The sequence below is a fragment of the Populus trichocarpa genome, chromosome 13 (genome assembly GCF_000002775.5).
Source record: "Populus trichocarpa isolate Nisqually-1 chromosome 13, P.trichocarpa_v4.1, whole genome shotgun sequence".
NCBI classification, from domain to species: Eukaryota; Viridiplantae; Streptophyta; class Magnoliopsida; order Malpighiales; family Salicaceae; genus Populus; species Populus trichocarpa.
Window position 1 is genome coordinate 10,654,290 of NC_037297.2, and position 72,089 is coordinate 10,726,378.

General features: G+C 31.7%; 2 protein-coding genes across 2 annotated transcripts; one reads left to right on the forward strand and one right to left on the reverse strand.

Moving 5' to 3' along the window:
* Positions 1-32,170: 32,170 nt before the first annotated feature.
* Positions 32,171-35,614, forward strand: LOC18104341 (uncharacterized). Its single transcript, XM_006376103.3, has 3 exons — positions 32,171-32,473; positions 34,206-34,425; positions 34,866-35,614. Exons 1-3 carry the CDS (start codon positions 32,261-32,263, stop codon positions 35,267-35,269), a joined length of 837 nt encoding a protein of 278 aa, XP_006376165.3. The 5' UTR covers positions 32,171-32,260; the 3' UTR covers positions 35,270-35,614.
* Positions 35,615-47,821: 12,207 nt separating this feature from the next.
* LOC18104340 (uncharacterized) lies at positions 47,822-56,570 on the reverse strand. The gene is made up of 5 exons (XM_006376102.3): positions 56,286-56,570; positions 56,026-56,140; positions 55,825-55,906; positions 55,501-55,552; positions 47,822-47,884 (listed from the first exon to the last, which is right to left on the reverse strand). The coding sequence occupies exons 1-5, from the start codon at positions 56,541-56,543 to the stop codon at positions 47,822-47,824; spliced, it is 570 nt and encodes a 189-aa protein (XP_006376164.3). The 5' UTR covers positions 56,544-56,570.
* Positions 56,571-72,089: the final 15,519 nt, after the last annotated feature.

Consider the following 72,089-nt stretch of genomic DNA (forward strand, 5'->3'; position numbering starts at 1 on the left):
AGGAGGAAATGTGGATTGTCTTCAACCTCCCTGAAGAAAGAATAAATGGGTAGCGGTTTTTTGTATCTTTTTGCAAGACCATTTAACACATGTTTTCTCTGCCAAACAAGACAAATACACACCACCCTCACCCTTTGCAACAATACTGCCTCCCAACACGATTCCTGCAAAGTGATTCTCCCTATAACCACTGCAACGCCAGTCCAAAACTACTAACTTGACTAGCCTTTGACAACCTGGTTTGAGAGTACCAGTTGGTTTTGGCTTGGCATTAAGGGTTTGGATTAATTCCAAAGGGCTTAATTGCTGAGATTTGACTTCAAATGGGAGCCAAGGCACCCCCCTTATTTCCTATAAATAGCGACGCTCCATGCCGACATAAGAGAAGAAGAAAAGAAAAAAAAAAAGGGAAGAGACCCGCAAAAAAAAAAAAGATAAAAAAATTGACCCCCCTGCACTAGTTTGAGTTGGTTGAAGATACCATAATCTTTCTCTCATTCTCTCTAAACAAAAAACCAACCTCCCACTAACCAGAACCAGCTTCCATTCCTGGTACCACCAGCAGCTCCTCCACATCTCAACTATTTGTTCCAAATCTTTTCTCAGCCATACTAGCCTCCACCTCGAGCCACCAGGCATGCCACCAATAGCACTTCTCCTTTGGCCAGACAAGTCCTCTCATTTCCCTTCCTTCATTTGTTTCTTTTCTTCTTCTTTTAAAAGCATGCAGAACGTGAGTTTATTCACGTTCTACAAGCTTTGCATAGCTAGACGGCTAGGCTAGTGACCAGGTCATGTGAGCTGGACCCTCAGCTAAATCCTATGACTGGGTTGGGCCTAGCCCATTATATAAAATGATTGGGCCTTCAACCGACCCAATCAACTGAGCCAAGCTTGGGCCTGAGGCCCAAGCAACCAAACCCCTAGGCTAAGGATGTGTTTGGCAAGCACACATTTATGCCTTTCCTTTAGTTTTTTTTTTTTTTTTAATTTGTTTTTATTTTAATATCTAGCCAAATAGGCCTTTAAAAAACCTTAGAACATTCCAAAAAAAAAAATCCAATGATTATTTTGAATTTATTTTTGGATCTCTCATGTTTTTTTATATAGCAATTTTACCCAATATAGGATTGTAGACTTATATTGTAAGTTATAGACTTGATATTAAAAAAATACCTGATTTTTCTCCAAAAAAATGTCAAAGAAATTTTTTTTAAAAAAACTAAAAATCCCTTATTTCAAAATATAAAAATAGATTTCTTTTCATGGATTTCACTTGATATTGGGGTTGTAGACTTATACTATAAGATGTTAACCTGGTATTAAGAATATCCACTTTTCACCAAAATTTCCAAAACAATTTCTAACAATTTTGAAAAAAAAACATGTTTTATTTGGTGTGCATATGGCTAGATTCTAAAATTTTCATGTTTGTTTTCTTAAACAAAAAAAATTAAAAATTGTATTTTCATCATAATTTAATAAATATCACAACAAATTTGTGATTATCCTTTAGAATTAGGCTAAAATTTCAAGTAAAAACCTTTTATTTCTTGAGCTTTAGAATAGTTAAGTTTTGATTCGATAAGATAAAAATCTTTTATCGAGAAGGATTCTTTTAAAATTTTAGATGGACTATTGTAGACTTTAGAATGATTTTTTTATATGATGAGATAGAAACTTCTTACTAAAAATAATTTTTTTGAAACTCTAAATAGACTAACAAACAAAAACGTAATTTATAACATCAAAAAATTCTAAATGACGCAATTTATAACATCAAAAAATTCTAAATGTCTTTCCACATTTAGAATCTATACCAGTCGGGATTCAAAAACTTACGCCATTGCAAGACTTCAGGATTACCGGCTGTGCAGGCTTGAAAACTTTACCAGAACGGATTCATAACATCAAATTACTTCAGAGGTTCTACATTTCTGATCGTCCCAAGCTCGATTCCCTACCACAGGCCATGAGCTACTTGAAAGCATAGCAATTTTTGGAAATTTTCCAACTGTCCCATGTTGCAGTCTTGCAGAGAATATGCAAAAGGAGAACAAGCATGGGTTTCGCCCTCATCCCTCGTCTTTATGCTGACCGGAAAAAGATTGCGACACTGGCTGATGATATGTCAAGCTAACAGTCATAGTTGCACCTTTACTACTTTATTCATTAGCTGACGTGGGAGAATAAACAAAAGAATTAATGCAGGTAAAGAAATAAGTTTTTAGAGAAAAAAGAAAATAAAAGATGAGAAGAATGTGGGTTGGAGATATGGGAAATTTGTAATATTTTAATTAATTATCAAAACTATTTTATAAAATAACAAAAATATATATAAATAGTAAAACTCTAAAACATTTTACTATTGGGCTCAGCCGATCAAATCAAACTGTTTAATATAAATAATTTTAAATAAATAAAATAAACAATGAGATAGGTCCAAATAGGCTTAGTCTCCCAACCAAAGAGTGACAGATCTAGGCCATCCTATATCTTTTTCATCTATATACCCGTGTAATTTGCGGTGTAAGTCTGATGTCCCCACCATTAACGTTAAAGATTTAAGAACCTGGGATTTTTCTTATTTCTTAATCATTCACTTTAGTATAAAGAAATGAAATGAGCACAAGCATTTATATTGAAGAAAGAATTCAAGAATTAATATTAAGAAGTGAGTCATTTTTTATTTTTTTTTATTCTCTGCAAATTTCTTTCCACAGCATTGTTCATGTCATACTTCATGCATTATGTCACAATTTTGTGAATCATAAATGTATATAGAAAAAACTTATTTCATGAAAAACAGACTGTTGAATCAGATCAAAGTATTCGCAAATCCATACATTCTAACTGTGTGACCTGATTCTCTGGAACTCACAGCTTTTCCGGTCATCAATTGGCTTGTACAAGACCTGAGTGTAGATAAAGCACTTAATGTGCATCTGAATCTCTAATTAAAGGTCCTGATCATGTTGCTTAGAAATTAACCTTTTCTTAAAATTTTAAATTATCTCCCTTAATAGGAAGCATTTCAAGTTATCATGCAAGCCTTTGGAGATTGTTCAGAACATCGTAATTTCTTATTTTACAATTGAGAATCAATACAGAACCAAAAGTTTTTGAATTTGATCACAACTGTTTTTCTTTCATGTTGGAATTTATTTGTATCAGAATCAGTGAAATAGTTTAGACAGATAATAAACAAGAACAACAAATATAAGAGATTAACAGGATTTGGCTAGGCATAATGAGCTCAAGAATTGCTTTACTGCTATTGTTTGAAAGCTTCTTATGCACTTCTTACGGAAAAAAAGGCACGTTCCATAAGTGGGTTTTCCATGTTAGCCCACAGGCAACTATGGCGAAGGTCCATGAAATTGTTGCAGTCCTTGAGCTCACAATAGAAATAACAGAAGCAAGGGACTCTTGCTGCAAAGTATCTCCTATAAAGATGTCCTTCATGTCTAAAGCTGAGAGTCTTAGCAATCAGAATCTCAAAAAGGAACTACAACAACATTGAAATCAAGCATCCAAACTCGTTACTCGCAGGCATTATTAAGATTCATAAGCTGTCAAAAAGCAAGGGATCCGATTTGATACTGCTAGATACAATGAATAATTCTCGATCCACACACTGTTCTGATGAAGTTTACATGTATATATTATACACAAGTAATGGAATTCTAATTTAAGTAGGAGTCATTTGTTTAGGCTAGATCTATGCTAGATATATCGATCACAGTTACAAGATCATAGCATATTATATAACATGACTCTAGCCTGGATTTCTTCTGTTTTGATTTGAATGAGATTCATTATTTGTTCCCATTACATAGGATATATTCCAATTATGACAAAATTAATTACAACTTCGTTCAGTACCATTCCAATTAATAATCTTTAAAATATAATTCGAAGGATTTATGCTCACACTTCACTATTTTCAAACAAGTGTTGTTATAAAATGGTTTTCTCCCAACACAATTGGAGGAGTATGAAAGAAAAACCATGTTTCATCAATAAAATCAAACGTCTGCTCATCTCCCTTACAGACAAACCACCTTTCTTCTTCTACCAAAAACCTATGTTGCATATATAACATTTGATAATGTTTGAATAATTTTGGCAATGTATAATTATACAACAAAGTTTTATATAGCTAGCTGTTTTCAGCTCTCTTAGTAAAATAGCAAAAAATCAAAGTCATCCTACAAGGAAGAATGACTGAAGGTAAAGGAAAATTAAAAGAAAGAAATGACATCTCAAAGTTCATTATGTCATGAATGTCATTATGTCATGAAAGTAATTTTTTAAAAATTATTTTTTAAACTTTCTTGTATTTGCTTGTCATTAGAAAAGTTGATCAACGAAAAACACTTTTCAGTCAAACAAAAATTTAGCTTGGTTTCTAAGAAAGTGTTTTTCTTTTATTTTGGGTGGAAAACACTTTCTAGAAGTTATGAAAAATTTAGAAATATCATGTTATTTGCTGATTATATCAAATTTGGTCCTTAAACTTTTGATTGCTATATATTTTGTTTTGAATCTTTTTTTTTCAATTTCATCCCTTAGAATTTGATTTGATTTGATTTTTATATCAACTTTGGTCCTTATTTTTATGATTGTTATTTTCTTTTCTCTTATCATTTTTTTAATTGAAATTTTTTATCTATCAAATTTGGTCTTTCTTTTGATTGTTATTTATTTTATTTGAAATAATTTATAAAATTGTATTTTTTTTTAATTTCATCATCTTTCAACTTTTTTATTTGTTAGATTTAATCTCTATTATTTTAATTGTTATTTATTTTATTTGAGATAATTTATGAAATTAGATTATTTTTTTTAATTTTATTCTCATTCAACTTTTTTACTTGTAAGATTTGTTCCTCATTATTTTAAGAAACTTGAAAAAAAATACTAACAATTTATTTTCCAGCTCATTTTTCAAGACATATTCAAACACTGAAAAATATTTTCCAACTTATTTTCCATGATACTACCAAACATCATAAAATAATTCACTTTTCATAAATCTATTTTCAAAGGAAATCACTTTTCAAAAAGAAAGTACTTTCCAGTAAACAAACAGGGCCTTAATGAAAATCATAATTAAATACTGACAGCTAAATCAAATCTATTTCTAGCAGTGCAGCAAAATGTCTTAAATGCATTTATGCTCACCTTCAATTATTTATTCCATTTGGGGTCCAGGAATCTCATCCATATTTTTTGTTCTTTAATTCTTTTTTTTTTTAGGATGGAATTTTTTCATGAGTCTAGTTCTCTTAATCTTAATCTTTCCATCAAATTAACTTCTAACATTTTAATTGGATTAAATTGAAAATGTTTCTAGTTGTCATTGTCAAAAAATTAGCAAATACTAAAGAAAACACCGATGAAATTTTTCCATTAGTAAGAATTTTGCCAACAAAATATTCTCTTGTTGTATCCATCGGTAAACACCGACAAAAATATACCCTTGGTATATACTGAGAGAAATAGAGTGACAAAAAAAGGAATGAAAAAAAAGAGCAAAAAATTACAATGATGTGTCATTTTTATTAACAAAATTACCAACAAATTTAAATATGTCGGTTAAATCCGTCTATGATATTGAATTAATGACCTGATGAGCGACGCTCCTCTCTCTCTCCCTCCTTCATTTCTTCTTCTTCCTTCATTTTTCTCTTCAACAAATAGCACACCCCCTATAATTTTATCACAAATCAACCTCTCACTACAAATTTAGTCACCCCAATACTTAGTTTGTTAGCATCACTATTGTGAATCAAATTTTATTGAGGATTTCCCACTTCAAGTAAGCAAAACTATTCATTTTTTTTTAATTTAAACTCAATTTTAAAATGTTAATTTTTATTGTTGTATATGTGTTTTGTTTATGTGTTTACATGTTTTATAGTTTTTTTTCCACAGATATTTGTTGTGTGAATGTATGATTTGTACATGTTAGTGTTTTTTGAGATTTTATAAAATTGTATTTGTTTGTTAATTGATGAAATTTATTTTGAATTTGTGACTTAAGTGTTTTGTGATAAAATAAATAATGACTTATTTAACGAGTTTGTTTTATATTTTGTCAATTTTATTGTTGAGTTGAATTTTTCGGTAAATGTAGAGAAATTTGAATTTATATAGATAATTGATAATGAATTAAGAGTAGTATTAAAATAGATTCAATAAGTTTGAGTTAAACCAATGTTTGCAAATTTATTTAGTTTATGTAATTAATTAATACATGTTATCATCAATATTCTATATAGGTTTGATATAAGTAATGAATGATCGTTCATGGATGTATCAAGATTCACCCGAAGGGTTGCGTAGGATGAATTGTTGTAATGGGGCTTAGTGTTTTATTAATTATGCACTATCTAATTCGAGAAATATTAGTGGTGGCGGTATTAAATGTTCATATAAGAGGTGTAAAAATAAAATGTTTCTTGATCCAAATGTTGTAATGATGCATCTTCTACAAAAATGGTTTATAAAGAGAAACCTTTGTTAGTTTGCACAGATTGAACCATATATTCCTCACGAGACCATGGTAAAAAGGATGGTTGGGTTAACTTTTAGCTCTAGCAACGTACATGGAGTTGTAGATAACAATAGTAATACTTATATAAATATTGTTATGGATGCGATGAGAATGAATCAGGGTTTTGTCGATCAATGTCCAATTATAGATGAAGAACTTCATGCAAACGTGGCTAGATTTTTTAATCTTTTGAAAGACTCTAATGAGTATGAGATGGGTCTACAAATCAAAGTAAATTATCAGTCGTTGCATATGTGTTCACCATTAAGTCAGATGATGGGTTGAGTGAGGTCGGTTACGATAAAATTATCGAATGGGCGAGAAACAGTTTACATGAAAGGAATAGGCTGAAAGAGAACTTCTATATTGCTAAATCCATGATGAAACCCTTTGGCCTAGGATACTAGAAAATTGACATGTTTTGAAACTTCTAAATGTTATACTACATTGAAAATGCAGAGTTAATCAAGTGCAGAACATGTGAGTATGCCTATTATAAACCCAGAACTGGTAAGAGAAGGAATCTTATCGCACATAAAAAAACTTAGATACTTCTCAATCACACCTAGACTGCAAAAGTTATTCATGCACCAAAAAATATTGAGCATATGAATTGACATCATTCATATGATGCAGTTGTGGAGTAATGGTGTACCCTTTCGATAGTGAAGCTTAAATACATTTTAATATGGTGCTTCTTTAGTTTTCAGTGGAATCAAAGAACGTGTGTCTTGGGTTATGTGGAGACGAATTCAATCCATTCAGGTCATTTGCTACTCCTTATTCTTGTTTAGCTAAGTTAATTATGTCAAGGTGAAAAGGGTACACTAATGGTATAAGAATAAGTATAATATAAACTTAACATGGACCTTAATGTTGGATACTAACATGCTTTATATTTGTTATCTTGTTCACTTTTAATACTTTGCTTGTTAAATGATTAATCTAGATTTATGTTGTATAACACTTGGTACAACAAATACTTGGCACTTTCATAGCCCATACTGTATGGTATAACCGACACCTGAGCTATGAAAGGAACTTGATTTGTTATTAACATAAGTTATAATCATGAATGCCTGACAACATTTACAAGTATTAGCATTATTAGAATAAGATAACTAATGTAATCATGTTAACAATTTATAATCTGATTGGAACCTCCTTTGTGTGTCGTTTCCAATTGAATAATAAGAGTTTATACTATACTTGTTTGAAATACCATTAGTTTAATCCTTATGTTAATCTTCCATCTCAAAGTTCTCATCAACTTCTTCTTCTTCTTCATCTTTATTATTATCATTATTAATAGTATTATTGGTATTATTATTATTACTTCTACTACTACTAGTATTACTATTATTATTATTATTATTATTATTATTATTATTATTATTATTGTTATTGTTGATACTATTGTTGTTGTATTATTGTTGTTTATAATTTATACAGTTAACCTCCCTGTGGTTCGACCCCGGTCTTGCCAGGTTATTTATTACTTCGACACTCCTGCACTTGGGAGAAGACATCAATCTTTTGGTCGTGTCAGGGACTAATTATGAGCATCCAATGGTCGAAACACTATTGGTCGTCCGTAAGTTTTTGGATGTAGTGTTAGAGAGTCCGTACACTTGATGTCTATCGGGTCCACCGGACGATCCTGCCTCCAACCACAAATTCAGATCTATATCCAGGTAGGTCAAATGATCGTTCTCATATCTCTCCTTCAATCGGCTGTTATATGTCTCTTGCAAAGAAAAAATAAATTCATCAAATTCAAGTAAATAATAACTTAAGAAAATAAAACAAAATAGTTGAAAACCAACATATCACAAAGTGTTGAGCTTGGCTATCCATGAACCGTTGCACCCCTTTTTTGTGGTCATCACTCCACATGTATGTTTCCACAGAAAGCTCCATTGGGCTTAGCTCAGTCCAAGAACCGTAGTCTGCAAGATAAAAAAAGTTGTCAGTTAAATATATTTATAAAAAACAACAAATAAAAAAATAGATGTAATTAAAAATAATCTTGTCATTCGCTTCACATGTAAAACAAACGAAATGAAACCGTCGGTGTGCGTTGTAATGAAATGGTGACCGTTATGTGAAACACATGGACATCACGTACTAAATGTATTCTGCCTATATAGTCTCCAAGATTTTGAGGGCATATGGAAAAACCTCATTGTAATTAAATTTCAATTTTGCTTTAAAAAGTTATTCCTAGTCCCTCTTTCTTCTTTTTAATTTGTAATTATAATTCATTTTCTAACCTTATTAGTCAATGAATTTGTGGCACTCTATGATTCATTAGAAAAAGACATGCTAACTACTTTTTTTTGCCTAATTGGATTCCTAATTACTTACTACTTTTTTAATTCCTTTAGTTTTTGGAATTATTGTTTGGATTCAAAAATTTATTTTGTTTATTTTTTAGTTTTAAGATTTGAAGGAAAGAGGGAAAGTCGTTAACAAACAGAAAAAAAAATATTGGTTAGCCACATTTGGGCAACAAAAAAGATTGATTTTAGTGTCAATATGTTCTATTCAATGAGAGGAGTTCGATGATGGTGGCGTTTTTTTCTTTAAACATGTTTGGAAAAGTAGATCAGAGTCCTTTTAGATTTTTTTTTTAATTAGGTTGATTTTTATTTTTATTTTAGTGATTTTGGGTTTGGCTAGTAGTTTATGTAGGTTCTTATGGTATTTTTAAAGTTTTTTAAAATAAAAACGATTTGAAAATTGGAATTTTAGGGTCCAAAAACTTGGATCCTATTTTGAGGTCACCGAAGGTGATCAAAAAATATTACAATAGATGAGAAATCACCTAGTTAAAAAGAAAAAAAAGGATGAACGATGCGTCATCCTCTTCTAAAAAAAAACACCGGGCGTGAGTATGAGATTTTTAATTAAGGCCAGGCTTGTAGGCTTAGCCCACTTACATGACCCTTTTTGAAGGGCCACACGAGCTTGGCTACACAAGCCCACACATTTGACATGTTTATGTTTTTATTTTTTATTTTTAAAATAATTCATTTACAATATTATAAAAAATATCAATGTATTAAATTATTAAACTAATTAAAAATATATTTTATATATTATTTTATTAAATATCATTTAATTTTTACTTTTTTTAATAAAAATATAGCAGTCTTTTTATAATATTAGCAAGGTTTTTTTACAACTCATTAATATTTTTTTAATATTATCTTTTTTTTGTAGCATATATTTTATTGTAGATTAAATAAAATTATTTCAAAAAAAAATATTGTTAAGTCTAGACGGGTCTATGATCTAAATTGCTAGTTTAATGGGTTAGCTCAAACTAACTCGAGTTGATTGAAAATATCGTTGTTTTGATATTTAAAAAAAACTTATTTAATATATATCAAAATTTTACTTGAAAATAGAAAATATATTACCAATAACTGCACATTTGTTTTTTACATTTGAAGAATATTTAGGTTAGACTCATTGTGAAGTGCAGGCCTATTACTAGTCAAAACTATTATGAAAAGGAGACCTCATGATATCCTGCCTAGCTTAAGAATAAGCACTGAAGAGATGAAGCTCCCACCTGGACAAAACACCACAACTTGAAAAATCAAACATGTATATTTTGGAACTTGATGAACAAATTCAAGTTCAAGAAAAGATATGATTTTGCATATATAACTTTTAATTTGCTTATTGAATCAAGCTAAAATGTTTCTAAGAGATTTTAAACACTTATTTTTATAATAGGTAAGCTCGCCATAATCATACAAGGTCAAGAAGACCATTAAAATAGCCTTAGAAATTTTATTTTTTTTAGCTTTAGTAATTTTTTATATATTTGTTTTTAATTTTCAGCCTTTAAGTTTTTCTATTTATTTATGTTTAATATTTTTTTTATTCTTTTTATGAATTTTATGTTTTTGGATTCTTTAATTTCTAATACGTACATATAATTTAGATAAGACAAGCATGATATTTTAAATTGTGCATTGCTCTCCATATAAAATTCCTAATCTTATCAAGAACCTGTGATGATCCAATCTACTTCTAAATAAGATTATCTGTATTTTAAAAATAATATTTTTTAGCTCCATTGAATGTTTTTGAAAAATGGACATGATGACCAATCTATTTTAAATTTTTTATATATTTCTATGATTAGTAAGGAAATTGAAATATTCAAACTTGTCGTGAACTTGTCGTGATTTTAAATATAACAAAATATATATATTACGTTACATCATAATAAATGTATTAAGCTGTTTTTATTGCTGACAAGTGATATACTGTAGTCATCGATCGCTATAGAAACTTGGAACGTTGTTAGAAAGAGATACGAGAGAAAACTATTTAGTCAATAATATTCTAGCCACAAAAAATTAATTTTGATATCAATATATTCTTTAGCTTTTAATTATAATGAAATAATAGATCCAAATCCAAAAACTTTATTAGAATTGGTTTAATTTTGAATTTTTAAATTGATCCAAAATATTTTAAGATTAAAAATATAATAACTAGGATTTGTAAAATGCATTTTAGATATTTTATATAAAAATAGATTGAGATTTAGGTTTTGGATATAAATTATCTAAACCCTAATTCTTTAGCTACCAAAACTGGCTAGAGTTTATTGCACTAAAAGACATTTCATATGCAGATGCAAACAACATGTAATTCATTTATTTTCGTAAGAAAAATCATGTGAATGAGATATTATTTGTACAAACATGCTACGCGTTTTTTTAATCTTTTGAAGGCTATGGGTGTTTAAACTTGGCATTATAACCGATCCTTTTACTAGCTATGTCTTTTTTTTTTTACAATTTTAAATATTATAGAATGTATCTATATAAAAAATATTATAGATATACTATATAGAAAATATTATAGTCATGCTATTGTATTGTAAGCTTACCATTACTATTGTATATTGCCCTACATATATATATACGATCGTAAAATAAAACACCAGCCTAATACTGAGATACTGTAAAAAAATTAAGCGATGGAATTCTAATTTAAGTAGGGGTCATTTGTTTAGGCTAGATCTATGCTAGATATATCGATCACAGTTACAAGATCATAGCATATTATATAACATGACTCTAGCCTGGATTTCTTCTGTTTTGATTTGAATGAGATTCATTATTTGTTCCCATTACATAGGATATATTCCAATTATGACAAAATTAATTACAACTTCGTTCAGTACCATTCCAATTAATAATCTTTAAAATATAATTCGAAGGATTTATGCTCACACTTCACTATTTTCAAACAAGTGTTGTTATAAAATGGTTTTCTCCCAACACAATTGGAGGAGTATGAAAGAAAAACCATGTTTCATCAATAAAATCAAACGTCTGCTCATCTCCCTTACAGACAAACCACCTTTCTTCTTCTACCAAAAACCTATGTTGCATATATAACATTTGATAATGTTTGAATAATTTTGGCAATGTATAATTATACAACAAAGTTTTATATAGCTAGCTGTTTTCAGCTCTCTTAGTAAAATAGCAAAAAATCAAAGTCATCCTACAAGGAAGAATGACTGAAGGTAAAGGAAAATTAAAAGAAAGAAATGACATCTCAAAGTTCATTATGTCATGAATGTCAATGTTATTGTCCCTTCTTTTACTTTGGAAGATTCTTAATAAAAATCATAACTGAATACTGACAGCTAAATCAAATCTATCTCTAGCAGTGTAGCAAAATGTCTTAAATGCATTTATGCTCACCTTCAATTATTTATTCCATTTGGGGTCCAGGAATCTCATCCACATTTTTTGTTCTTTAATTCTTTTTTTATTTAGGATGGATTCTTTTCCTGTGTCTAGTTCTCTTAATCTTAATCTTTCCATCAAATTAACTTCTAACATTTTAATTTGATTAAATTGAACATTTTTCTAGAAGTCATTATCAGAAAATTGGCAAATATCAATGAAAACACGGATGGAATTTTTTCATTAATAAATTGCGGTGAATTTTACCGATAGAATATTCTCTCATTGTATCAATTGGTAAATACCGACGAAAATATACTCTCAATATATATCAAGGAATTACAGTGACAAAAGAAGGAATGAAAAAAAAAAGTCAAAAATTATGATGATGCGCCATTTTTACTAATAGAATTACCGACAGATTTAAATCCATCAACAAATCCATCTGTGATATTTTTTTTTATTAATGGCTTGATGAGCGACCCTCCTCTCTCCCTCCCTCATTTCTTCTTCTTCCTTTATTTTTCTCTACAACAAATAGCACAACCCCCATAATTTTATCACAAATCAACCTTCCACTACTAATTTGGCCACCCCGATACTAAGTTTGTTAGCATCCCTATTATTATTCAAATTTTATTGAGGATTTTCCACTTCAAGTAAGCAAAACTATTCATTTTTTTTATTTAAACTCAATTTTAAAATGTTAATTTTTATTGCATATTTTTGTAGTCTATGTATTTACATGTTTTATAGCTTTTTCCCACTTATATTTATTGTATAAATGTATGATCTGTACATGTCAGGGTCTGTTTGAGATTTTGTAAAATTATATTTGTTTGTTAATTGATGAAATTTATTTTGAATTTGTGACTTAAGTGTTTTGTGATAAAATAAATAATGACTTATTTAACAGGTCTATTTTATATTTTGTCAATTTTATTGTTGAGTTAAATTTTTTGGTAAATGTAGAGAAATTTAAATTTATATAGATAATTGATAATGAATTAAGAGTACTATTAAAATAGATTCAATAAGTTTGAGTTAAACTAATATTTTTAAATTTATTTAGTTTATGTAATTAATTAATACATGTTATCATCAATATTCTATATAGGTTTGATATAAATAATGAATGATCATTCATGAATGTATCGAGATTCACTCGAAGGGTTATGTAAGATGAATTATTGTAATGGGGCTTAGTGTTTTATTAATTACACATTATTTAATCTGATAAATATTAGTAGTGACGGTATTAGATGTCTATGTAAGAGGTGTACAAATAAAATGTTTCTTGATCCAGATGTTATAATGATGCATCTTCTATAAAAATGATTCATAAAGAGAAACCTTTGTTAGTTTGCACACGTTGAACCATATATTCCTCACGAGACCATGGTTAAAAAGATGGTTGAGTTAACTTCTAGTTCTAGCAATGTGTATGGAATTGTAGATAACAATAGTAATACTTATAGAAATATTATTATGGATGCGATAAGAATGAATTAAGGTTATGTCGGTCAATGTTCAATTATAGATGAAGAACCTCATTAAGATGTAGCTAGGTTTTTTAATCTTCTGAAAGACTTTGGTGAACCATTATGGAATGGGTCCACAAATCAAAATAAATTATCAATCGTTGCATATGTGGTCACCATTAAGTCAGATCATGGGTTGAGTGAGGCCGGTTATGAAAAAATTATCGAATGGGCGAGAAGCATTTTACCTGAAAGGAATAGGCTGAAAGAGAACTTCAATATTGCTAAATCCATGATGAAACCCCTCGACCTAGGATACCAGAAAATTGACATATGTCAAAACTTTTGCATGTTGTACTACATTGAAAATGCAGAGTTGACCGAGTGCAGAACATGTGGGTATGCCCGTTATAAACCCAGAACTGGTAAAGGAAGGAATCTTATCGCACATAAAAAACTTAGATACTTCCCAATCACACTTAGACTGCAAAGGTTATTCATACACCAAAGAATGTTGAGCATATGAATTGACATCATTCACATGATGTAGTGGATGGACTAATGGTGTACCCTTTTCGATAGTGAAGCCTAAAAACATTTTAATATGATGCATCCTTAGTTTTCAGTGGAATCAAGGAAGGTGCGTCTTGGGTTATGTGCAAATGAATTCAATCCATTCGGGTCATTTGCTGCTCTTTATTCTTATAGACTTGTAATACTCACATTTTATAACTTGCCACCTAGGATGTGTATGAGGCCGAAGTTTATATTTTTATCTATGGTAATGCCCGGTCCTAATAGTCTAGGTCAGAATATAGATGTTTGTCTTTAACTGTTGATTTATGAGTTGAAGCAGTTGTAGTCATCCGGGGCTTTGACTTATGATGTATTGAGAAAATAAAATTTTCATATGAAAGCATCTTTGATGTGCACTATCAATGATTTTCCTATGTTTGGAATGGTTTTTGGTTGGAGCACACATGTAAAACTAGCATATCCATAATGTATGGAAAATAACAAGACCTTCATGTTATAAAGTGGCGGCAAAGTGTCTTTTTTTTATTGGCACTAGTGGTTCTTGCCAACGGATCATAAATACAAAAAGAACAAAAAGGACTTCTGTGTTAGCAGAGTTGAAAAGGATGTTGCATCGCCACTACCATCTGATGAAGAATTATATGACGTGGTGTCAGAGTATGATAACATTGTGTTTGGTTTTCAATCTGGTAAGAAGAAGTTTTCTAGTTTTTATTTGACTCACAATTGGATAAAACAAAGTATTTTCTGGGAGTTTTCTTGTTGGAAGACCAATCTTCTCTTTCATAACTTTGATGTCATGCACATTGAAAAGAATATATTTGAAAACATTTTCAATACAATTATGAACGTGAAAGGAAAGATAGATGACAACATCAAGGTTAGAATAGATATATTTTTATTTTGTCACCGTAAAAATATAAAGTTGGTTTATGATAGGTTATAGGCCGCAAAGCCCAAAGCCAGCTTCGCCTTAGACAAGAATACACAGTTACTTGTCTACTAATGGTTTAAGAGTCTGCATTTTCATGATTTACATGCTTTAAACATATCAAGGTTGGTGATTTTAAAGGATTGCATATTGTATGAAATGAAGAGTCATGACTTCCATGTATTTATACAAACACTCATTCCACTAGCTTACTGAGATTTATTACTAAATGAGATATATGATGCACTCACGGAGATGAGTCACTTCTTTAGAGATATATGCTCAAACAAGTTGCAGACACAACATAAAGAGAGGCTTGAAACAAATAACATCTAGATAATCTGCAAACTTCAGATGATATTCACTCCATCGTTCTTTGACTCAATAGAGCATCTACCCATACATATACCATTTGAGGCAAAAGTTGGAGACGCAGTCCAATATATATGAATGTATCCATTCAAAAGGTTAGGGATTACATATATATTGTAATTAAAATTATATTGTCGTTTTAAAAAAAATCAAAACAATATTTTAATTTCATGTAGGTGCTTGTTCAACTTTAAGAGAAAATTAATACAAAGACTAGACTCTGCAACATTAACGATGTATATGTTTTCATCAAACAATGTCAGCAAGTTTATCACACATACACTCTTTCCTTTAGAAATGATCATTCAAGAGTTGATTGGTTATCCATAGTGAAAATCAAATCCAAAGGGTCGTGTCCAGGTTATTCAGGATGACAACAGTGAATTAACTATGGGAGATGATGTCTTTTAACTTGATGAGTTACTTGATCCATATCGAGTTGCTCTATCTAATGACTTAGAAGAAAATTCAAATTTTTTTATCACCGAGAATACTTTTGTTGATGTTGATGTTGATGTTGATGTTGATGTTTAGGAGTTAAATGATGTTTTGAGAATCAGCGGACATACACAGGTCAATGAAAATGATGATAGTGAAGAAATTAATGTAGAAGATTATGATAGAGATGACGATGATGAAATTGAAGAAGAACAAGACAATTTAGATTAATTTTCACAACATGAATGTGTAATGCCATAAATTATAATGTAATATTTCTAGATGAAATTAACTTTAGTGTAATGATAATGATGTTAATTTATTAACAAATGACAAGGAAACATTAATTTTATGTGATTTTAACATTATACACAGAACAAGTGTTATTGTGATTTGTGTGCTGCTGTGATTTTAAGTATTTGTAGGATTGATAGATTAGGAATGCAAATACAATCTCGTAATAAAAATTGTTGTACACTGATGGAAATATCAATAAATTGCAAAATATCAACAGATACACAGATGAATTAAGTTCGTTAGTGTATTCTAGAGAGCATTGGAACTCTTCCCTTCTCCATGTCATTGTTCATTGTATTCAATATAAAAGGTATTACCGACGGATTAAGTTTGTCGGTATATTCTAGAGAACATTGGAACTTTTCACTTCTCAATTGCACTCTTTATTGTATTCAATACATAAGGTATTATCGTCGATAATATTTAGTAGGTTTATGAAATTTTTTTATTAAATTGAAAATTTCAATTAGATTATACAGACGGAAACACAATTGAAAAAATTAAAAATATTAATATTTAATTTTTCGACGAGAAAGTCATCGGTAATATTGATATTATATATACAAAATCACCGATGGTTGGTGACTGATTGTGCATCAAAAGTATCATTAAGTCTCTTATTGTACATATGTATTTATTATTTTTATTTGGGTTTTTTATAATAATTGATGTGTTTTTTAGTAATGAAGTTTCTTTTAATGTTTCGATAGGTTTTTGGAGCTTAAATGAACAATTTCAGAAACTTCAACGTCGGAATTCGGAACAAAGAATTGAAGAGAAATTTAGTTGAAGATTGAAGCAAATCTTGGTTCAAATAAGTGCTCCAAATTTGCCCCAAAAATCAATTCTTTTCCAATTCTAGAAAGGATTATCATATGATCTATTTCAAGCCCAAACTTGCCTTATGTTATGTGCAAACTTCAACCATCAAAAGTCAAGGTTTCAATGTCAATCTTAGCCCAAATAATAGGTACATTTGTATCCTTATTTGATGCTTAAATTCAGCCCCAAATCAACCTTCAAATCAGCCCAAGCACAATCCATGATCTTACATGTCCACACAACAAATAACATTTGATTTATTTTAGGTAATTCATTGATCCAAGAGGGCAAGCACATGGATGGAAAGCTGGAGGGGACATTTTCACATTATTTTGGGTCAAAAAGAAGAAAGAGACAGCTCATAAAGAAGGAAGAAAAACGTGCACCAAAGTGTTCTCCAAGCTGTCCTGATTTGATTTTCCAGAACACCTTTCGGTGTTATGTCCATAACGTTTGACTCAGATGTCCAAATGATCTTTTCTTTAATGATATGGAAAGATAACAGAATGGCCTATAAATATGCCTCTAATAGCCATCGCCAAAGAGGGCTTCTAAGAGGGTCGAATTGCTGTCCAACGTTAGAGTCAGATTTGTGTCCGAATTTTTACTGAAATTGTGTTGTGTTCTTCTTTATAGATTTCGGTTCTTTAGCTTGTAAAACTCATTATTTCAGTTTGATTCAAGTTATTTCATGTTTACTAAAGTGTTATTATATATAATCATGGTTGGCTAATCTCCTTCTTGGATCCAAATCAAGGATGATGGTGATTGAGGTGAGTTCTTTAAGATATGAATGAATCTTAATGTTTATCTTTTTATTTTCTTCATGAATGTTTTATTATTGCAAAGAAATTTTAGAAATCATTTAGGTAATGTTATAATCTTGAATTTTTATGCACAAACCTTAGTTTTGGTATAGAGATTGCTCGATTCAATGTCTTACTTAATATGAAAGTACTTGTTCATTCTTAAGCAATAATCAATCTTCATCTTTTTAAACTTCATTGTAATATCTTCTGATCTAATATCACCATCGTTGATATTAGGTTGAGTTATCTTATATATGTTGAAGGAATCACCAATACATCACCATTAAAATTGATTTGGACTAAGACTTACTTTTTCTTGTCATTTAAAATCTATTTACACTTTTTCATCTTTGAAAACAAACCCATCAATTATTTTCAACCAAGTTATTGTTAATTTAATTTCTCTCGAGTTTTTTTTTTTTGTTACCTAGCTTAATTTCCAGATCAAGCTCTCTATGGATATGACCTCGATCTTACCGAGTTAATTGCTACATCGTACACTCGTGCACTTGCGAGTTAAAACAAGCCGATCATAAAAAGCGATCAAGTAATTTTGGCGCCGTTGCCGGGGAGCTAGCAAGCAAAGGTAACAAATTTATATTTGATTATTGGAAAACAAAAAAAATACATATAAATAAAAAATCAAATGGCTGGTTTTACCGCCTAAAAAAAAAAATTGACCTCAACATTTCAGATATTGGACTGTGGACTGGACTATTAATTGTTGGATTTTGGTTGGTTCAACCATTTTTCTTTTATTGTCTATTCTAATTAGTTTCTAATATTTATTGTTTATATTATAAGGCTGGTTTTACCGCCTCTTGTTTATTTTATTTTATTTTGTTGTTATTATTTTTCTTATATTTATTGTCTGAAGTGCTTGGCCGGTATTACCGCCTTTTTATTCATGCTTGTTATAATTATCTTTTAATGTTTATTGTTGTTAATATTGCTTATTAGTTGGAGAGTGAATTTCTTAATTTGTTGTCTTTTTATTTTTGAGCTATTACTTTATCTTTTACGTTTCATTTACTTTTATTTGCAATCTTCTTTTTCTTTTTCTTTTTTTTCCTTTCCTTTCGTATTCATATAATTGTTATATTATTATTTTTTTATCATGGCTAATGTTGAAGATGTTGAGGGTGAAGGGAGTGTTCAAGGTAATGGACCTCCACAATTCAATGATCAACCTAATTTTCAAACTCTTAGAAAGTATCTTCACCCGGCTAGACAACGTACACCTTCGTGTATTATCTTACCTCTTAACCAACAAGCTTTCAATTTGAAACCGGGCATGATTCAACTTCTTCCCACATTTCACGGTATGGATTCTGAAAATCCATACATACACATTAAGGACTTTGAAGAGGTATGTAATACTTTTATTGATAGAACATGCACCGAGAAAATCATTCGGCTTAAATTGTTCCCATTCTCTCTAAAGGATAAAGCCAAGCTTTGGCTAAACTCCTTGCGTCCTAGGTCTATAGGTACATGGAGAGAAATGCAAGCTGAATTTTTGAAAAAATACTTCCCCACTCATAGGACGGCAGCCTTACAACGTCAAATGATGAATTTTTCTTGTAGTCCAAATGAGTCATTTCACCAAGCTTGGGAAAGGTTCAAAGACTTGTTAAATGCATGCCCCCACCATGGTTTTGAGATGTGGAGGTTAGTGAGTTTCTTCTATGACTCTCTTACTGCAGATTTTAAAAAGCTAGTGTCAACCAAGTGAACCAAGTGAGCTTTGTGTTTTCAGCCAATTGATCAAAAAAATCGAAGGCCTCACTTGGTTCTTTGTCATAAAACTCACCATTACACATGGTTGACACTAGCTTTTTAAAATTTGTGGTAAGAGAGTCATAGAAGAAACTCACTAACCTCCACATCTCAAAACCATGGTAGGGGCATGCATTTAACAAGTCTTTGAACCTTTCCCAAGCTTGGTGAAATGACTCATTTGGACTACAAGAAAAATTCATCATTTGACGTTGTAAGGTTGCCGTCCTATGAGTGGGGAAGTATTTTTTCAAAAATTCAGCTTGCATTTCTCTCCATGTACCTATAGACCTAGGACGCAAGGAGTTTAGCCAAAGCTTGGCTTTATCCTTTAGAGAGAATGGGAACAATTTAAGCCGAATGATTTCCTCGGTGCATGTTCTATCAATAAAAGTATTACATACCTCTTCAAAGTCCTTAATGTGTATGTATGGATTTTCAGAATCCATACCGTGAAATGTGGGAAGAAGTTGAATCATGCCCGGTTTCAAATTGAAAGCTTGTTGGTTAAGAGGTAAGATAATACACGAAGGTGTACTTTGTCTAGCCGGGTGAAGATACTTTCTAAGAGTTTGAAAATTAGGTTGATCATTGAATTGTGGAGGTCCATTACCTTGAACACTCCCTTCACCCTCAACATCTTCAACATTAGCCATGATAAAAAAATAATAATATAACAATTATATGAATACGAAAGGAAAGGAAAAAAAAGAAAAGAAAAAGAAGATTGCAAATAAAAGTAAATGAAACGTAAAAGATAAAGTAATAGCTCAAAAATAAAAAGACAACAAATTAAGAAATTCACTCTCCAACTAATAAGCAATATTAACAACAATAAACATTAAAAGATAATTATAACAAGCATGAATAAAAAGGCGGTAATACCGGCCAAGCACTTCAGACAATAAATATAAGAAAAATAATAACAATAAAATAAAATAAAATAAATAAGAGGCGGTAAAACCAGCCTTATAATATAAACAATAAATATTAGAAACTAATTAGAATAGACAATAAAAGAAAAATGGTTGAACCAACCAAAATCCAACAATTAATAGTTCAGTCCACAGTCCAATATCCGAAATGTTGAGGTCAATTTTTTTTTTAGGCGGTAAAACCAGCCATTTGATTTTTTATTTATATGTATTTTTTTTGTTTTCCAATAATCAAATATAAATTTGTTACCTTTGCTTGCTAGCTCCCCGGCAACGACGTCAAAATTACTTGATCGCTTTTTATGATCGGCTTGTTTTAACTCGCAAGTGCACGAGTGTACGATGTAGCAATTAACTCGGTAAGATCGAGGTCATATCCATAGAGAGCTTGATCTGGAAATTAAGCTAGGTAACAAAAAAAAAAAACTCGAGAGAAATTAAATTAACAATAACTTGGTTGAAAATAATTGATGGGTTTGTTTTCAAAGATGAAAAAGTGTAAATAGATTTTAAATGACAAGAAAAAGTAAGTCTTAGTCCAAATCAATTTTAATGGTGATGTATTGGTGATTCCTTCAACATATATAAGATAACTCAACCTAATATCAACGATGGTGATATTAGATCAGAAGATATTACAATGAAGTTTAAAAAGATGAAGATTGATTATTGCTTAAGAATGAACAAGTACTTTCATATTAAGTAAGACATTGAATCGAGCAATCTCTATACCAAAACTAAGGTTTGTGCATAAAAATTCAAGATTATAACATTACCTAAATGATTTCTAAAATTTCTTTGCAATAATAAAACATTCATGAAGAAAATAAAAAGATAAACATTAAGATTCATTCATATCTTAAAGAACTCACCTCAATCACCATCATCCTTGATTTGGATCCAAGAAGGAGATTAGCCAACCATGATTATATATAATAACACTTTAGTAAACATGAAATAACTTGAATCAAACTGAAATAATGAGTTTTACAAGCTAAAGAACCGAAATCTATAAAGAAGAACACAACACAATTTCAGTAAAAATTCGGACACAAATCTGACTCTAACGTTGGACAGCAATTCGACCCTCTTAGAAGCCCTCTTTGGCGATGGCTATTAGAGGCATATTTATAGGCCATTCTGTTATCTTTCCATATCATTAAAGAAAAGATCATTTGGACATCTGAGTCAAACGTTATGGACATAACACCGAAAGGTGTTCTGGAAAATCAAATCAGGACAGCTTGGAGAACACTTTGGTGCACGTTTTTCTTCCTTCTTTATGAGCTGTCTCTTTCTTCTTTTTGACCCAAAATAATGTGAAAATGTCCCCTCCAGCTTTCCATCCATGTGCTTGCCCTCTTGGATCAATGAATTACCTAAAATAAATCAAATGTTATTTGTTGTGTGGACATGTAAGATCATGGATTGTGCTTGGGCTGATTTGAAGGTTGATTTGGGGCTGAATTTAAGCATCAAATAAGGATACAAATGTACCTATTATTTGGGCTAAGATTGACATTGAAACCTTGACTTTTGATGGTTGAAGTTTGCACATAACATAAGGCAAGTTTGGGCTTGAAATAGATCATATGATAATCCTTTCTAGAATTGGAAAAGAATTGATTTTTGGGGCAAATTTGGAGCACTTATTTGAACCAAGATTTGCTTCAATCTTCAACTAAATTTCTCTTCAATTCTTTGTTCCGAATTCCGACGTTGAAGTTTCTGAAATTGTTCATTTAAGCTCCAAAAACCTATCGAAACATTAAAAGAAACTTCATTACTAAAAAACACATCAATTATTATAAAAAACCCAAATAAAAATAATAAATACATATGTACAATAAGAGACTTAATGATACTTTTGATGCACAATCAGTGACCGTTGGAATATTCAAGAGAGTATTGGAGTTGTTCATGTCTCCATAGCACTATTCATTGTGTTCAATTCATATGGTATCATCGATGGATTACATCCGTTGGTATATTTTAAAGAGCAATAGAACTGTTCACTTTTCAATATCACTTTTAATTATTCTTCGATAAAATGAAAAATCATCAGTGATATTTGGGGTTTTCTAAAGATTTATGATGCAATTGAAAAATTCAATTAGATGTTACAAACTGAAACACATATAGGAATATTTAAAATATTAATATTTAATTGTTCGTCAGTAAACTTTTGGTAAAACCATGTCAAAAGCCTCAAATTAAAAGACTAGAATCTCTAAAATCATATTAGACAGGTTTCTCTCTTCTTTCTTCTTCTGTGTTTCTCTCTCTTTCTTTCTCATTTCACTCTCCTTCCCAGCTCTTTAAGCCTTTCTCTTCTCTTCTTTTCTCCTCCACGCATGTCAAGTATTTCATTCTCTTCTCCTTTTCTTTTCTCTTCTCATTTTCCTTTTTTTATTAATTAACGTCTCTCTTCTTTTTTTGTTATTTGTTTTTTTCTCTTCTCAACCAAAATTCACAACAAAATTAAGGAAAATATTTTTCTGTTATTTTTCTACATTATTTTTTAAAATGTTTTAAATTTTTCTGTCTTAATAATTGTATGAATGCTATTGTTGGAATTTTTTCATATGGGAATAATTTTGTTAAGTTTTAGTTGTTTTTTTTTTTAATTTCAATTAAATGTATATGATTAATTTTAATTATTATTTCAGATATTTGTAAATTAAGGTCAATTGGTTAAATATATTATTTAATTTAGTGATTAATTTCGTGTTTGTATAATTTGTGGTTTAGGGTTTTTAGTTTTTAAAAATTTAGAGTTAATTGATATAATTTCAAGTTGTTGTAAATTAAGAGTTTATGAAAATTTTGATTTATATGCTAAATTAGGTTGATTTTGATGTTTTGAATAGTGTTTAAAAATACATAAGTTGTGTATAAATGTTGAAATGTGGAATTATGAAAAGTAAATCAATAACATTATAGGAGAGAAAAAACAAACCAAGATGCATGTTTTGTGATTTCATTGAAAACTGAGGATACACCCTATTAAACTACTTTCAAGCTTCACCATTGAAATGTTGCGTCATGACTCCATCATTCACATTATGTGAATGATACATTTCATGTGCTCAGATATCTTTAGAGATATAAATAACTTTTGAAGCCTACGAGTGATTGGAAAGTATCTAAATTTTTTATATACGATATATGTCCTTCCCCTATTCGTATTGGATTTATACTTAGCATGCCCACAAGTTTTACACTTTGTTAAATTTACATCTTCACCATAGTACAACATGCAAAAATTTAGGAACATATTAGTTTTTGGGTATCTTAGACCAAAGGTTTTCATCATGGGTTTTACAATATACAAGTTCTCTTTTAGCCTATTTTCTTTAGGTAAAATGTTGTTTGCCCATTCGGTTATGGTATCATAATCAGCCTCACTCATACTATAATCAAACTTGATGGTAAACACTCATATAATGACCAATAATTTACTATAATTTGTGAATCCATCCCATAACATTTCATTGAAATCCTTTAGAAGTTTAAAAAACCTAGCGGCATCTACATTTGTTTCTTTATCTCTACGTAAATTGTTTCTTGAATAACCATGACTTATTCTTATTGCATCAATCACCATACTTCTATAATGATTACTATTATCATCTACAACTTCATGAATGTTGCTAGAACTAGATGTTGAGTCAACAATCCTTTCTAACATGGTCTCGTAAGGAACATAAGATTATGAGTGTGTAAACCAACACAACTATTTCTCAACAAACTTTATTTTAGAAAATGCATCATCACAACATCTAATTGGAGGGACTTTTTATTTTTACAATTCACATGTGGACATCTAATTCTGCTTTCACTAATATTCTTTGGATTTGAAAGTGCAAAATTAATAAAATCCTCAACCTTTTTACAATAATCTTTTCTATACAACCTTTGGGGTGAATCTCAATATATCCAAGAATGATCATCCATTACTTAGAAAACCTATATAGTATAATGATGACAACATTTCTTAATAATATAACAATCAATTCAAAATTCAACTTTGGTAATTAAAAATAAATTCACAATCTAATAAGTAATTATTATTTTTGTATAACAATATAATGATACGCCAAAATATTAACTAAATAAGTCTAATTAACAATAACTAATTGGTATCCAACTAATTATCTATCATTTGTTTAATTTAAACTTATTCAATCTAAATTAATATCATTTAATTGTTATCAATTCCAAAAAAAAATTCAATTTCCTTAAAATTCCCAACATAACAATAAATTGATAAAATATAATTGTCACCCATTAAATAACCCATAATTCCTTTCATTATAACACACCTAAGTTATAAAATTAAATTCAAAATCAATTTCTCTAAATTACAAACAAACCGTAACATACAAATTAAACTTTTATTTTATATGAAAAGGTTGTAAAACACTTAAACATATAAGCAAATTACACTACAAATATTAAAAAAAATATTAATACATTATCTTAAAACCTAAATGGGTTGGTTTGCTTAGTTGGTGTAGGGAATATTTATGATGATGGAGCCTTGATTTGTCGTAAAATAGATGGGAAGAGTTGTAGTTTTGATTTGCAGTTCAAGAGGAGGAGGTAGAAGAAGAAGAAGAAGAAGAAGGGGAGAATGGGATTGATGTTGGTTACAATACTGTTAAATTTGCCGACATAATTTTTGATGGAATATTACGATGAAAAATACCATTAATCAATCCATCACAATATGATGATGTTTAATATTAACAACGAAATCACTGACAAGATATTTTTTTTATTTTTTTAATTATTTTATTGGATCGGTGATTCTATCGTTAATTATCAATGGAATTGTTATTCCATTAGTAATTACATTGTAAATTGTCGACAGAAATATTCCATCGCTATTATCATTAGATATTATTGATAGAAAATATTTTATCGATAATTTCATTGCTATTTTATAATTTTCTAGTAGTGTTTAGATAAAAGTTGCCAATGTGGTAATAGAATAAAGTCCAAAAACTCCATTCGTCTTTCTTTGCATTGCTCTCCCAAAAGGCCATTGATAGTTATTGGATGTCAATTCCTTTAAAATTTTATAAACTTCTTCATGAGTTTTACTTATTAAAGCTTCTTTGTCTGGTGTATCAACCATGGACTTATTTGTAGCTCCTAAAACATTATAGAATATCTGAATTTAGAAGTAATATTGGTGGTTCATGCAATAAATCTTCGTATCTCTCTCATACTTTATACAAAGATTCATCGTAAATTGAGTTAATGTGATAATAGCATTCGTTAGCTTTGTTGTCTTGGTTAGAGGTAAATTGAGTTAATTTACGAACTAACTCCTCCCATGTAGTAATGACGCTAGGTGGTAGAGAATTTAGCCATGCTTTCACTTTTTTTTTTAATGGAAAAGGAAACGTTCTTAAACGAAGAGCATTTTTGTTCAAGTGCTTGAAGGTCTCACAAATCTCTAGAAATTTTGTGATATGAACAATAGGACTCTCTTATGACAACCCCCAATTGAACAACTTGCTATATCATTTGAATTATTGTTGGCTTAATCTTTAAATTATTAGCTTGTATAGTTGGCCTCCTTATGTTATAGTATTCCCTCAAAGCCTTATTCACTTCTTCATTCCACTTATTTTCCATAGTAATGGTAGATGTAGTGATTTCTTGCCTTTTCTTTTTATTGATCTGAAACAAAGTTCTCTCAATTTTGAGATCTAAAAGTGGAGGCTCTACTTGATCTGAAACACAAAACTAAGATCTAATCAAAGCAATCTTCAAATAAAAAATAATCTACATTAGTAACAATTTAGCTAGTATCAATATCAATAACAAAAAATTAATCATCGGCAATGACAACAAAAACTTGATATGATAAATCTTTGCAAGTGAACAAAATTGTAACTAGTTGTAAAGTTTTTGTGAAGAAAAGAGTGTTAAACCTACAATGACTAATTATGCTATTGAGTATTGAAATTTGTCAAATTAATTATTGTTTAGAAATAAAACCAATATTTTATAGGATTGACCACCTAAATCAAACTAAAGTGTTTGACAAAAGCAAATTAAAAGAATAGAGAATAAAACTTAAGGTTGTAGAGATAATAAAAATAAATCTAGAGCTTTTGATTTCACCTAGTTAATCCCACACAATTTATTATAACTTGGTATAAAATTCTCAATCTTCATGTTATTGATTAAAAGATCTCTTAATATTAGAAATATCTCCACCTAATAATTCAACATATTTGTATTTAAATTAAATTAATTGAAGATTCATTAGGCTCTTCAGATTTTTTTTAATCTAAAATAACACTAATCATGGTAAAATATCTTTATCTTTTGCTCAACTATTGGTGTTTAATCCTGAAAGCTTCTAATCATACATTACTTCTAAGTCTCATTATCATTCAAAATATCAAATAATAATTGGCCAAAAAATTATAAGCAATAAGATCAAGGATAAACACTCAACATGAAAAAATTAAAATTCAAATAACTTGAAATTCAAATTTTGTAATCAAAACTAGATTACATCAAATTCCTAAAAAAATAAATTTTAGTTCATAACAAATCTTAAATAAACTATGTTCTTATTGAAGTATATCAAAGAAAAATAAAGGAGAAGATTAAAAACTTTTTTTCTTGGAATTGGTAGAAGAAGCACTCCATTATAACACTTGGTTTTTCTAGTTCTCTCCTTCTACCTCTCTCTTCTCTTTTCAATGGTTAAAAAAAACTCTCTTTTACTAGCTCTAGTCATGGTCTCTTCCTTTATCTTTTTTTTTTTGTCCAAAATATCATTTTATTTGATTCATGATTTTCTTTCTAGAATTGGCCGATTCATACCTCACTTGTTCTATATTTTCCATCATATAAATTTATTTTGAGAAACTCATAAATTTAAAAGTTGTATATCTTCATCTTATCTTTGTTGTGACATTAAGATCGCTTAATTTGGATATCTATAAAGAAAGTTATGCTTGATTTTCGAAGACTTGCTTATGAAATTTTTAATAAGGAAATCTCTTTATTCTTAGAATAGAAAATTCCACTTCTAAATGGGTTTTTTTAATTCCATAGTCTCGGAATAAGGTTTAGCTATAATTCAATGATTAAATTTTGAATTTTAACTCCAAAGGTTATGATTCCATGAATTTATTTCTTTTATATATATATATATAAACTATATAAAATAAAAATATTCAAGATAAATAATTAGCATAAAATTTAAAATTTAAATAGATAAAAATCATATAAAAGTGTACGACATTAATAAGCTTCACTTGGTAAACAAGTCTTGAATCTCCAGAATAGTGAAAGAAATCCAGAGTTCATGAAAATTAGAGCAACTTTCATCTCAGCAAACAGCAGTAATCTCAAATACACATGTTCAGTCAGTATTTTAAGCTCTTCAGAGAAGTTATAAAACGTGGCCAAGAAAGACAACGTTTGTTCATGAGTAGTTTACAGGACAGTTACAAAAAGATCTATAAAAGACAATGTCATTGGGATAGAGACAAATGACCTTCGAAACTAGATTGAAACAGATACGTTTTCAATTTGGGTAGCGAAGAAAGATTCCTCAGATTTGGATGGGTTTTCTTTGGTTCCCATGATCAAGTTTTGGTAGAGGAGTTGTTTTTGCAAAAAGGTTTGATTTTGCAGGGAAGAAAATAATTACCTAAGAGGCCGTTTGTTTACGAGGGTGCGGCTGCTTTTCAAGCAAACCGCGTAAACAATACGTTTGGTAACAATAAAACGTAAATTACTGTGTATGTGGGGCCCGTTAAAACCATTAGTTCGTGAGAAGCATCTCTCAGCTGCTTCTCAAGCGGCCGCGTCTAGTGACCAGGTGAATTAATTCACCTGGGCACTGTTCACATGAACAGTGTTGATTCACTTGGCACTGTTCATGTAAACAATGTTTCAACTGTTGATTGGACCGCGTCCGACCCAGTAATTTTTTTTTTAAATTGTGTTTTACTCGAAAAACTAGTATTTAATAACACTACATAAATTAGAAAGATATCGCATGATGACGTAGCATTTGCGGAATTTGATCGCAATTCTAATTATGTTCTTGCTGGGTCCGACCCAGTTAAAAAAAATTCAATTTTTATTTTTATTTTTAATTGTGTTTTATTCAAAAAATTAGAAGGAGATTGCTTGATGACGTAACAAAAAAAATTAGTTTTTGTTGTTGCGCACTTAAGAAACCATGAAAAATATAATCTTTGTTGAATAGATTTCGTACGTGATGAAATTGCACATAGTTTAATAGAATAATAAAAAATATTTGATATCAATATTATTTATTTCATGGTATAATAACAGTAGTTAAATCTATAATATTTAAATTAAAAACCATCAATATTAATATGTATATTTTTTAATTATTTTATAACCTCAATTTGAAAAGCATTTTTTTAACCAAACACATTAAACTACTTTTCGTTCAATCTCAATTTAAACCATAATTTTAACCAAATATATATTTTTTCAAACCAATCTCAACTAAAAATACGTTTTATTAAACAATTTTTTTCAAATCATAACTACAACAACCACCGCAATACCAAATACTTAAAAAATCAATAAAGTTGCAACCTGCAAACAGCTCTCAGAACGTTTTTTTCGAGCGTGTTTGACAGTGTGGTTGTAGGTGCTTTTCAAATAGCTTTTCGTGCCGAAATACATGCCAATGATGTTTTTTCATTTTTTAAAAATCATTTTTGACATCAGCACATCAAAACGATCCAAAAGGTACAAACCGCACTCAATTTTAGCAAAAAAAAAAATTTTTAAATTTGATGAAACGCAGTTACAAACACAATGTCAAACGATGCATTCGAGTTTCAGAACACCTAAAACTTGGATGGTTACAATTCGTAGGCAATCTGATAAAGTTTTAGGCTAATAGCTTGGTTTCTCGTAAGCTCATAATCATTTCTCAAGCATTAAATTCCTGCATGAATATCATATATGGAGAAAGATTCCTCGTTTATCAGCATAACTTTTTTTTTTTGTTTTTTCAAAATTATCCATTGTTAAGCCTTGCAATCTTCCTTTCAATTATCCATCTCTACCTTATCAATTGTCATCATGGATCCCTTGACAAATAAACAAGTTGATTATCCACCAAGGTTAATTAAGTTTATCCAGCGATCTAGTTGATTTAATTTTTTTTTTAAAAGATTTTCCTTTAATTTTATATCCAACTTATGTGAAATTCCAATTAAAAATATATTTGGAATTATGGTAGTATAGTGGTAGCGGTTAAAAGTGTTTTTATTTAAAAATACATTAAAATAATTTTTTTATTTTTTAAAATTCGCATATCAAGAAAATTAAAAAATATATAAAAACAATTTACTTTAAATAAAAAAAATTTAAAATTTAAAAAAATAAGATTTTCACCACGTTTTCAGACATATTCCAAATATAATATAAATAATCAAAGGATAAAATAGCTTACACACGTGACAATTAGGTCATTTCATTTGTCTTAGTCAACGAAAATGGGAGCAGAGCTATAATGAGGACGCAGAAATGTGATTGATTTACTTATAAATTATCAATCCCAGTTAATATTATATTATATTATAAGTCCAATCATTTTTCATTTGTTTTTTCTTTCTTAATTTATTATTTTAGATTTAACATGATTGGTAAATAAGTTTGTGTGCCTGTGAGGACAAAGGTTATAGAAAATTCAGGCATTATTGGTAAATAAGTTCCCCTCCAAAGTCATTTTCTTAAAAAAAACAAAAAAAAGGTGAGGATTTGTTTATTTATGACCGATGAATATGGGTTATTTGGAATTTTAGTAAATGTTGTTTTTTAAAGTATTTTTTATTTAAAAATATATTAAAATAATATTTTTTTAAAAAAAATTATTTTTGACATGAGCACATCAAAATAATAAAAAACTTTATTTCAAGTAAAAAAATTAAAACTTTCATGAAAAGTAAGTTGAATCGCAGCTCCAAACGGACATAGAAGTCCAGTAAAAGAAATAAAAAGTAATATTTTATCCGACCATAATATTTATAATCACTTTCTAGATTATTTTTTTTGTGAATGCACAAATTTAATATGGATGATCTATTAAATTCGATAAAAAACAATTTAGTGTTCAATGTATGAAACTTGTTTGATGAATGCACCTAGACTCTTTAATTTATCTAGTAGTTTGAGAATATCTTTTATTTTATGAGACAATAGTTTTTAATTAAAGGAAAGATTTGAGATAAAATGTTAGGAGTCAATTAATTTAATAAATAAAATTGATTTTGAAATCAAATATTTTTGGAAAAAGAGATGGAATAATTTTTAATTTTGCCTTTTATTTGAATTTCATTGTCTAAGGCTTGATTGATAATATAATTATAATTTTATAGATATTATTGAAGTTTTATCTCTTTTTTTATGCAACTTAAATCAAGGATTTAACAATATTGCTATTAAAATCAGTTGCTAACAATGTACAATCAAATTAATAAAAACATTAAAGTTAAAGGATGCGGGAAAACTGCTATTCACCCATATCCATTACATTGTGAATTACTATAATAATTCATAATGTATTGCTTTTTTTTTAGTTTTAAAAAATTATTGTTCACCCACACCTATTACATTGTGGATTACAATAGTAATTCACAATATATTGCTTTTTTTAAAAAAATCTTTGTTATCATTTTTTTTTAAATTGTTTTTGTCATATTTCATCTTTTTAATATTGAGATTATTGAGAATTGAGTTTTGTAATTTATTTAAGTTTTTTTTATAGAATATATTCAAGTGGTTTACGAATTTATTAGAGTAATCCAAATTGTCCCGGATTATAGGTTTGGTAGAGTATCCTTTTTTTATTTTTAATTAAACTTAACTTTGTTATTATCTATTTTTTCATATATTTTTTTAAAAATGATTTTGGAAAAAAGCCTTGTATATTTATAAAATCTGTTACACCAGCAATTAACTAATTTATTCTACCTAAAAAGTTGAGAAATAATTGAGTTCACCTAATTAATGTATATGAATAAATATCTCAATCTAATACATAAAATGCTTTTTTATAAATCATCCAAACCAACCAAACAAGTTGTCATCACCAGAAATTCCTGAATTATTAAACAACTAATTAATTCAAATAGTATGGTGATCAAGAAAATAATTTTAATTTTTTTAAATTTAAATATTAAAATCGGTATTCAAAATAATTTATAAAATTTATTGGAATGCATGAAGCTCATTCACGAGATGGGATTTAACCTATACCATTTAGGATCCACAAAAAAGAAAGATTCTAAAAAATATATACTTAAAACAAAAATGGAAAATATATGTTGACCATGTTTTCTTTCTAATAATATCAAAAATAAACTTTTATCCTTGAGAATCCTTCAAAATTAAATTACAGAATGCAAGATAATGCTAGCTGACGTGGGAACCCCCTACAAATACTCTTCTCGTCAAGGGCTTTATTCTTGCAAGAGCTCAATCTTCTCTCCCTTGTCTTCTTCTCTCTCCTTACTATTTCTCTGACATAGCCAGGAGATGGGTAATCAACATACGGAGGAGATTGGTCTTGGCTATGGTCATAAACGTATGGACAGCCTTGAAGAGAATGTTTCTGTGTTCTTTCCTGAAGATTTTGCTGATGAGTCTGATCGCTCTTTCGAGGACGAAGATGACTACGAGTCTGATCACGGCTTCCATGACCCCATGGAAAGGGCTATATTTTGGGAATCCCAAGAGGCCTTGCTTCAGGTATTTAATTTTAATTACAATAATTTACAAAAAAAAAAAAAAGATTATAATAATTATAACTAAAGGGTTGGCATTGCTTCCTTTTGTTCTTATGTATTTAGCTTCTTTAGAAATGAATACTAATAGAATTTGCAATTAATATTCAAGTTCAGATGTTTACTATAGTAGCTACCTGATCAGGAAATGAATATTCTTAGTATTTGCAACTAGTAAAAGTAATTAAAAAAACAGGAAATGAATATTAATAGAATTTTTACAATTAATCTCTTTATAATAGGATGGTTAGTTCTCCATAATCTCTCATCCTAGCCTCTAACCAATAATTAAGTGTTAAGTTTTTAGCATTTTGTGTTATCTTTAGACTATGGATTTGAGACAAAATTGAAATCATGCAATATCTACTTGGATTGCAATACGAAATTATATATATTTGTCTGGGTATAACGTAGGATATTAATTGGTATAGTAATGCCAACATACAGGGACCAACCTCCATTATGTTTTGGGGAGCTTGGCACCCTCAAAGTTTGATAATATTTTAATTTTAGTATATATTTTTTTATATTTTTCATAATAATTATACATTCAGCCCATTTTAAAGTAAAATATTTACTCTCCAACCTTATAATTTTTACATGATGGCACCCTCAGATAAAAACTTTTAGTTCCGCCCCTAGCAACGATATATAGTCCAGTAGTAGAAGCTTGTTGTGAGATTTGTTTTTTCTTAATACTAGTATTTATTTTTGCAGTGGAGCAATGCTTTTAAATTAATAGATTTTTTAAAAATTAATTTTTAATGTTTTTGAATTATTTTATTATATTTATTAAAAAATATTATTTTAATATATCTTTAATTAAAATATACTTTAAAAAATAACTATTATTACAGGATAAAATACTCTAATAATCAATCTTTTGATACAGAGCATATGTACTTGTTTATTCTAAGATGCTAATCGGAGTACTCTTCAACGCAAAAAAGTTTTTGTGAATTAAAGTGACCAATCATTAGTTATTTTTTCTATTTCTGTAGAGATATGATTTTGAGATTTTTCAGCACTGAATCCACCATTGAATGGACAAGCAACACCAGGGGACTTCCTGGAAACTACGACCACCAGATTGATTTAGATTTTTAGACAAATCAGGTCCTTTTGTCCAGAGAATATAAGATTTTTTGGGGGCAGAAAATATAAACATCAAAATAAATGTGTTAGATATTGTATGGTTGTCAATGATTTGGAAATTTGCTCAATTTTGGCATCATTTTCGTTACAGACAACCTTAATTGTAACTGGTAATAATGGTGCCACGTGTACCGTCGCCAACCTCCGGTTGTTAAACAATGAATCGTGTGCAAATTAGGTAGGTATGAAAGCGATGTCCACCCATAAAATCTTGGAAAAAGAAGACAAATATATCAACTTTTAGAGCTTCGATTGGGCTATATTTTACTTCGTTGAAATTTCAATCGTCATTTCGGTAGTGGGGTGAGACGGGCGATGAAAAAAAAAAAAAAAAACTTATTACTATGACGTACTGAATCGATCACTTCTATAAAAATAAATAAATAAATAAAAATACAGGGAGTAATTTTAGCCAACTCACGAGCTCATTACCTCGTGAAAACTCTTAATAATGTAACAGGTAATTGCATGATTACACATGTATATAACACTGGGAACTTGTAATTGAGAGATTTAGCGAAACCGATAAATTGTTTTTGCAGGAAGTCTTGAACCGCTGTAGCAAAACAGGTTCAAAGTTAAGGCAGGAGGTCTACAGAATCACAGGGGTAGCGAAGGAGGCTGATTTTTGCAGCTGCCTGAAGCCCAGTAAAGGGTGCACTAGCTGTTTAAGGCAGAGGGTTGTCAATTTGCTCACCCAAAAGGGATTTGTTGCAGCTCTTTGCACATCAAAGTGGAATAACACCAAAAAGTATCCAGGAGGTGATCATAATTCTATACTTCTCTGCTTAATTCAATGGATTTATTAAATTTAAAATTAACTCTTTTTTAGGAGGTACAACAAGGTTTATACTAGACAACTAAGAACAATTTTTTTAACAAAAGATTATTACATAACATAGTTAATGTAGACAAAGAGAATTCATATTTCAGGGAATATAAAATTTTATGCTGAAATTGAGATCCACTGCACCAATCAAGAAATTATTACATTATCCTTATCCTTTTTATAATTTGAAGGTGAAACCTTGAAATAGAAAATTAGGCAAATTCTACGAGGCCTTTAAATAGAAAATATAGTCATGAAAAGATCTATTCTTTTCTTCTTGTATAAAAGAGTTATTCTGTTTCTTAAGATACCCTTTCTCTCTCTCTCTCTCTTTGTGTTTAATATGACTTTTATCCATGCCCTTAATTTCCAGGGAAGCATGAGTACGTAGAAATGATTGCAAGCACAATCGGAAGCAAGAAGAAAATTCCATATCTGATTGAGTTGGAATTCCGAGACCAGTTTGAGATGGCTAAAGCATGTGATGAGTACCGCAATCTTGTGGCCCAGTTGCCAGAATACTACATAGGAAAAGCTGAACACCTCAACGCCATTGTGGGCATTCTATGTGATGCAGCCAAGAGATCAATGAAAGAGAAGAAAATCCACATGGGTCCATGGAGAAAGAGAAGCTTCATGCAAATGAAATGGTCTAATACTTCTGGAAGACGGTCTGTTGAAGAACCCTCAAGCAAGATATCTTCTCTGCCCTCATCAAGACAAGCACATGAATCTTGCTTTCACTTCTCTGCTGCTCCAGCATTGACTGTGACTTAGAAGGTCATAGGATGTCAACCAGTTTTGTTCTTGTGATAGGGAAGTTTTGACCATCTTGAGCAGTGCCACCTATATAAGCATTCCATATGGATGCAGGCAATGAATAGGATTATTGTATACCGAGTGCTTGTAGTTGTATTTGCGGCTATGGTTGAAGGCAGACCCCAATGCTGAGCTTTCTAAATGGGGAGCTAGTTTTGCATCTTTGTGGGTCATTCAAGTAGTTATCGTAAGTCATGTTAGAGGGGCTTGAAGTGTTCTAGTACGATGCTTGAATACTGCATTGTTCAGGATAAAAAAATTGAGTGTAATATCATATATGTATTGTGTTCATGTTTTATGCAACTATATATCCATCACCGCGTGCATTTTGTGCAGTGTGTTTCCATTAGGAAACTAACTTCGTAGTTTAAAACAAGGTGAACAGGGGTCCTCAAGCACAATAAACACAGCCATGATTTTTCTTTTTCTTTTTATAATGATCGATTTTATTAAAAACATGGCTATTTAAGCAGTAGCTATAAAAAAAATAAGAAAACTTAAATTGAGATATGAAAAAAATAACGGATAAAACAAATCAAAACATCAGTAAATTCTATGTTGGTTTATCCAAAACTTAATGTCATCTATATTGATTAGAATATCAGATTCCAAATATGCGAACTGATGAATATATATATAACTTCAACCAGTAAAAAAGATAATAAAAGATCAAGCTAAAGCAGGAATCAAGATTTGCAATACTCTCTTGGAAGATAATATTATTCCGAACTATCCATATATTTTAAGGTGTGCCCAAGGATAAAAGCTTTCAAGCTCTTTTTTGAAAATTTCCAGTAACCAATACAGACTATCGATATAACATATCATCCAAACACTTATGAAAACATCCACTAATTCCCCACCAAAATAAAATTCTCATCCAAATATTCCAAGCAAAATCACAATGAATGAAAAGGTGGTAAGTGTTCTCAATACCTATACCACAGAGATTGCAAGTTGCTTGAGTCTCCAACACTAAGTGACGATGAAGCAAGAAACTCTTCATGCTGAGTTTATTTTGAATTGCTAGCCAAATAAAACATTGGATTTTTGTGGGTCAATTCTTCAACTAAACATCAGTTTGAAAGTGAAGATTCCCTTCATTTGTAGTTTGTTCATTCAAAGCACAACAAGTCTTCACTGAAAAGCTTCCATCACTTGTGGCTGTCCAAATTTTCTTATCATGACCACTATTACTCACAACAGATGAAGCTAGGAGAGAATTAAGAGAGGCTACATCTTCTGACTCATAGACCATAAGTTCTCTTTACCATTTTAAGGACCAGACCCAATTTCTTTGAATTCATTGCCCTGAATCTGCCACTGTTGCATCCCAAGAACTGGAGACATGAAACAATCTTGGAAAGGCATTTTGAAGAGTAACCAATCTGACCCACAGATCAGTCCAGAAACGGATAGATGAGCCATTTCCAACAACATGCCGAATGCTGCTTCTAATAGTATCGAAAGAAGGATCAACAAGTTGCAAGAAAGATATTATACCACACCACACTCCCGGAGAGTCTTTGAGAAAATGTTGGCAGGCCATTTGTAAAAATTAATGTATATTTTTTACAAATATATTCTTTCCAAAGAGAAGTACCTAACCGCCATACCCATCTGAATAGCATGCCTTGTTTTTCGCCAGTAGAGAGCCAACCCCAACATAAAATCCTTTCTTGGTTATGATTATGAGTATATATGTCGGTCATAAAAAAGAATCTTCTAAAGAAAAACGATTTGTCCTAAAAATCAAGAATTATATTAGTCGCATTTAAATTATGATATTTGCTGAACATAATTTGCATCCTCAATCATTACATTCGTGATGATGAATCCTCATGACCAAATTAACGAAACTACTAGGTTTCATGAAACACCTCCCTTTTTGTTTTTGTTTTTTTATTTCATTCTTAATTTTTTTTAATTTGATTTATTTAAAACTAATTCCATGAAAGTTTTCAATTGAATTATATAAAATTTAAAGTGAAAGGATCACAATATAAAATACAAAAAAAAAAAAAAACATGGCAATCTTCAAGTTTTTAGAATTTTTATTTTTGTTTAAAAGTTTATTTTATTCATGTTTCAGTCCATTTATCAGAGAGAGAAAAAAGAGATATTATCGAAAAATAATCAAGTTGTTATTTGGCCACAATTCAACCACCAAAAATAAAGATTTTTATGTTAATAGTTTTCTTTTCTTGAGAGGAGTTCAATGTAAATGAATATTCTCTAAATTAAACATGGCAAGAAAGTAGATTGATTTCGGTTTTAAATTTTTTTGATTTGGTTGATTTTATTTGTTAACATTGATTCTGGATTGTTGTGAAGTTGTTGAGTGGTTTATATATTTTTCTTAGTGTTTTAGAGGTGCTCTTATATGAAAATTGGTAGAACAATGGATTTTTAGGTAACCCCCTCCTTAAACCGTTATAGTTGTGATTATATTCTAAATAGTAGTCTAATAGGTGACAAGTCAGTTACAATGACAAGCAACATATTGCTCGCTTAGTGAAAAAATGAAGCACACAATGAGCAAGCTTGGGTTTTTAGGCCCAAGCGCAATTGAGTTTTTTGATTAAGACAAATTGCATAGATTTTACATATTTTTATTTTTCTTTTTTAATTTTAATTTATTCTTTTATAATTATTGAACTTAAAATAGTATAAATAAATTAATTTATTAAATTCTTAAATTAATTAAAAATATATTTAAATACTATTTTATTAAATAACATTCAATTTTTACTTTGTTTTCAAAAGTGTAATAGTTTTTGTACAATATTATCAAATTTTTTTATAGCCTATCATTATTTTTTATTATTTTATTCGGGTTGCTTTCTTGATAGCATATATTTTTATTGTTATGTAATAAATAAAGATTATTTTATAAAAACGATGTTATTAAACCTAGTAAGATCCATAACTAGACTTGTTGGTTTATTTGGTTAGCTAAGGTAAGCTCAAGTTGATTGAAAATATCATCATTTTAATAATTTAAAAAAAAAGATGTTGTTTACATTAAGTTTTGAGTTTATAATCAAAATTTTACTTGTAAATAAAAAATATATTAGAAAAGATATTTTCATATTTTAAAAAAATATATTAACAATATCTACATATTTATTTTACATTTAAAAAATATTTTATTCCAACTCACAACACAAAACTAAGTAAAGAACAATCACCTAATTTCTTCTTAAGTATGTTGATGACATATATTATCCCTGACCAAACGATGTGCTTATCTCAAAAGAAAAAGAAATTAAAAGAAAAGAAAATAGTTCCTAGTCTGAAAGGGTTTAAACTATCATTTTGTTCCTATGTTTTGTTAGTTATTGAGAATTATCTCTCTTTTAGCCTTGATTTATAGTTGTCTGCAATATGTATGGGTAAGTAGGGGAACATATATTTATTTTGTCACGACCTCTGGCAGCCATTCTTTATTGCATTCCATGGTCTATATTACCTTGTTAAGCCCACATGCCAGCCTAACTAGCAGCCATTGTTATGCAGGAAGCGGGATTGTTGAGGACTTGAGGACTGAGGAATCAAGCCATGGAAAATTAGTTTTGACATAAGTCATGGGAAAATATAAAATGAAAACCATTATTCTCATAAAAAACAATGATGGGCCTAGATCAACGCTCCTACTTCTGGGCCTAGGTTAAGCATACCAACGAGCCTAGGATGAAATTAGGAGTTAGCCCAGAAGACTGAGATGCACAACTTATAAGATGGCCTAAAAAGTCTAGCATGCATGATCCCCTAGGAGGCCTAGCTTATCCAAGCATTTTGGTGGCTTCAAAATGGACTCGAGGAACAACCTCCTTTTGTCCATGAAGACTTGATCCCTGACTAACCTCCTTGGATCCCGCTTGAGCTCACTTGCACTATAAATGGGTCCACAGACTCCACACAATTATTGTTGTCAAGTTGGACTCGTTTAAGTTTAATGAACGGTTGACATGACAAGGTTTTTTACCTTGAACAAAGCGTCACCAACCATTAGGATAAATTTTCAATATAATTATTTGTAATATAGATTACATAGTTTATTCTCACTTTTTCCATCTACTCCATACAAGTTAACTTCATTCTTGGGTATATAAATGCCCATGGGTTCACCATGTAGAGCGAGGGATAACATAAATATAAACACTCGTAAACATTTTCCTTTTCCACACCTACTTCATTTATTTTTTTCATTTTCTATTTATACAATATATAACATATAATATTTAAGGCTACATTCCTCTTATATTTTTAAAAACTAAGAGAGTATCTTATACAAAATAAAAGATTTGTTTTAGAGTGCTTCATGCATAGTTAGCCTAACTCTTCTGCTTCAATCCTTTAAACCCTAGCTACAGAGACGTACAAAACTATTGAAGTTTTCTTAAGAATTTGTTAATGGTTTCATTTATAATAAATAAAGCAAAAGCTAGTTTATATTTCTTTATTTTCAACTCTTTTCATGGTTAAGAATCTAGAAACACTAAGACATGAGAGAGGGTTACATATTTTTTTATAGGTGTTTCATCAGCTTTTTTTATCTTAAAAAAGTTACCTAACAAGTAAGGATCCTTATTGATGCTCTTCTAGCTACACAAGATTAGTTTTAGCATGAACATTCTAACTAGCTCTTCCTTGTCACTCATCAGTAGGATGAAAGTATTAGGTCATACTTAAAGAGGTTTAACAAATAAATGCTCATAATAGAAGGCTTTCTTGATCTTATTTCCTTAGAGGCCTTGATCAGTAGTGTCCACAACCCTGCTTGATGGAAACAACTTACACTTTCCTAGAACAAACTCTTTTCAAGGTCAGGCAAGTCATAGAAAACCACGTGTGTGTAGAGAAAACAAATATGGTTAAACAAAATCACCCTTGATTTTAAAAGCAAAAGAAGAAAGAAGAATCCTCTAAACATGGTTGATCCCTAACTAGTTCTCAAACATAAGGAAAAATAAAAACTTAAAAAGGTTAATCCAAGATTGTGTTGTCTTTCTCAAACTCCTACTGTATCTTTAAACAATACCCTACTCCTTTAAAAGGTGATGAAAAAACATATAACCTTAAAAAGTAATACTTATTTGACAAGGTAAAAGACACGATACTAAAGACTACTACGACCTCAAAAAGAAGATAGAAAGACCAATCACCAAAGGCTACCACTAAAAATTTGTAAATAAAAAGGTCTAACATATATTGAGAGGAGCAGAGGTTAGTATGCCATATAAGACATTGTTTAAGATAAACATTATCCTATATGGGCTTTAAATAAGTGGAAACTCTAGTTTAGATAAAAAAAAAAGGTTGATGAAAAGCTAGTGCTTATTACCTCTTGACTCCTAAACTTGTGGCATAAACCCATCATATTTAGTCTCAATGGCAATAAATGAGTGGCCTTCCTCTATACAACTGCTTTATTAACCACCATTATCCTTTATAACCATATGGTGCACAATCTACTCATAAATAATAGGAGCATAATGAACATTCCCTCTTAGATAAAGATGACACAAATTGATATTGACTCTTCTTAGTTAACTTTGGTTAAAACTTCATTGATTAGGATAAAAGGTACAGGTATGCTAATTGAGGGCATCAAAGATATACCAATCAATGTTGGTAACTTTACAAATGCCACTCTTCAACAAAACCTTCATGATTAACTAAATTCTATGTATAATTTTATCATTGAAAGACCTTTTACGTATGAGATTAAAACGACAATCAATTCATGGTACCTAATCATAAAATTCCTTACTGAAAGTGGGATGACCATAGTAAAAAGAAACCAAATGGCTTTTAGCCTAAGTATCTTCACTTGTCTCAAGGGTAAGAAGGTTTTATTGGTGAATTGGGCAAGGTTCTTAAATGTGAGACCAAAGATATAGAATGAAATTATGAATGATTTGAAAGAACTAGGTCTCTATAAATAAAATGCATGCTTCATCTTTAAGTTTGGGTTTACTTTAGATGCCAAACAAGATAAAACCCTTATAAAGCTCTTTAATATCCAAGAAGACAAAAATTCCTTTGAGCCAGTAGACATGCCAACCATTAACATAGATATGGACTCTTATAGGTTGAACGTAAATCTTTTTTTATTTGTTAGAATAAGATAAATTTTAAATGAGGTGGAGAGATAGAAAGCTGTATTTTAAAAAAAATAGACAAGTTATTGAATGTTGGCTTTATTCGGAAAATGATGTACCTTGATTGGCTCGCCAATAGGTCATGGTTAAGAAAGCTAATAGAAAATAATGGGTATGTGTAGATTTTATTAACCCCAATAAAGCATGCTTTACAAATAGCTTTCCTTGTCTAAGATAGATAGACTAGCGGACTACACAATTAGGTTTGAATTTAGAAGCTATTTATGAACTTAGACTACCCTTAGATCTCTATGTGGCTCAATAATAAAGAAAAAACATATTTTATCATGAATATATAGATATTTTGTTACAGATCCATGCCATTCAAACGAAGAAATATTAGGGCCGCACATCAGAAGATGGTGAACAAGATATTCAGATGACAATTAAAGCCTGTAAAATGATATACTTATTAAGATCATGATTTTTTAGCAATATATTTACAACCTTTGCAAGATCTTCTCTATTCAAAGCCAATACAAGATACATTTAAATCTTATTAATTATGCCATCCTAGACCCTAGATACCTTCACTATGAAAGAGGACATAAATAAGTTTTCTAATTAGAAACATAGGATAGAACACAACTCCAAGAAAGTAAAAGTCATCCTAGACCCAAGTTCTTTTTGGTTGTTGAAGGATATTCATAGGCTAATATGAAGAGTCATCATCCTTAATAGGTTCATATCTTATCTAGGAGAGTGTTGGTTACCAATCTTTAAGAGATAAAACAATCTCTAACTTTGAGTGCACTCTAGAGTGTCAACAAGCTTTTAAGGAGTTTAAGGCTCATCTATCTTCACCAAATGTCTTGTCAAAACTTAGAGAAGGTGCAAACCTTTTTCTCTACCTAGGTATGACAAACCTATTTGTAAGCAACTATTTTTGTTCATGAAAAAAAAGGAGTATAGAAATTCATGTATTATATTAATAAGACTCTCTCTGATATAAAGACCAAATAATTGAAGGTTGAAAGGATAACCCTCATGAAAGGATAACCCTCATCTAATTTAATAATACTAAAAAACTAAAACCTTATTTTTAGGTGGACCGAATCATTATTTTAACAAACTATCTCTTTAAATTTTTTTTCAAAAACAATACATATCTAGACACTAGGTGAAATAGGCCATCAAATTAGGATAATTCAATCTCTTATACCAACCAAGGTTAGTCATAAAGGCTTAGACTTTAACTAATTTTAGTATAGAATGCTCATTCACTAAGTAAGTAACACTCGAACAAGATGCATCACTACCTAAGATGAGCCAACCACTTGTAAATTATATGTTTATGGTTCTTTTAATGTCCATGGATATGGGGCTGAGATTATACTAATGAGTCTTGTCGCGGCGTCGTGGCGATCGTCCTCCAAACTCAATGTGTGTGGGTGTATCTTGAAAATATGGTGAGACAAGGAATTCTTTGTCTCTTAGCGGTGAAAAACGAGAATGGGAGTCGCCACCTAGTATTATGGTCACTAGGAACCCTAACTGGTCTCAGAGATCGGGTACGGAGACTGGTTGCGTAAAGGGAAGGTATTAGCACCCCAAATACGCCCTACCTAAGGTAAGCTGCATTGTTTTATTTGTCTGATCAAAATCTAAGGTTTGGTAGCGTTTTCTAATTGTTGGTCCTGTCTGTCTAAGATTCAAGAAAAGCCCTCCTCAATAAGGAGGTTCTTATCTTATGGGGTAAGACCTAACCGTTCTAATGTCTATAAAAGAACTATTGTTTTAATATCGGGAATACGCTGTACGTGTAAATTCGTAATCCCTGATATAAAAAGAAACAAAATAATTTTTTTTGGATTTTTTTGAAATATTGGCCAAATTCTCGTAACTTTAATAAACTGGTTATTAAAGCCAAAATGCATGATAAAACATTTTTTTTTGAAGTTTTCTTTGTTGTATGAAAATAGAATATGAGTTTTTTAGCTTTGAGAGATTTGGCCGTATGCATGAAAACAAAAACATGTTTTTTTTTTTAATGTTTTGACGAAAATCGAGTATTTTAATACCGAATTTGTATTTTTACGATATAAAAATACAGACCGATATTAATCAAAATGACGTAGAAAAATACGCGGGAAAATCACACATTTTCAAAAAATGATTTTTGAATATAATTTTTTTTTAACTGGGCTGACCCGGCCCAAAAAGAGGCTGGGCCGAAATCAACCCAAAAAATAAGATCGGGCCAGGACCGGCCCAAAAGAGAACCTACTTGTGGCTGGACTCAACCCAGCCGCGTGGGCTGGGCTGATGTTCCAGCCCAAAAAAAACCCAACAGGTGGTTACTGTGCTGAGCACAGTAACCCGTTATATATAATTAGCTGGTTACTGTGCGCAGCACAGTAACCAGCTAATTATTTTCCACTTTGCTGCAGAACGTGAATTGCTCACGTTCTGCATGCAAATGGTGAACACAGCAGAGGAGCCAGAAAAGGGGAGGAGATTACCTGGAGTGAGGGAGCGTGGTTGCTGTCTCCGGTGGTGGTGGTGGCGGGTCACGGCTGAGGACGATGGTTCTTCCTCTTCTCCTGCATGCTTCCTTTTCACGCCGCTGTGTTTCCTTTCTCTTCTCCTCTTCGTCTACCTCAGCTTCCCCCTGTTTTTCTGTTCTTCTTTTATTATCTGTTGGTGGCGGTGGCAGCTACTGGGACTGCGGACGGTGGCTGGGAAACCAGGTGGATCACCAGAGGAGGAGAGGATCACCTTACCCCTGCCATGGCGCAGGGTAAGGTGGGTGATGGGAGCTGCTGGCAGGGCATGGTTTCCGTCTCATTTTTCTTCCATAATGCTTGCAGGGTATGGTTGTATGGGTATGGGTCATGCGGGTTTTTTGGCAAGTGGGGTGGAGAGAGAGAGCGGGGAAAATGATTTAAAATCCTCTACATGCGCAGTGAAGAAAAAGCTGCACAGTGCCGTTCAAAACGGCACCGTGCAGGTTTTTTTTTTTTTTTTGAAGAAAAGGAAAAAAATTGGGAGTGACCCAAAAATGGGTTATGACAAGTCTAAATAGATAGATCCTTAAGTAAAAACTCCTTTTTGAGTTTTTCTTCTCTAATAATATGATCAAATATGAGGCTCTCATAACCAACCTAAATATGGTTTAGGCTTTAAATTCTCAACCTTTCCAAGTGAGTATCTGCAATGGGAAAGCTTATAAAAACAACCTCGTATGAGATAAAAAGCAAGAATATGGAATAAGGACTTAACAAAACATATGTCACTTACTAAAAAACCATCATATGTGATTCACTTGTGATAAGAAAAATAGGAAACCTTGGCTATTTAAGGAGAGATATATATAAAAAAAAATGTTAGAAAGATTCAACAAGAGCAAGGGAAAACCATTTAATTCTCCACATATAGGTCATTTTAAGTTAAGTTCCAAAAAGAAGTTCTACAATTGAAAAAGAAAATAAAGAGATAAAAAATATTCCTACACATTAGTAGTTAGAAGTTTGATGTACACAAATGATATATACAAAGCCAAACATTGCTAATGTAGTTGGTGTTGTAAGTCAATTTCTCTCTAAACCATATTAGGAAGATTAAAATGTATAGAAAGGGATATTGAGATATCTCAAGGAAACATCTAAAGCATGCCTATATTTTGGCGGTGGTAAACTTGTATTAGATGGATATATATATATATATATATGATAGGCGATATAGATTCCAAGAAGTCTACATCAGATACATGATACTCTTGTTGGGGGGTTGTGTCAACGTAATCAAAATTATTAAAATATGTTAATTTATGTAATATAGAAGTATAATATAATGTAGTGGTAAAAAGATCCAACGTAACTCTTGTGAATAAAAAAGTTCCTAAAAAAGCTAAGATTATAAGAAAAGCTCGTACTCATTCATATGAGGTATCAATAGATTCATGATGCTTTGGAGATGAAGGCATTCCAACTTGAGAAAACTTATACTGATAACAATAAATTAGATGTGATGATTGTAGTTTTTCTTAAAAAGAAGAAATTTGTTTTTAGAGAGGAAACTGACATAAAAGAGCCTTTAATATAAACATGAGGAGGAGAATTATCGGATCCTACCCATGTAAATGTGGCCAGCGTAGCCGTCAATCCTATACCAATTGTCTTAGGGTTAATTTCTCGTCAAAATGTTCCAACTCCTATGCTACAGCCCAGCCCCCCGCCAGACTTAGCCTTCTCTTTTGTCGATTCACTAGTATTTGCCTAGCAACTAAGTGTTTCCCCTCACTAAGAGGTTTCCCTACTCTCTTCCTTGTTATGAGACATGCGGAACATATAAGCAGAAAAGATGCAATGTATATAAACACGCAAGTTGTTACTGGAACCAATCTCAACCTTTATTTGTCTCAACAACAAATGAAATACATAAATCTGTATATGTGTGATATACATAAAACTTGCATACAATACGCTAAACTATCATCCATTTTTCCTCTCTCTACATAGACAAGACTCTCTAGCCTATTTATATAGACAAACATATAAAATGTTATAAAGCATACAACTACCATCCCTATATTTTAGGAAGTAGTGGGGCACTTTCTCCCCCATGTTCCTATGAATTTAATGGGTGGTTTTGACCAATGATCTCATGATCTTAGTGTCTTGGGTAACAATCCTAGCCATGTTCCCATGTTTAGCAGCCATGCCCCCATGATCTAGATATCCATTTTCCCATGAAGCCATAATCATAATTTTCGTAACAATCCACTAACACTGTTGCATAACCATCAGTCTATGCTGTTGAATCTGTTGTGTTTGCTGCCTGCCTTGGATTGTCCTTCATCAAAGCTCAAACTCACATCAGCCTACTACTTGTATAAGCCATTGAATTGATTTCTCCACTACTGTCGAACTTGACATTGTCCACGGACTACTACTATCCATTATGTCATTCTAGTAGTGTTTTTCGTCAGTGTATTAATGCTGGATTTTAACTCAATTACAAACTCTCATTGAGGTTGATGAATTAACATGTGAAATTGCTAATAAATAAGGACAACTTATGTGTGGCTTGGGATAGTCGCATATAAATTTTGGAAGACATAACAATTATGTGACCATGGAGAGGTGCAACTTGCCTAACGAGATCAATGGGATTGGTCTCAATGTTTTGGGTTAGGACTCAAAGTGTGTTTTGACTTTGTGGGAAAGAAACAGGACCATAGAGAAGACTTTAGTCGTAGCTTGGTTTGGAAACTAGTTGATGATGGAAATGTTAAAGTTTCCTAGGCATCGCAGATTCAGTGGACATAATTTTATTGAATGTGGGCAGAACCAAGAGGCTTTGTGTGTAGGACACAAATTTATGATAGTGGAAAGATGTGATGCAGGGGTATCATAAGTCTATCCGACGAGGGCGTCGGTTTCTTTTAGTAGGAGATGTTTATAACAGAGTCAAAATCTAGCATGAATAATACACTAATGAAAAACACTACTAGAATGACATAGTGGATAATAGTAGTTCGTGGGACAATGTCAAGTTCGACATTAGTGGAGAAATCAATAGCATTGGCCTATGCGAGTAGTGGGCTGATGCGAGTTTGAATTTGGACAAAGAACAATTCAAGGCATACAACAAACACAACAGATTCAGCAGCATACACTGATGGTTACACAACAGTGTTAGTGGGTTAGTTTTGTTATTTTTTCTAGATTTTCCATATTTTTATGTTAATTTTGGATTTTATGTTATTTTTACTTTGTGTTTTAGGATTGTAATGTAATTACTTTGTAAAGGTCAATTTTAAACTTATTTAAAGAGTTGTAAACCTATTAGACAAATAGAACAAATATCATATTTTATTTTTAGAATAAAACTATGAATTTAGGGTTCTTTTATAGCAACCCTTTTCGGCTAATAACTTTGTCCTTCTCACTTATTGTCTTCTTATTTATGCTTTTTTCTGTATTAGTTTTATTGTTCGCTAACTTTTGGCAAGCAAAAGTTAGCCCCAAATATCATTACAGTTAAGTAAAAAAGCAATAACATAGCAAAAAAATTAATAGTTTTTTGAAAAATAATATTGTAGCAATTTTCTCAATTACATTTGTTTAGATAAATCAGTCAAAAATAAAGAAACTTTGAGTGACAAATAATCTATTAAAGAAGCAAATATACTTTTGGGAACTTCAGATCTACCAATGAAGACAGTCGATTTCTTTTAATTTTTGTTGTCTTTTAAAAGTTATGTTTGGACAAGCTACAATGCTCAAGGGAATCCGTGAACACCACTATTATTTATTAAATGCTGAGAGGACTTGAAATTTGTCATGGCACAAAGAAGAAAAGTGGACTACATTGTGGATATACATAACATATGTTTTTATTATAGCTGGTTTGTTAGTTGATCAAACTTTTGCAGCAACCAAATTACACTTCTGATTAAAACCTGTCATGAAAAGAAATTAAAGGATTACAAATAAAGGAAAAAGGGAAAAAAATCATCAATCATTTTCAGTGGTACATTATGCATGTCAATATTTCATTTTATCATAAAAAAATCATATTATTGCAAGTGATGAAGATACTAAGCAATTGTAAGAAGGGAATGACATGATCAATGAAGATTGTTTTTGTAGATAAATATCCATATAGGTATTATGTTTAGGGATATAGTCTAGTTTTATTATGATTAAGTTTAGAGAGCCAACTTAATCTAGGACTTTTATTATAAAAAAGTCCTAATAAGCTTATGACTCTCCATTTACATAAGAATATTAATGGTTAATAGGCAATGGTCTCTTTATTATCTTTTTTATCAGTTAGAAAAAGAAACCACTTTCTCACAATTTTGTTCTATCTATAACACCATCAATTCTAGGGATTCGTAATGTCATATTTATTTAGGTGAGTCAAGTAGTCATCTAAGGAACGAGATTGGTCCAATGTTTTTGGTTCATACAATATGAAAGAAGTTTGTAATTAAAGTGGAGATCCTGGTTCATAAATCTAAAATGTTACATTAACCCTTTTATTAAAATATACCAATAGTGGTAACCAAGCTTTTTAATACTTGTTTTCGCTTTGATATGTGTTTGTATGAATTTTATGATCATGAACATTTATAAATATGAATGAAGTTGTAACTTTTAATTAATTAAAGTGGTAATATGATTTTTTATTAAAAAAAAAAAGGACAATGTGGCATCAAATTAAGGTTTGGTGCCTGAAAAACCAGGGTTCATGTTCTAGTTCTATCAAAACTCTATGTTTTTTTAATAATGCATCATATCTGCTTATTCAAGTGCATAAGTAATATAGAGTCAAATTGCATGGAAATACATCATATATGTATATACATATTATTTTTTCAAGAGTTTTTCAAAGTTAACTACCGATCTCTCTCACACTCATCCTAAATCAAAGCACCCTGTCATTATATGTGTGGAGGTTTGAATTTGAGATTTTTTAAAGAAAAAAAAGATATTGATATTTGATGTCTAGTTTATTGGCACACTGAGTGTGCTTATTTGTAATTGGATACTGATTGAACATAGAGTTTAATAGGGTATTTATGAAACGTAGTTATAGTTTGGACTCCTTGCATTATATTTTAACCTTGCATTATAAATGTTTAACAACAACTTTACTGCAACATATATATATATATATATATATATATATATATATATATATATATATAAGATAATAAAGAAATCATTGGTTTCAATTATTATTGTGCACGGTATAGCCAAATTAATTAACATATCTTTATATAATTGTTTAATTTTGATGCATGACATGTTATAAATAATAATTGGTTTATTTATTTTTTCAAGAGTTGATATTTCATCGTACATAATTATTATGAGATTTGCTTGATGTGTGAGTGCCATATGAGCATTAAATTATATCGTTTTAGAAAAGGATTCATATTCCACTCTCTTTAAGAGATGGGTGTGATTTTCTCCATTCTAATTGACCAATGTGTGTTGTTTCTATAAGAGATGGAGAAATTAACACTGAATATTTGTTTGCGTTCATGAGATTGTTTTTTTTTGTTATTTGTTATTTTTTATTTTTTATTATCATGATGTTTTAAAATAATTTATGGGCATAATATGAGTGTGGCATCCTTATTTATAAATTATTTTTTTAATGTAGTGATGTTGTAATAGGAAATTATTATTGTAATTTTACCGTTTTTATTTTTTTTTATTTTAATGAGGATGTAATAGGATGTGTTTTCACAATAATATTATTTGTCTTAAATTATTTTAGCATATAACGCCAAAATGCCAAAGGAGTCCACGAAGGATTCAAAATAAATGTATGTGATGCATGGAATATTATGGATAAAGGAAATAGTCTTGACATTTTAAATCTTGATCAATTAGATATAATGTTCTTACTTACATATTAGGAGATGATTTCTAGCTTCTGCTATGAGATTTTCGATCTTAATATGTAGGTAGGAATTTTATTATTTAATTGGATTGAGAATAAACTGATAGATATGTGCCTAATTTAAATTGTACAATGAATGTAAAAACATGGCCTCCAAGAGCATAGTAATTGAATGGAATGAGGATGAAAAACTTGATGGAAAGAACTATGATATATGGTATAGGAAAGTTCAATATTTCTTAAATAAAAAAGAGGTACTAAGAGACCTTGACCAATAGTGTGATTCAAGTTGAGGAAGGAATAACTACACCTAACACCGACATGACTAACAAGCCTATAAGGCATGGATCAATAAGGATAAGATTGAATGCTTTGCTAAGTTGAGATGCAAGCAAGATGACCTAATTAAAACATTTGAGATTTATGAGAATGCCAAAGAAATATGGGATCAATTTAAGGCAAACTTTGGTGGCATGATAACAACTAGGTTGTGAGCCCTGATCTTTAAGTTTAACCAATACATGATGAACTCAAAGCACTTTATGGTGGAACCCATTAGTGTGATGTCTGCCATGATTAAAGAGTTATAAACAAGTAGTAATAATCTCATTGATGAGCTGCATGTTCAAGTTATAATTAGGTCCCTACTTGAATCCTCTTAGGGCCTTATAAAGATGGTGCTAATACATAATAAGGGTGTTAGAACCTTTAGTGATATTGATAAACATCTTGAACTAGAGCTAGAGCGTAGAGAGGTGAACTGTACTGCATTTTTTTCAGTCCAAGCTAGATAATATAGGGTATTTAAGCCTAAATACAAGGGATAACAAAAGGGTGTTGCACAAGGTAATGCTGCAAATTTAAGACCAAGAGCTGGAGGAGTAACCAAGTGCCATAAAAACAAGTGTGGAAAGAAGAACATGACCAAGGTCAATTGCTATAACTATAGAAATATGTGTCACTTTGCTCAAAATTGTTTTGAGCTGAAGAAGGAAAAACCTTATCCAAACTCTTTTAATGTATATGTTTGTTCACATGTATTTATTGCTTATATTATCTTTGGTTGGATTGAGTTAAAGATCGAGTTTGATATATAGATTATTGGTGTTTGCCAGTAAATTACCATTATGTTACTATAGATAATGGTGCCCACGTTGATGTCCTTAAAGTAGGCACATATCGTTTGAGGATACGCATTGGGCATGACCTACTTTTATATGATGTGTTGTATGCTCTAGATTTTCATTGTAATCTCTTATTAGTTCTAGCTTTATTTCATTTAGGTTTTCTTTTCATTTAGAAGATACTCAAATGAATATTTATTTAGATAGAAAACTATTTGGATTTGGTCGATCAGGTGAAGGTTTCTTTATATTGGATTATTTTAATATTGACATTGCTTTAATTACCTCTTTTATTTCTTATAATATTATATCTCATTATATAAAATAGCATGCAAGATTAGGAAAGACACATAGGACAAGATAAATTTGTCAAACTAGTTAGAGAAGGCCTATTAGGCTCACTCGCTAAAGTAAACCTACCTATATGTGAACCTTGTTTAGAAGGAAAAGCCTACAAAAAGCCTTTTGGTAAGGCTAAAAAGGCTAATTTCTCATTAGATCTAGTCCATTCAGATATTTATGGATCTATTAATGTGAGGGAACACTATGATGCTTCTTATTTTCTAATATAAATAACAACCCATAATACGGTGTTGTTTATCTATTATCTCACTGGTTAGAAGCCTTGAACTATTTGAAATATTTTCTGACAGAGGTTGAAATTAAAAAGACATAAGCTTAAAGGTTCTTTATTTTGATAGAGCTCGAGAGTATTTATCAGAACAATTCAAGAAACTATGTGAAAAAAGGGATACTTGGGCAATTGATGATTTTTTACACTTTGCAACAAAATGGTTTTGCAGAAAGAAAGAATCATACACTTTTAGACATGATTAAGTCTATAATGGTGCAAACTAAGCTTCTAATTAGTTTTTGGGAGGATGCACTATTGTCTACTGCCTACTTAACCGAGTATCCTCAAAAGTCTATTCATTCCACTCCTTATAAACTATGGAATGGAAAAAAGCCTAATTTTGAAGGCTTACGCCCATGGGGATCAGCAAATTAGGTCTTAAAGCAAGTAAAAAAAATATTTAGTAGATACTCTAAGCATTCTAAAGGCTATATTATGTATGGTGAACATCCTGATGGAGGAATGACTGGGATAGAGTCCCTTGATGTAAATTTCTTAGGAGAGGATTCTCCAAATATTGGTGAAGTTAAAAAGGATCTTTAATTTTATAAAGTTACAAGAACCTTATGAAGGTTCTATACATTGTTATAGTTAAAATGAGGTTTCTAACCCTTATCTTATAGTTGTTATAGATAATGGGAGTGATCCTTTGCTTAGTGGGAGTATACCATTAAAAGTATATCCTCAAAGTCCAGATATACGTAAATGTACATGTGGAACTATTCCTCTTCATCATTTTAAGATTGAAGGGGAATCTTTCATTTGTGTCTTTTTTGATAAGGATGAGCCATCTTTTTTTAAGGAAGCCATAACTTCACCTGCATCTGAAAAATGGATGGTATTTATGAGGGATGAGATGAGTTCAATGGTTGAGAATAATGTATAGGAGTTAGTTGATCTTCTACTTGGGTGTAAATCTATAGGAAATAAATGTGTCTTTAAGATTAAATACAAGGAAAATGGATCAATAGACAAGTACAAGGCTTGTTTGGTAGTGGAAGGCTATGCCTAAAAAAGTGAACAAATTACGAGGAAATTTTCTCCCTTATAGTGAGATTTGCTTCCATTCACCTTATTCTAGCTATCGTTGCCAATTTGGAATGAGAGTTATTGCAAATGGATGTAAAGACTACATTCATCAATGGAGAACTAGACAATGAGATCTATATGGATCAACCAAAATGTTTTATGGTAGAAGGAAAAAAGCACAAAGTCTGCCATATTAAATGTTTTATCTATGGCTTGAAATAATCGTCTAAGCAATGATATCATTATTTTCACCAAGCTATTATTTTGATTGTTTTTGTGATGATCAAGGAAGATCACTGTGTGTATGTTAAGAAAGTTGAGAAGAAAGTTCTTATCCTTATATGTGGATGATATTTTATTAGCTGGAAATGATTTGGAGTTGCATATAGCCACTCAAAAGTGGTTGTCCTCTACATTTGAGATAAAGGACATGGGTCATGTAGATTATATATTAGGAGTTAAGATCTAAAGGGATCGATCTAATAGACTTTTAAGTTTATCTAAAGATACTCATAGTAAAAGAATTTTAAAATGCTTTGTATGTATAATTCTAAAAATACTGATACTTTAATGGTAAAGAATCATATTCTTAGTGTTGAACAATGTCCTAATTCAAAGAAAGAGAAGAAGCAAATGGAAAATGTTCCTTATTCAAGTGTAATTAGTAGTCGTATACATGCAATGATATGTAATTAACCTAATATATGTTTTGTTATTAGCATTGTCAGTAGATATCAAAGTAGTCTTGATATTACTTACTGGAAAGTAGTTAAAAGGATTTTTAAATATCTAAAAGGAACAATATTTTTTTTATGTTACCACGATGACAATCTTAGATTGATCAAATACAATGATGTTGAGGGATCTACTAATAAAGATGAGAGGAAATCCACCTCAGGATATGCTTTTATTTTAGGAGGTGGGGCCATTTCATGGTGTAGTAAAAAATAGTCTTGAGTCTCCCTGTCTATGATGGAGTCAAAATACATTACTTGTACAATTGTTGTGCAAGAGGCAATTTGGCTTAGGCTATTCTTGCAGAGCTTGAATGTTTATAGTACATGCAGATGATGTTATCATTACTTATTGTGAGAACGGTTCATGAAAGATGAAAGCATTTTAATACCATATACCATTTTATTCGAGACATCATTGCACAGGTCTAAATTGTCCTTAAACATATCTCCACTAATAAAATGGTTGTTGATCCATTTACCAAACCTTTCCCAAGAGACATCTTTCTTAGGCATGTCAGAGGTTTATGATTATGTAGGATCTAATATGCTTTTATTTTATATGAATTGACATTGTGGACCTTTTAAACATTAATGAATTATGAGTATTCTTCTTAGATAATTAATGTTAATTTAAATTAGTGCACAATATCATATTAAATGTAAATGTCACCAAGAAATGATTGTTTGTCTCATACAGGAAATCGCCCTGTCATTAAGAATGCGAGTAGGATGAGACATATTCATATCATAAGATGCATTTTTGTAATGCTCATGATATGCTTATTAGTTAGAAAGCTAGCAAGGAAATATTTTTTTTGTTATTTTATATCACCTTAGTTAAAGCTAATATGAGATTTATAAGTTGAAAATGAAGAGGTCTATGTCTCCATAAAATCTATTAGATAACTAGATGTGAGAATTTCAAGAAGGCACTAGAAAAGTGATTGTCTTGAGATACTCAAGTTAGGAACTTTTTATAGTATTTAAACCAAGGTTTGAATAGTGTATGAGCGTGACACTCTTTATAGTGGGAGCTCCGCTATAGCATACAATTCATATTGCATGTGCTAAATCAAACATAAAAGGAAGTTATAAAATTGATCCTTTTTTCATCATTGTGTGAGTCCTTTGGTTATGTTGTGAATCCATAATTGTACCATTTAGGATTTAGAATAATGCCATGATGTGGAGATTTGATGTTGCTACTTTAGCATCTTATCAAAGGGTTATGAATCATACAGTCCTACGAAGCATGTTTAGAAAAGTAGTTAACTCAAAATTAATTGACATAAGCGGCTAAGAAAAAACTATTTGAATCATACTAATGATTTATAAGTTATTGCCCAGGTGATTATGTTAGATAAATGTATTTAATATAATTACAAGTACAAATGCATATGGTGAGAGATTATGCATAACTCTTCATATTATCTAAAGAAGAATCATAGATGCTTGATCTAATATGATTATTTAGTTTGGGGTATAAACGAGATATCGAGTTGTAATGTTATGTTAGTTTTGATAATGACTTAATATAACCTATATCTTTCTTGTTTGGTTGCATGTTTCATTTCCGTATGAAGAGGAGAACAAAAGAGATACCTTATTATAAGAATAAGGTTATGGCTATATAGATAAATGTCTATATAGATATTTTATTTGGGGAGTTTGGAAAGCTAATTTAATCTCAAAATCTTATTTGAAAAAGTCATAATAAGCTTACGACTTTATTTATATAAGGATGCTAATGATTAATAGGCAATGATCCTTTTTTTAAATAAAATAATAAAAATAAGACGCTCACAATATCTCTATTTGTTCTTTTAAGAACACCATAAAAATTCTAGAAATTTATAATGTGTTATTTATTTAGATGACTCTAGTAGCCATCTAAAGAAAGAGATTGATCAATATTTTTTATTCAAACAACATCAAAGAAGTTTGTAATTCAAGTGAAGATTTTGCTTAGTAAATTTGACATTAATATTTTTATTTAAATATACGAACAGTTTTCTATCCTAATTAACTCTGCAATGTCATAAAGGTTGTCACACTCACACCACTTTCGATGTTCCTATTTCAATAAGGTTGTGGAAGCTCCTGATACAAGAAAGAAGTTCTTATTTATACGTACCAAAGCTGCCTTCCCCGGCTTGATTGCAGACTCAACGCTGTCTCGTCCATAACTGTTTTCAAAGAACAGACTAACAAGTATCAACAGTAGAGATTAATTTGTTCTTGCCTAAAATAACACGAAGCCATTTCAGCATCTTTAAAATGAGTAAGATTCCAACTTTTTAGTACGAAGAAATATATGTGGCTTGAAAAACACAAGTACGTATAGTTTGTGTATTAGAGCAAGAAAATTAATCCAAAGGAAGAAAGGTTCGCTATTAACAGCATGTTGCAACTTGAAACAAAATAGATAAGCTAAAATATTTATTGAAACTTTCATTACATTATTTGTCTCTTGCCGTTCACAGTCTCTAGCCGATAAAAACTGCATCCTTTGCTACATGGCATAGGCTTGCCCTTCCATTCTGTTAAGATACAATTTTGAGTCATTTTGGGAAAACATAGAAAGATTCATCACAACTATAACGGAAATGGGAAATGGTTAAAACCTAAAAGAGGCGAAGAATTATTAGATGGGTGGTACCTATATGCCATATAACTCCAACTGCTTGGGAATCCTCACCAGATATATCATCAATGACAAAATGAAGGTCTGAGCTAGTAGAATCAAAGAACTGTTGGAAGAATTCTATTACTTCCTACAGAAAAGAAGAATCAGTCTAATTGTTAAAGGCAAGACCTTGGAACACTGATCAAGTTGCTAATTAAGATCCCTTTTGATACTTATTGCAAAGATTGTCTATGCTTTCAAGAACAAGAGAATGAAGACTAGTAATTGGGTACCTTGTGACCAACGCAGGGATGAGGAAAGATAAGGTCCTCGTAGACACAATTCTCAGCAATGATCTCTTCAACAGCAACCAGATCATGGCTGTTTAGTCCATCATAGAATCTCCTAATAACATTAGATGCAGTTGCTGGTGATTTTGCAGCTGTGACCTTCTGATTGACTGACGATGAGATTGTCATTTGTGGGTTCCACATTCTTTGCTTGCATCTACTCAAATGTGAAGAACTCTTTTTCTTATTGCCTAAAAACATACAGTATCCTTCCACACAGACGGCAGAGTCATGTAGGACAGAAAAAGGAATTTAGTTCAGTCAGAACTTGCTGTCCCTTTATTTATTCTTACAAAATGGATACAACAAAGGCAGATAATAAAAAATGGGATGTCCTGAGGATTCATCACAAATAGATACAACAAAAGAAGGAATTTTAAATTTACCTGCCTTGTTGTAAAAAATTCAGAGCTACACATATATACAACAAAAAAGCAGATGGGTTACTAGAACTTGGCAGATAACAAAAAATACCACAAAATGACTCTTCTCAACAAAAAGAAACAAAATATTTTGTTTTTTCTTCATCAATTTCGATGGTACATTTCGGAGATAAAAGAATCAAAATCAGCTTCCTTTTGCACTTGTGTCTCTGTAAAACATATACTCACTACCAGGGGGAACCAGAAAATATAATTAAAGGAACCAAAATGTTAGTTGTTTTATTATTTAGGCTAAATATATTAATATTATTAAGGGAGAGGCTGGAAAAAAAATTCCTTCCCCTGACTTTGACGTAAGAAATCTGCCAGCACTCGATATATATGAGTTTGTTAGGGTTAGTGTTACCCATCTGCCAGCACTCGAGAAAATCTCATTATACAAAGTAGCTTACTCATTGTCACTTTCAGGACTCCCCCTTTTTTTGTCACGTTTAGAATCATCAATGATCATATTTACACCTTTATTACCTCTAGCAAGATTTGGTAGAGGGTTAGTGTTAGCATTCGGGGCATCGATCATCGACTTTTATCCACTCAGTTTTAATAAGATGCAAGAGTTTGTCCTAAAAAGCAAAACAATTATCAAGGTTATTATGGAATGTATTGTAATTTAGGAATTATTATATTTTTCTTGTATAGAGTTATATTGTACACTCCACTATATAATAACTGTTTTATGTTACCCTAATCATATAAATATAAGGTGTCATAACCTAATTTTTGACCTCTTTTATTTTAATTTTATTTTTTTATTTAATTTTTTCCTGAAAAATGATGACAAAAGATGAAAAAACAAAAATAAAAATGATGAGAAAAAAATGAAAAAAATGAAGAATGAATTAAAATTTGGGTTAAGGCAAATAAATTGGAAGTTTAGGACTTAATTAAACTTGGGAGTAGTTTTATTAATCAAATCAAGAGCTTGATTGGAGATTGATAAGTTTGGGAACTTAATTAAACTTGAAATTAGTTTCAGTAATGAAATCTGGGGCTTAATTGAAGAAATACCAAATTTTGGGGCTGATTCGGGTTAAAACTGCAAGAAATTAAAGTATAAGGACCATTCTGTAAATGGTGCTAAAATCCAGGGGTCCAATTAAAGTGTATCCAGGGAGCTTGATTACAAAACTTTCAAAACTTCAAGGACCAAAACACAAATGGCCATTAACATCGAAGAACGTCGTTTCAAATTGAACCACTCGTCTTCTTCCGCTCACCAAACCAGAGAAACGGACGCCCCTGCCATCATTACTCCTGCAATAACAGTCCTGAATGTCTTCATGTCCAAGGAAAATGCATGGCATTCTCTGAATATAAAAGCCAGAGAAGGGATGCACACAAGGGACGGAGAAAAAAGAAAAAGAGGGGGATAGACAAAGAGTATATAGAGAGAGACTAGAGAACAAAAAAAGGCAGAGGGAAGAACTGGAAAAGGGAAGAAACCAGGGGACTAAGAAAAAAACCAAAATAATCCGGGGAGGAAACAGAGGTAGAAACCCGGAGAAAAAAAATATATAGAAAAGAACCAGCATTTCACCATCGTCTTCGTTCCTTCATCTCAAGAACCGGGGACCACGAACAAAGCCAGAAGCAAAGGAAGAAACTCAAACAGAAAGACAAGGAAAACAAAAGGAAAAACGCAAGCAGAAAACACAGAGACCAACATCAACATCACCATCGTCTTCATTGCCTCCAACAGACCAGGTAAGCAATCTTTCTCCTCCCGCTTTTCTTCATTCTCCAAATAATTAACATTGCACTGTTCAAGCGAATTAAAATTCGCTTGAACACTGTAGCAACACCTATGAATTAGCGCACGCTTGTTTCTTTGCCCAGCCGGGTCATTGGCTTGGACCAATGACCGGGCTAGGCATGCTGGGTTCAGTCCAGCCCTATATGGGCTGGGCCAGACCCAGCCTAAAAATAATAATAATAAAAATAATATAATAAAAAAATAAAAACAAGTAAAATAAAAAATATGCAGGCATTAAAAATAAATTTGTTTTATTGGTTTATTTACTGACGCCAGAGTCCACAATAAAAATATTAATTTAAATTTATTTTATTATATTTTATTATTGTTGTTTTCTAGCTACGTAATATTTATCAACGCCAGAGTTGGAAATATCCGTAGTTGAATAGTCATTGACGCTAGAGTCAAGAATATTATAAGCAGACCATCAGAGCATAAACCATCAAACTTTTAGCAATTTAAGATAAAAATCAGCAATGCAGCCTGTCATATGCAGGACGTTTAAGGGGTGATAATATCTTTCCTTTCACGTAACTAGTCTCGTACCATAAAATCTTTGTTGACCAGTTAGGGTTCCTAGTGACAATAATACTAGTTGGCGACTCCTCGAACAAGACATTTTCCCCCAAAAGAACAAGATGTCAGATATCTATTCTTTTTCCATATCATATTATATTTTTAATCGGTCGTCGCGATGTCCGGGTGTGACATAAGAGATGGCTACTGCATTGGATAAGCCTCTTAAATTAATCATAAACCTTGTTTCAACTTAGTATCAGAGCTAGGTTACATCTAGAACAAATTCAAGGTTTCCTATCTCTTTCCTTAATCGACATCTAGAACAGATTCAAGGCTGAAAAAAGGTTGCCTGCAGAACAATTTTTTCTTCTTGTCCTTTCCTTGACAGACGCCTTCCTCTTGGTGATAGCTTTTTCTTAACAGATGTTTTCCTCTTGATAGAAACAACAACATCTTCTTCCTGTGATATTCTCTTCCTCGAGTAGCTTTTTCCTCAGCCAGTAAGCCATCTCCCGCAGCAGTATTCAAGGCGGCTACACTCTTGTAAGAAACTAAAACAAGCCTATCAGCCTTAGATTGTATGTCTAAACAAGTCCCCTTACCACCAGTTGCAACTATGTTTATTGATCATTTTGCAGGTTCAGGTTCTGCAGCTCCGAACATCATAACCACTAGGTTCGCTACGCCCACTATTGCACCCTCTGCTGAGCCTTCTGACTCACCGTCTGGTCTCCTATCTTCCTTATAATGTCCTGCTTAATCATCATCATCCTTAGATCTTGGTGTTGATCTCTCCAGCTACTCCCTCCCACAGTAGTCCACCTCAGTCAGATCTACTGCGCTAATTGTTTCTCGCCAGCACCATATGGTGATACATCCCCGGCAGCATAGGTCTGCCAACTTGAGCTCTGTTTCTGCCTCTCCACTACAACCACACTCACAAGTAACATGTTCCCTGATCACGACCCTTTGAATCTCAAAGTTGCTAACCAGGTTTTGTGTTGGTAGTCTGCTATGAGATCTGAAATTGTAACCTTACATGTCAATAACACTTGGTCCTTAGTTTCGTTTGATCCTTCCATGAATGTTGTTGGCTGCCATTGGGTTTACAAAATCAAGCGTCGGGCCGATGGTACTATTGATAGTTATAAGGCATGCTTGGTTGCGCGAGGATTCACTCAACAGGAAGGTATCAACTACTCAAAAACCTTCAATCATGTTGTTAAACTGACTACTGTTTGGCTCGTCCTTTCCATTGTCGTATCTAACCATTGGCAGATTTGTCAGTTTGATGTACATAATGCCTTCCTCAATGATTCCCTTCAGGAGATTGTTTATATGCAACAACCTACGGGTTTTGTTGACCCTGCTCTACCCACTCATGTTCATTGCCTTCACAAGTTCCTCTATGGTTTAAAACAAGCTCCACGAGCTTGGTACACACGACCGAGTGACTTTCTTCTATCGATTGGCTTTCACGCCTCCAAGGTTGATACCTCCTTATTTATTTTAACTGTGAATCATGATATTTGCTATTAGCTTGTTTATGTAGAAGACATTCTGTTCACTAGTAACAATTCTACTCTAATTCACCGCCTTGTCAGTCAAATGAGTTTAGAATTTAAACTCCAGGATCTAGGTAATGCTCATTATTTTTTGGGGATTGAGGTCATTCTCACCCGCATGGGGCTCCTGCATAGTCAACACAAATATGCTCTTGATATTCTTAGTAAAGCTAGTATGTCATCATGCAAGCCTGTTGATACATCGACTTCTGCTTCAAAGCTCGGCCTCTAGCCTAGTGATTTATACTCAGATCCCGCTTGTTATCGGCAAATTGTAGGTGCCCTTCAGCATCTCACATTTACTAAACCAGACATCTGTTATGCTGTCAATAAAGTCTGTCAGTTTATACATGCTCCTACTGAGAGCCAATGGGTTGCTGTCAAATGTATTTTACGGTACTTGAAAGGTACATCTTCTTTTAGCCTTCACCTTACTCGAGGCTCATTTTTATCATTGCATGATTTTACTAATGCTGATTGAGCGGGGAGTATTAATGATTGGAAATCTACTGGTGGCTACATTGTTTTTCTTGGCACCACTCCTATTTCATGCAAATCTGGTAAGCAACGCACTGTTGCTCACTCCTCCACTGAAGCAAAATATAAGGCCTTAGCTGATGGTACTGCTGAGGTTCTTTGGCTCCATTATCTACTTTCAGATTTATGTTTCTCTCCCAATTTTGTTGCCACCATTTGGTGCGATAATCTGAGTGCTACTTATTTATCTGCTAATCTGGTGTTTCATGCACGTATAAAACATGTTGAGGTTGATTATCACTTTGTTCATGGAAGAGTAGCTAAAAAGAAGATACAGATTCACTTCATATCCTTCAAAAACCAAATAGTTGATGTTCTTACTAAGTCGCTCCCTCTTATTGCTTTTGCCTATTTACCGTCCAAGCTTCATGTGAACAACTCACCTTCAACTTGAAGGGGGTGTATTATGGAATGTGTTATAATTTAGGAATTATTATATTTTTCTTGTACAGAGTTATACTGCGCATTGCGCTGCACAATAACTATTGTATGTTGCCCTAATCATATAAATATAAGGGATGGCTACTGCATTGGGTAAGCTTCCTAAATTAATCATAAACCTTGTTTCAACTAATGTTATATCCTGCAACACCAATACGATATTCATGGGTTTTGTCTAACCTGTACCATTTAGGTGATAGTGGTTGAAGCAATCTATATGGGGTTAAAGCGATTTATCCAATGCTAACAAGTTTCTTAATCATTTTTCTTATAAGTAAAGGAAAGGTGGTCAAGGTTCCTCGATTCTCCAAGGGTTTTTGTCTAAGTATTGGTATTGAGCTAGTTATTGGAAATAGTATGGACTATCAACCAACGAGGTATTAATAGCCATGGAATTGAACATTTAAAAATTGGTGCCACTAGAATTCTCTTGCTAGTTTAACTTTTATTTACTATTACATCGCCTCAGATAGGTTGAGAATAATTAGTTTCCAAATTTTATTATCCATCTTTTTACCTGTATAACCTATTTTTTTGTCCCGCCTTTTAAGTATATGATATCTTACCTATATTTATGGCTTGTTCTATCCTCTCAGCCACTGTAACAATATCTGTGAAATACTAAGCTAAACTACTAACCAAATACTCAAAAAAGTGTTCTAAATATGTTTGAAAAATGGAAATCATTTCCTTTTCAATCAGCAAGGGATTAATTTAGGCTATCAAGTCTTATCATCTTTGGGCATATTCTCGAATCATCTTTTCAGGACCCTTCTCCATATTCTGTAAACTCCAATGATATGGTACAACATTCATGTTAAATTTATATTTTTAATAGTCTCTTCATTTTTTAAACATGGTGTTGTCAAACCCATGTACCAATTCAATATGACACCATTTAAACTCGTAAAAAGATGAATTAATAATTTCTTATCATGCACTGTTTTTCTCATATTATTACAATACACTCATAAATGAGTCATCGAATATTGCGTGCCACTATACATATTGAACTAAGTAGTTTGAATCTTTTTGAGATAACCACATCAAGTACTAAACATATCTTTACTGCATTCACTAGATCATAATGGTTTTCCCCTTTAATGGCTTTAAGCCTTCCCGCATCTTGGTTTATTGTGTTTCTTCAGCTATCAAGCCTATTGTTGAGGTGACCTGGGCTCGTGGTGTTTGTTGCACAATAAATGGAAAATGTGTGGCATATTGGGATTCTAGGGAAACACCATTTACCCTTATATTTTTTAGGGTGAGGATAAAGGGCCTTATATGTGCTTGGGGTACCAATTATGTGTTGGGAATGGGCTGTGCTTCTGTATGATCCTGGGCTTGCTTGGATGTCCCTTCTCCTTTTAGGAGTACTTGTAATGTTCGCCCGAGCAAGCTACTAAATTTTGCGCCCTCTTTTCTAAGTTTATAAATTTCTTTCTAATAATTTATATCTGACTATGCTCTCTCCTCATGTTCCATATTCCTCGCTCTATGTTGTTTTGTAAACTTTAAGGGGGAATTGGATATTAGCCGGAAAAACTATATTTTTGCCTTCACTTGAATCCTAAAGTGCATACAAAATTAAGGAATGAATAAAATGGATGCAAAATTGCCAAATTGATCATGCATATTTTTTACATGTCAACATTTTCACTCATATTTTGTTTTAGAAATATGAGGACGGGCCGGATCAACTTTTCTTGAAAACTTCTCACTCATTACTCCAAACCCACAGGGAATTTAGCCAATTCGAGGGAAAAGATTGTTACTTATAAGAGTTTGAATTAGCACCACATATTAAACTTAATCATTGCAAATATTAGCAGGACGCCTTTCCATTTCTCAAGGAATAGTTTATTTAATAAGTTCATCTTATACAATTTTTTTGATAAAGAAAAATCCCTAAACAAAACTATTTTACCCTTCCATGCTTTCCAGCAAGAATACTATGCCATCGTGTTGATGCAATCTCGAATTTTCCAAAAAAAAAACTCAAAGGCATGTTCCTCGGCATAGTTTGATTCTCCGTCAAACGTTGAGCTGTTACTTTCATTATGGTCACCTAAATCTGAGCATCCTCATCTAGGACGTGACAACACATCATCTGAGAAGCCTTCCTTTCTAACAACATTTTGTTCCTAATCAGATCCTACCTCACAGAAGTGAGCTCACAAACATGGTTGACGAACATTTCCGGGTGATTGTCAAGCTATGCTATTATCGTTTCCTGAAGTTGACACTGCTTCTGGAGTCTTTCCTTCTTTTATTCCAACTCTTCTACTTTGGCTAGAGCTTTTATGAGTTCATTCCTCATTCGCCTACTTTCTGCAATCTTTTTCCAGGTTTTCAACAATACTTGAATGATACATTTTTTTTAGTTTTAGCTAGTTTATATGGATTCTATTCTTCCAATAAGTGATACAATGATTTTGTTTTTTACACTAATGAGCAGGTTCATGTGGATAGCAACGATTTTGCATTTTTTATTTTCCAATGTATACATATGGAATCGCTTTGATCAATCCTTACTTGCTTATAACTTTGCCACTCTTCCTCTTTATAGTTGTTGTCAATTAACATTCATGTCCCTAGAAACTATGATGTTACATTGATTAACATTTATGCCCTGAGCAGCTGTGACATTACACTGATTGTCAATCTTAAACAATACATTGATTTATTTGAAATTAACTTGGAATCCTACCTGCAGTGTAGTGCGGGCTCGGTTGCTGATTAGTTTTCTTCTATTAAGTAGTGTTTGGCATTATATTTTAGAAGTGTTTTTGAAAAAAATTAATTTTTTTTTAATCTTTTCTTTGCTTCAAATTAATAATTTTTTTAATTTTTTCAGATCATTTTGATGTGCCGATATCAAAAATAATTTAAAAAAATAAAAAAAAAATTATTTTGATGTGTTTTGGGATGAGAAGCACTTTGAAAAGCAACCGCTACCGCACATCATCATCTTCTTTTATTGACTGTCAAACCTCACAAGAACACGTCTCATCAAACATGGTTTTTTTTTTTAATTTATTTTGAATTCTAATTAGCCAATAGACTCCTCTCACAGGGAGTATTATGTTAGTTTAATCTTAGTACAAGAAATTATTAGGTTATTTTCTTTATATATATATACATTTCAAATTTAACCAAATTTATTAAAAATAAACACCTCTATTTAAATATCATTTTTTTAATTAGAGTATCAAGTTAGATGTCTAGGATACACAATAACTCTTAAAATTCTTTGTTTAATGTGAAAATTAAATTATTAAAAAAAGCGAATTAATTAATGAAAAATGACTAAATGAATCTAATTAATTAAAATAAATTAATTTTTAATGTGTTTATATTTCATTTTCTTATTTCCTTAATTACATCATTTAAGAAATGAAAAGGTTATTCTAGAATAAAAAATGCCATGAGGCATATGAACTCATGACATTGTGATGGGGGATTCTTAGAAAACAAAATGGAAAATAGAGAGATTTAATCCTTATAAAAAGAGTACGAGGTTCCAATAAAAAAAGGAAGGATATTAAAACTAAATCTAGGTAAATTTATTTTTTTTATGAAATTTGATTGATAGATATTTTGGAATGTATATATATAGGAAATACTATAGGACTACTCTAGTATTGTAATCTCTACATTTACTATTGTATATTGCTCTATATATATAAATAGTCTACATATATACAATAGTAAATGTTGGCTAACTAATAGGTTAAGCCTCTTATTTCTCCTCAACTTGGTATTAGAGCCTTAACACATCAAAACTCCTCTCTCCCTCTCCCTAATGGACTCTGCTGCTGTCGACTTCTCCCTCCACCAAACCGGCTTTGTTGTCGATGGTGCCTTCCCACAGCAACAACCTCTTTATCTTACAGAGCAATACAATGGTTCTTCTTCTCATGTTTCTATTGTTCCTCTTCATATTATGGGGACATCAACTCCAGCTATAGTTGCTTTGTCTAACACTGAGGAAGTTGTTTCGTTGAAACTTACAAACACCAATTATCTTTATTGGTGAATGCAAATGAAATCATATCTTTTTGGTTAAGGTGTCTTCCACTTTGTTGATGGTTTCGTGTCGTGTTCTCCCTCTCATGTTTCTAATAGTATTGTTGATTCTTCTTCGGAAATCAACCCTTTTTTTCTTCCTTGGAAGTAAAATGATCAACTTATTTTGAGCGTGTTACTCTCTTCTCTTTCCATGGATGTATTGCACCTTGTGGTAGATTGTCAGACCTCTCATTTTGTTTGGTGCACTCTTGAGAAAGCTCTCGCATCTCCGTCTAATTCTAGCATTGTGCAACTCCATGGGTCTTTTCAAGATCTTCGGCAAGGTGATGCTTTGGTTGCTACATATATGCAGCAAGCAAAATCATTATTTGATGAATTGGTTGTTGTTGGTCGGCCTATCTCTATTGAAGACTTCAACCTTTATGTGTTTCGTGGCCTTCGTGGTGAGTTCAAAGACTTGGTAACCAACCTCGTGACCAAGGTGGAGTTGCTGTCATATGTCGACCTTCATAGCCATCTTCTTACCCATGAGTTTTTGCACAAGACCTCCCTTCAATCCATGGCTGCAAACCCACATCTGCTGCCTACACCATCTCTACTGCCATCTATTCATCTTGCCCAGTATTAGTATAGCCCTAACTCCAGCTGTAAGATAGATCGCTCTTATGGCAACTAGCATCCCAACAACAATCGCCACAGCCACCAACACAAGTCTGATTTTTATGGCTTTCATTCCTCTGCTTCAACCAACTGGAAGCAGAGCAACTGGCAGCAGAACAGACGACCCTCTAGTTCTAGGCAGTGGTCTCCTCATCAGTCTTTTAAGCAAATCATCAAGTGTCAGCTCTACTTCTCCTTCGGCCATATAGCCCCTCAATGTGCCCACTTTCACAGTAGTGGACAATAACCCTCTGCCCATCTTATTATTGGTAATGTTTCTTCCCCTACTTGGTCCTAGACACTAGTGCGAACCAATACATCATGTCTGATCTTACAACTCTGATCGATTTTGTACCCTATCTTGGTAATGATCATTTGCATCTTAGTGACAATAAGGGCATTTCCATATCCCATATTGGGCATACCATGCTATGTTCCCCAAAACACACATTTACATTATCTAATGTTCTTCATGTTCCTCATATTACCAAACCATAACTTTCTATTCAGAAATTTTATGGTGATAATAATGTTTATTTTAAATTTTGCGCATATGTGTTTTATGTAAAGGATCTCACCACCAAGAAAGTGCTCCTTTCTGGTCAAAGTAACGATGATCTCTATGTTCTATCTGAGTCTTCTGCCAGGTCCATCCCTGAAGCTTATTCGTCTCATTGTATCTTTGTGATTGTTGATCTGTGGCATCATCGATTAAGTCATCCTACTTTCTAAATTTTTAATTTGTTAGTTTCCAAAAATAAAAGCTTGTACTTCAAGATGCTCTCTTATTCAATGTCAAGTTTGTTCGCTAGACAAGTCATCGCGTTTGTCGTTGAGACTTGCGGGTCACAAAACTACTGCCCCACTTGATTTAATATTTAGTGATGTTTGATGCCTTGCTACTCTTATGGTTTTCTTTACTTTGTTATCTTTATCAATGCACATACAAAACATATATGGTATTATCCTCTTATAGCAAAATCTGATGTGTTTTCTAGATTCCATTGTTTTCAAGTGTTTATTGAGCGTCAGTTTTCATGCAAAATTAAATTTGTTCAAACTGATTGGGGTGGTGAATATCGTAAGTTAAACAGTTTCATCCAGACTATCGATATTCATCACAAGTTAATTTGTCCTTATACACATGAGCAAAATGGCACCATTAAGGGTCATCATCGGTATATTGTCAAAACTGGCCTTACCCTCCTAGCACAATGTAGTGCTCCGTTATGGTTTTGGAATTATGTGTTTGAATCGCTAATATATCTTATCAATTACATGCCTACTCTTGTCCTCCAAAATCAATCTTTATTTGAGTGTCTCTTTCATTGTACTCCTGATTATGATTTTCTATGTACTTTTGGGTGTCTTTGTTTTTCATTTTTGCGTCCATATCATGTTTATAAGTTGGATTTTTATTCATCTTCATATGTGTTCTTAGGTTATAGTTTCTCTCTTCTTGGTTATCGCTGTCTTGATTTAGCATCACAACGTGTTTATATCTCCCGTCATGTTTGTTTTCATGAAAATGTGTTTTCTTTTGCAAAATCTGAGCAGATAACACAACACCCACCCATCTTATCCCATCCTATACAGCCTACACACTTACCAACCTTGAATCCTTCCTTAAATTTTCACCCCACTGCCTTGCCAATCCATCACACTAGCAGCCAACCAAAACAGACTACTCACCAGCCAACAATGTCTGCCACCAACCCAATGCTACCCAACCCTGCCCCTATGTCACCATCTTCTTGTTTTTCTAATGATTATTTTGCGGGAACAGCTTCTCCTCTTTTAGAGTTGCATTTTTCTAGGTTTGTTACTGTAGACAACCCTGGTTCTACCGCAGGCTCTCCAAACTTTGTTGTTGTGAGCTCCAGACCTCAAACAAGTTCTTCAGCTGATCTGCAACTCATTGATGATCTCTCATCTTATCCTCTCTATTAGCTCATAGGTTCAAGTTCTCCTCCACCTCGTCCTGTCGCTAGTCAGCATCTCATGGTTCTTCATCCTTGGCTGCTAAAGACCGCCCTTCTGACAGCCTCTATTGCTCCTCTTTGTCAGGTAATGTCTTCTCCTAACTATGAACCCATTGTATTCTCTAATGCTGATAGGTATGAGGCTTGGCATTGTGCTATGCGAGATGAAATTTAGGCCTTGCACTTCAACGACACTAGTCTTTGGTTCTTTTCCATCCTTCGATGAATGTTGTTGGCAGTCATTGGGTGTATAGGATAAAGCATCATGTGGATGGTAGTGTTGAGCGGTATAAGGCGCGATTAGTTGCTAAAGGTTTTACTCAGCAAGAAGGCATTTATTACTCTGAGACTTTCAATCCTACTATTAAGCAGACAACCACCAGATTAGTCTTCTCCATTGCGGTTTTGCATGGTTGGAAGATTCATCAACTCGATATCCATAATACCTTCCTCAATGAAGTCCTTGCCGAATAGGTCTATATGAAACAACATCTAGGTTTTGTTGACTCTGCTCTTCCCTCTCATGTGTGTCGGTTTCATAAGTCTCTATATGGTTTAAAACAGGCCCCGCGGGCATGGTACACTCGTCTGAATGATTTTCTAATTTCTATTGGCTTTCATGCTTCCAAGGTTGACACCTCCTTATTTATCTTGTCTGATGGTGTTGATATCTTTTATCTTCTAATTTATGTTTATGATATCTTGTTTACTAGTAACAAATCTATTATGTTTCACCGCCTAATATAGTTGCTGAGCTCAAAGTTTAAGCTTCGTGACTTAGGAGTTGTTCATTATTTTTTGGACATTGAAGTTCAGTCCACTAGTATGAGTTTGATGTTACAACAACAAAAGTATATTCTTGACATCCTTACAAATAAAAATAGGATTATATCCAAAAAAAAAAAAGAAAAAAATGGAGTAAAACAATTGCAAGGTACAAGAGAAAAGGGTCACATATTAATCTCAAATCTAGTGGCAACTAATAGTTCTGTTATGTCATAGACATTCCTTCCTATTGTTAAACATTGTAATCTATAAAATCGCTTCCAATCTATCTAGATCTATGGAATGAACCTCCATTAAACAATGCTTTAGGATTAAGGAAAAAAAATGAAAAATCATAAACTCTAAAAAAAGACCAAAGAGGGTAAGAAAACTAGATATTACTAAACAAAAATCAACAAATCTAAAGGAATAAAGCCTCAATTTAGAATTATTGAAAAAAAAAGTATTGAAAAAGAACAAAAAAAATACTTCCAATAACAGCAGCAAGTTAAGAAAATCTTAAAAAAACTTCAAAATCCTAGAGAAAATAGAAAGGAAAAAAAATTACTTTTAGGTAAAACCCTATTCATTGCTACTATTCCAACAATTAGCATTATTTGTTACTTAAAAAAATAATCATGAAAAATAATCTATGAACCTGTTCTTAATGGTACTGTATATTTCAAACCTAAAAAGCAAGGTTGAATCCTACTTAATTCAATTAACAAAACCTAATTGCGATGGAAAAGTATTGTGCAATAGGCATTATTTATTATGGATTCCAACAGTGAATTCACGCCGTTTCCTTTAAAAAAAATCATAAAGACCAAGAATTTAGGGATAAAATGATCTTTTCATGGGATCCACTTTTCATTCGAAAATTTTTTAGGGGCACTTCGGTCTTTTCATAATTTTTTGAACAATTAAATTGCTTGATTGCCCTTAACTACAAAAAAAAACACTTAAATGTGGTCTATGGGCTTTTTTGATATTTCACATTTTTAAGCAAGCTATAATGATTATATTGTCCTTAAAATCAAAATTTTCAAAGCTTGACTACATGGTCTTATTCGTCATTTCACAATGATTTTTTCATAATCGTTATTTGGTTTTAGAGGCAATGTGGTATTTTGATAAATAACAAAAGTTATTTGATTTGTCTTGGCGTCCTCTTCCTCCTAGGCAACGACGAGTGTGGTCAACTGACCTCCGGTTCAGCGCCGATAACTTTTTAACTTTTTAATGTTTAATATTAGAATTCTAAGGTTCCAAGTTTTGTTTCATATTAGAATTCTAAGGTTCTAAATTTTGTTTAATATTAGAATTCTAATAGTGTGATCTATAAGCAATAAGTTCTTACTTGAGTTATGTTACATAACAATCATTATATAAATATATGTCAAACTACAAAGTGTGTGTCTACACACACACACAATGACACACACTTTGTAGTTTCAGATGTAAAATGACTTGTGCAATATAGTTTTGTTAAGGCAGTGCACATCACTACTAGAAAATTAACAAATAAAAAGGGACACACCGACATAATATTTCTGATAAGTATAAAATATGCATATGTTTTTACTCGTTTTACACTTTGCTTTTTAATGTATTTTGAGCTTATTTGAGTTTATTGGAAGTTATGTTTATGAGTTTGACATGCCTAAGAGATTTTATGAATTAATTGCTAAAAGATAGGAAATTCTGTATTTTATGTTTTGGACCTAGCTTCTTGTGAAAGGTTTTTTGCCAGGTTAGAGTTCCAGAATGAGAACGTGGGCTTAATCTAAGTCAAAGTACACATGTCAAGCTTTCCAGAAAGGTATTATGAGAAGAAATCTTGTAAACCCCGGTAAAACACACACACACACACACACACACACACACACCCATATATATATATATATATATATATGAGATTAAAAAAATGGTCTCGAGAATTGAATAAATTAATTGATATGATTTGTACAAGAATGAAATATGAAAAATTGAATTTTTGACGAAAAACCGGCTAATTTTACGTTGTAGCACGTAACTTTCAATCTGGTCATCAGATTAAGTTGAAATTTTGCATGGAGTTTTATAAATTATTATTTTAACTTAGGTTAAAGTTTCAGAATTTTGGAGTATGATAAGATTTTTTTTTCAGATAAAAGAACAAATAGCACAAATGAGTGTCTAGAAATTTCTTTAGGGACCAAATTGAAAATTTGCCCAAAACAACCCTCTTGATAAGCTGTCAACAACGAAAAAAAAGGAAAAAAAAAGGGAGTGTGCAACCAACCAAGAGAAGAAAATGTAAAGAGAGGGTTTTTGTCATCTTTCAAGGAAATTTCTTAAAAAATCAACAAAAAAAAAGTGTAAGTTAGAAAGAGTGTTAAGTAATTAAAGAAATGGTTTGATACATTAAGAAGCCTACAAGGAGTTTAAAGATTTTAAGTGTGCTTTTAGAAAAGAAAAAATTGAGCTTAAAGGGAAATGTGAAAGAGAACTTTATTCAACTTGTTTTGGCTTTTAATTCTTCACTCCTTAAGGGAGAGGTTAGAGCCTCCAAACAACAACAGGGACCTACTAGTTGAGCATCACCAGTAGGTAGGTGTCCGACATCTTGAATTTTTGCTCCATATATTGTTCCGACCGAGCAACATCGGATACAGAAAATGCGAGATGGATTACGATAGGATTTGAAACAGGCATTGATCCCTCATCGATTTGAGACTACGAGAGAGTTAACTGATGCAGTTGAGGCTTTAAAGACCTGTATGAAAGAGGGCCAGCGGGACCAATCAGAGTTGGGGAAGCGGAAAGAGGTTGAGTTTACTACCGGGAGACCTCCCTTTTTGAAGAAGGGGAAAGGGAAGTTTAGTCAGTTTAAGAAAGGGATTGGGACAACCGTTAGATCTACTCAGAGTGTAGGAGCGAGTTCGACTGGGGGACATTCTGGTACAAGAGATAATGCTGCCAGGGGAGGATCAGAATAGAAACCTATTACGTATCCCCAGTATGGTCGGTGTAATAAGAGGCATCCAAGTGATTGTTCGATGATGCCT

Excerpts from the sequence above, each read along its gene's own strand:
- LOC18104341 (XM_006376103.3), top strand. The coding sequence starts at position 32,261 with ATGGGTAATCAACATACGGAGGAGATTGGTCTTGGCTATGGTCATAAA. Across the intron at positions 32,474-34,205 it reads CCCAAGAGGCCTTGCTTCAG|GAAGTCTTGAACCGCTGTAG; the intron begins GTATTTAATTTT and ends TTGTTTTTGCAG. Across the intron at positions 34,426-34,865 it reads CACCAAAAAGTATCCAGGAG|GGAAGCATGAGTACGTAGAA; the intron begins GTGATCATAATT and ends CTTAATTTCCAG.
- LOC18104340 (XM_006376102.3), bottom strand. The coding sequence starts at position 56,543 with ATGTTTTTAGGCAATAAGAAAAAGAGTTCTTCACATTTGAGTAGATGC. Across the intron at positions 56,141-56,285 it reads ATCCCTGCGTTGGTCACAAG|GAAGTAATAGAATTCTTCCA; the intron begins GTACCCAATTAC and ends TCTTTTCTGTAG. Across the intron at positions 55,907-56,025 it reads TGGAGTTATATGGCATATAG|AATGGAAGGGCAAGCCTATG; the intron begins GTACCACCCATC and ends GTATCTTAACAG.